Source organism: Elaeis guineensis, chromosome 9 (genome assembly GCF_000442705.2).
Source record: "Elaeis guineensis isolate ETL-2024a chromosome 9, EG11, whole genome shotgun sequence".
Taxonomy (NCBI): Eukaryota; Viridiplantae; Streptophyta; class Magnoliopsida; order Arecales; family Arecaceae; genus Elaeis; species Elaeis guineensis.
In genome coordinates, this window is record NC_026001.2 from 37,903,011 (window position 1) to 37,975,099 (window position 72,089).

Consider the following 72,089-nt stretch of genomic DNA (forward strand, 5'->3'; position numbering starts at 1 on the left):
TCCAAAATTTAAATCTTTATAAAATTACTTGTACTTTATATTATATAATAAAATTATTTAATATATTACTTCTATTTACCTTATTTTCTAATCAAAATAAATACTAGTGTTCAAAAATAATATATTATAAGTACAAATAAAAAATTAAATATATAATAATAATTAATATATCTTATAGGATTAGTAATTTATAGAACTAATAAATTTATTTTTATGAAATGTATTAATAATTTATATGTTAATAAATATATTATATCTTATTATAATATATTTTATATGATTGATAAATATATCTTATGGATTATATAAAGAATAGTTTTGGTATTATTTAGTCAATGATCTCGAATTCCCATGAAATATGAAATAAGTTATTCTTGAATATTTGAAAATTTTTAATCAGTAGAATATAGCATACCAAACATGGTGATGATTACTTGAGGATCAGGATCATCCATAATCTAAGATCATTTTGATGATCCCTTTTGGTTATCAAATACCACCTTAGTACAGATCAAACCTATCTTTTTTTTGTACATCTAGCAAGCTAGAAGAGGATGTGTCCCCCCCTTTGGTAAAGAGGAAAGAGGCTCCCCTGCTAGCCAGCGGAGAGTGTATGCGACCTTTGGTGAAGGGCAAAGTGGCTCTTCGTGATGCATTGGAGACAACAGTGACGCGTATTCTCGTTGGATATTACCAAGGTATCCAAGCCTATCCGAAAAAATTAGCTACAGAGAGTACAAGGTCATGAAGACAAAGCCCCATGCCGGCATAATCTTCGTTCATGTCAAAGGAAGTTTCACTCTCCCTTAAAAACGGTACCAAACAAAAGGAGCTTTTTCCATGCTAAATATCTAACCTCAGTATCTCCGCCACACCAACGCGCTATAACAAGTGCCCGACCGCAAGCCTCCTTCCCCTCCTTTCCTCCATTCCCATCTCTTCTTCTTTGCTGGGTTCCTTAGTCTGAACCATGTCAAATTCAAGCGAAGAAGGTGTGTTAAAATTAGTCCACCCCGGCGGTTTCGCGGAGATCCACCATAGACCCGTGGCTGCGTCCCAAGTGATGGCCAAGAATCCCAGGCACTGCGTGGCACGTCCAGATGTGTTCAAGTTCCCGTGGATTGTCGTCAGTCCCAAGTCCGTGCTGAAGCCCGGCAGCGTCTTCTTCATCGTCCCCTACCACACCCTCTACCGCCTGCTGCGCTCCTCCATTACACCTCGAAGAGCTCTCGCACCGCTGCCAGCCCATGATCCATGCCACTACGATGATTCCGTGATATATTCAAACGTTGAGAAGTTTGTTCGGAGAAAGTCAGCGGAGATCGAGCGAGTCGGCCAAGCAAACAAAGGAAACCTGAAGTCATGTTTGAAGAAGGAAGGCTCCGAGAGATCGCAAGGCCGGCGGGTGGCGTTCAACCTGCCTGAAGACCGACACGACGACGGAAGACAGGGACGGTTGATGGTGGGCAGTTGTGGCTTGTATTGCCGTGCCTTCCACAAACTCTTTGATTCTTACAGTACCTGTGCATGAAGTCCCAGGGGAGGCTAGCTTCCCCCTATTTCACAGCGACCAAGAGCCAAATCGTTCTGTTGATGTGTACTTTCCCGACGACATGCGTTCTGTTGGAGTCTGGCTGTGCATTAGTGCGCACGCACACGCGCATATATATATATATATATATTAGGTGTGCAAGCTACACTAGTTGCTTGATTGTCTCAGTCAAGCCTTTAGAGCCTTTAGAGCTGATGTGTGCTTGTTGCAAATAAACCATGTTTTCCAGGAGGTGGTCGTATTTGTTACACGGAATTCACAAAAAGTATTTCAAATAATGGTAATACGAGCTAGTTTGGTTAAACGTCTCCATGGTCTCCCTGTGCTGCACATGATGCCCCTGAGACGGAAAACATGTACCTTGTGGTTGTGCTCCTTCCTTTGCCTTGTAATCCCATGCATTCTAAACCGTGATTTGCAGTAGATGCTTTATTGGATGAGGAAGGTTCAAAAGTTTCTTGGTCCACCGTACGCGCATGCGACATCAAGAGCAAGTTATTAGGGTTATATCAAAATCACAGCTATGCTGGATTTTAGAGGCGCCAAGGCAGAATGATACACTACGATTGGAGGAGCAGCCTTCACAGAAGTGCTAACAAAATTTTTGAATTGAATCAGTACCAGTCCTGTTCTTGATCCCAGGATTCGCTTGGACCGGAGAACAATCACAGGAATGGAAAGTTCTCTCGAATCATATGTATTTTTGTAGAGCAATGTAGAACTCTTCTTAGGTTTTTTTGTTCTCCGATCACTTTCCTTCACTCTCTTCAAAAAAACAAGGAAGAGTTTTACACGATTTACCCAACTTTCCAAAACCGTTTCCTCCTTTAAAATTAAATGAGTTGGATCAGATGTCCAACCATAACCCAATTCCAACGTCAATCACTAAGAAAGTTTCGGAGATATCAATGTGAAAGAGAGCTTGTTCAACATCCCCTCAGTGGAGGTCCGATTTGCCGTCAGTTTTAGCCTTCAATAACCCTTCCTCTGATTCATCATGATAGATTTGTCCTTGCATCATTTCATCTGTTTATAATTGAAAATATTAAACAGCAGAATCTTCAAGACCTTTAAAGTCATGCATCGTACTTGAACTGCAAATAATCCTCTAATTAATTGAGGCAAAATAATATATATCACCTCGTCAACTAATGAGATATTTGATATTTGATGCCCTTTGTTTGAGGAGAGAGATGATCCTGGCATGCCATGCACTCGGGTGCTGCCAGCTTGAGACTTTACGTGTCCTTTCAAGAGCAACATATTCACAAGTATGGTGGCTACTGTTGCGCGGAAATCTTAAAAAGGTACAGGGAAAGAACCACATATCTATTGTTGCTCGAATCCATCTCACTGGAACCACGTGTGAGGCATTAATTAATTTGGATTGAACTAAATCTAATTTAATTTAATATATATATATATATATATATATATATATATATATTAAAATAGAGATTTTTATATTGATAAAATCTCTATTTGACACATTAAATTTAAAAAAAAAAATAAGAGAATCATGTGGATGACTTTTTATATGCCATATGTTCGAAAAAAAAAAAAGATGGTGTTAAGGGCGATCAAGCAGCAACTGATATGGAGGTGAAAAAATTTTTTACGATCTTCTATTGGATGCATGATGTCTCGCGGTGCTTGACTGTCGACAATGATGGTAGTAAGGCCAGCCAGTCTAGAGAGATAGTAGATGCATGTGAGTCGCTGTGTGATGGAGCCTGATTTTTGTGCGGAAGAACTTTGTAAAGCCCGACGCCGGCAACTATGATGGTGGGAAGAGTCCCTTAGAGGTGGAGGAGGAGACTGGCGGTGGAGGGGATGACGTAGAAGGTGACCCTGTGGTGCCTCGATCTCAATGCAGAGCTAGAGCCGGAAGGTCATGTGGTCTCGAGCCCACGCGGTGAGTCTATCGCCTCACGATGCGCCTGTACGCCCGCCTACTGATTCGGCAGCTCCGGAACCCATATTCTAAGCGGAGTTGTTTTCTTCCATGCCATCTATTTATTTGTTGCAAAAAAAATAGCAGGAGATCAAATGACATGAAAGCAAAAAATGTCAGGATGTGTGTGTGTGAATCGGTGTTAAGCCATACACCAGTAAAACAAATCAATCTGATGATGTGATCGGAAAGTTCATATGATATGGTTTCCAAATATGTTTTGGTAATGTAACTGATGAAGCTGTGCCGAATTGTCTCATGCATTCTTGCATATTACTCGATTGTCGAATCCCATTGCAAGTACTATTCTCCTACATGATTTCCGTGCTTACATAGTTAGTCAAAAGATTCAGATTAATATTTAAAGAAGTGTGAGGTGCCATTGAGACTATAATTGAGAAGACCACTATTTGCAGCAGAGTAAGACATCAACTAGATGGTCCTCTTACATCAAGAAATATGATGTTATGGGCATCTTTGGGAGACAACATTACATCATAATCCATACCATACACAAAATATATTTTTTTTATTATTATAATTATTTTTGAGATGTATATAGAAAAAATCAACCAAAGTAGAGGAAAGATGGAAAATAATTAAGGGTAAGACCTTTTCCCAGATAGATGATCATTTTTTTCCACTTCTTTTTTTTTATTTCATTATCTTTTTCAGAGATATGTGGGAAAGGAGAACACTTGAGAGAGATTAGAGGCGTCTATAATTCGTATCTCATGCATTGCATGGGATTATAAGCTTGTTAGTTATAAAAATAGGATCATGATATCTGTGCATAAGATGAAGTCATGAAGAATATTATATAAAATAACATCATATCTCATTTTTATTGAGTGAGAAATAAAACTCTAGTCATATGTATTGGTAACAATTTTCAAATTTCTGTGGAGACTTGTTACCTACTAATTAACGAATAATGGAAAACTTTCCAATACAAATCAATTTTTTTCCATCCCTATTTAGGGACAATCCAGATGAGGTCAATATTTATACTTGGAGATTTACGCTAAATGAAATATGACAAATAGATAAAGTCACCATCTAGGGTGGTTGACAATGAAATTTTAGATAAATCAAAACTAAGATGCCATTTGATATCATTTTCATTTTTTCTATTTTCAAGAGAATTATGTTTCTATTTTTTCTAAATTTTAAAAATATAAATATTTAGTACGGTTAATTATTTTTTTTAAAAATAAATATGTGGCCATGATGGAGGTGGTGATAGTATCAGTAGAAATAGTAAAGATGATAGTTTAGTAGAGATAACGATGATACTGGTGGTGGTGGCTAATGTGATGGTGGAGGTGATGGTGATAAAAGCAACGATAATGGCAGTACATCAATGATGTGGCAAAGGCAATGATGATTATATAGTGATATGATGGAGGGAACGATAATAGTGATAATGGCAGAGATAGTGATGGTTGTTAAAAAAAAAATTTTGACTTTAAAAATCTCTTAATTTAGTAGTGCTATTTAGCTTTGATTATTTAATAAATTACTTTCTAAAAAATAAAAAAATAAATATTGTTATAGATGCTTCCATATTTGAGGCATGCTAGTTCTCTTTAGAGTAAAATAAATATTATTTTGTGGTCCAGGTTTAAATAGTTGATGGTAATGCATTTCTAAAATACAACAATTGCTTCAATTCTCCTTGAAATATACTGTACTAAAGGAGAATCATAGTTGAACTCAAACAGGTCAAATCCAGATATTGGTGCAAAAATCCGCTTGCGCTGGAGAAGCTGAAGTCGCGGTCGCCGCCAGGACCTGCAAAAGAAGTCTAAACCGGAGGTGGGGTTGCTCCGACAAGACCCTCCGACGCTCAAGTCAGTTCTCTGCTTCAACAAGAATGGAGTACTCGAACAAAAATTTTAGCAGAGTTTCTAGGTAAAAATGAGAGCTTAGAGAATAACATATCTGGGGTCCCCCTTTTATAGGCAGAGGGGGCAACAAACTGATGGTGATGTCTGTAACTGTCTAGCAGTAGACCGCCCAGAGTCAGGAGGAGTTTGTTGTGGAGAGTAGTGGAGTGGACCCGTGGCTATCACCGGGGCGAGCCACGTGGAATCTGCCACGGAGAGCGGAGCGGCGTCCATTGTCGCGACTTACCAGAGAATGAGAGAATCGCGCGGTATCCGTCGCAGGAAGTGGAGCAGGATCGTGGCCATTATTAGGGCCTGCCAGGGAGTGATGGAGTCGCGTGGAATCCGTCGTAGGAGGTGGAACAGGATCGTGACCGTTGCTGCGGCCTGCCAGGGGGTCCAGGTCCATCGGTCGGAGTTCGGCTGGGGTGTCTGGCGGAGAGAGGCGGCTAGCTACCCGTCTGAGAGGAGCTTGGAGTCCGGCTCTCGCAGGAGCCCGGACGGAGTCTTCTTTCAGTTGAAGTCCGGGACGAAGTCCGGCTCCCACAGGAGCTCGGATGGAGTTTTCTCACAGCGGGGGCTGGAGACGAGCAAAGTCTGGCTCCTACAGGAGTTCGGACGAAGTCTACCTGCAATTGGAGTTGGGGGCGAAGTCCGGCTCCCGTAGGAGTCCAGACGAAGTTTACCTGCAGCTGGAGTCGTGGGCGGTGTCCGGCTCCCGTAAGAGCCCGGACGGAGCCTGCAGATGAAGTCGTGGGCAAGGTCCGGCTCCCGTAGGAGTCCAGACGAAGTTTACCTGCAATTAGAGTCAGGGATGAAGTCCGGCTCCCGTAAGAGTCCGGTCGAAGTTTACCTACAACTGAAGCCGTGGACGAGGTCCGGCTCCCGTAGGAGTCCGATCGGAGTTTACCTGCAGCTGAAGCCATGGACGAGGTCCGGCTCCCATAGGAGTCCGGATGGAGTCTGCAGGTGAAGTCGTGGACGAGGTCCGGCCCCCGTAGGAGTCCGGACAGAGTCTGCAGGTGAAGTCGTGGGCGAGGTCTGGCTCCCGTAGGAGTTCGGACGAAGTCTGCAGGTGAAGTCGTGGATGAGGTCCGGCTCCCGTAGGAGTCCGGACGGAGTTTACCTACAGCTGAAGCCGTGGATGAGGTCTGGCTCCCGTAGGAGTCCGGACGGAGTCTGCAGGTGAAGTCGTGGGCGAGGTCCGGCTCCCGTAGGAGTCCGGTCGGAGTTTACCTGCAGCTGAAGCCGTGGATGAGGTCTGGCTCCCGTAGGAGTCCGGACAGAGTCTGCAGGTGAAGTCGTGGGCGAGGTCCGGCTCCCGTAGGAGTCCGGACGGAGTCTGCAGGTGAAGTCGTGGGCGAGGTCCGGCTCCCGTAGGAGTCCGGACGAAGTCTGCAGGTGAAGTCGTGGGCGAGGTCCGGCTCCCGTAGGAATCCGGACGTCGCGAAGAATCCGGTCGATGCTGGCGGGGTTCTGCCTGTCGGCAAAACTTGGGAGTGTGGCGGAGGCTCGACCACCCGGGAGGTTTGAAGAGATGTTGCCAGAGGTCGAAAGTCAGTTGGATCCCCGGAGGGTCACTCCCATCACAAACTTCGGCTAGGGGGTATTTTATACCCAACACCAGTCTTCCAACTTTCGAGTTCGAATTTTGAATGAAGGAAGTACAGAGAAATTTTCGCAGCCAAAGTTCTCCCCTTGAATCCTGTGCACGATGGCCCCCAGATATTTTGTCATTAAATGCGTGCGTGCTGGAGTCTTTTCGAATCGAGGCGATTCGAAGGGACCTTTCGAAATTTTTGCTGGTACGCTGGCCCAGGTACGGCACAGTAATGGCTCCGTCAGCTGTCAGCCACTTTTAGCCGCCCGTCATGGCGAGTGGGACACGTGTCGAGCGCGGGTCGGCCTGGGGGATTCACGATCATTATGGCATCGGATCCCAGAGTCTATTTAAACCCGCCTTTCCGCCTGAAAGTTCTATCGGCATCCGCCTTTTCTCCGAGAGTCCTGACCCTCCTTGGCGTCTTCTTTGGCCCTAGGCGTCTTTCGAGTCATCCCTGTCCTCGCCCCTCTGCATCCTTCAGAGTGGTCTAGGTTAGTCCCAGAACCTTCGTTTTTCTTCTTGCCATTTAGGGGTCTTTTCTCCTCTATTTTCTTCTGTTGCATTCCTCTAATTTGGTCTCCCGCGACCTCTCATCCTTTGTCCCACCTGATTTCTCCGGGATCTTTAGGGTCTTCGTTTGAAGTCATTCGAAATATCTTCCGACACCTCCGCCTCTAGCGGTTCCGGAAGTTCTTCCGCCTCAGCCCCCCAGGAGCCCCATCCTGTAGACGAACCCACTCCTGGGATCGGGCTTCACCCAGTTTTTGCGCCGGGTGCCATTCCTTGTTTCCTGACTCCGGATGAACTCCTACTGATAAGGGTTCAGTATGGAGTTCCTCCAAAGTACGACCTGGAGCTTTCTGGCCCCTCCGACCGGGCTAGCACTCCCCCACTCGATCGTTTTTGCCTATATCAGGAGGCATTCCGTGCCAGACTCCGACTTCCGCTTCCGTCCTTTGTTGTCGCCCTCTTCCGCTTCTTAGATATCTCTTTGGCTTCAGTTGCTCCGAATTCATTTAGGTTTCTAATAGGGTTTCTTTCCCTTTGCCATGTAGTCGAGGTCCAACCGTCCCTCTCTCTGTTTAGGCATTTCTATACCTTCAAGCATCACCCTTCGGCGAAGGACTGGTGGTATTTCTCTCCTCAGTTTGGCAAGAAGGGGTTGCTGAAAGGTGCCCCCTCTTCAATCAACAACTGGAAGGAGAAATACCTCTTCATCCACTGCCCGACCTTGAGGCTGGGCCTGCCCCCTTGGGGCTCTCTGAGGGACTCTGTCTGCCGGGCTCCCAGCCTGGGGGAGGACAACCTCCAGGCCGTCCGGAAGCTTCTTGACTATTCCGCTCCTTCCCTTCCCAACCTTCTGAGAGAGCAATTTTTGTTCAACATCGGCTTGAGCCCCCAGGATCCTGCGAGTACTCCATCTTTTCTTTTCTCTTCTTTTCTTCCGTCCTTCTTTTTTTTCTTTCTTTCTCTTCTCTCTTCTTTTCTTCTCTTTTTTTTTTTTTTTGCGTGTCACTTCTTCCTTTTTCACCCCATTACTGATTTCCAATTTTTTTTTTTTAGGAATGGACGCCGAAGCAGCACGGATGCTTGTCAGGGGCCTCAAGGCCCACAAAAGAAAAGGTGTCGCGGCCTCCGGATCAGCAAAGAAGGTCAGGGTGGAGGAGACGAGCTCGACCGTACCTGTCCAGACGGCTCTCACGATCGACGTTCCTTCGGACACCGAACCAACGGCCCCCCGGGCCTCTTCAAGGAGTCCACCGACTGGGCCTCCCGTTTCGGGGGTCCGTTCCACGGAGGTGCCCCGGAGTCGAGAGGGGGATGAGGAGGAAGTCGGTGGCCCACAGGGGGAGTAGCCGCCGAGCCACCGTTGAAGAGTCCCTTGGTTCCGAAGAAGAGCCAGAGAATCCCTTTAATGACAGGGACTTGATCAAGCGACTGATCGACGGCTGCATTCTGCCCGAAGTCGTCGAGAGGATCGACCGCACCGATCCTGAGCAGCGGGTTTGGGACTCCCTGAGGTCCTTTCTCGAGGTAAGCAAATCTTCATTTAATTGGCTTTTCGACCCTTGTTCTGACCCCCTAGCCGCCCTTGTAGATTGGGCACCAGCTCCTTGCCAACATCGAGGCGACGAACCGGGCGAGGAGGGATGTCATCCAAGCAGAGGAGCGTCGTTGGGCCGAAGTTGCTCGTCTCAAAGAAAAGGCCGCCGAAGTAGTTACCCTCCAAGAGGCCCTGGAGAAAGAAAAGCAGGCCCAAGAGGAAAAGAAGCAGACCTCAGAGGAGGTGGTGAGAAAGGTGGAGGCCAAGGTCATCAATTTGGCGGAGCAGATTCCAGTCCTGGTCTCGGAGGCCAGGGTTCTTGCGGTAGAGGAGTTCAAGGCCTCCGCGGAGATGAGAGACCTGAACGTCCGATTCAGTCAGGAAGCATTCATCAAGGGTTTCGAGCTCTGCCAGGAGAAGGTGGCCAAAAAATTTCTCGAGCTCGACCTCAGCTTCTTGGACGAGGAGTCTGAAGATGAGGCCGGTCCCTCTCCTACCGCTACTGCTGCCGCAGCCCCCCTTCCAGGGACACCGAGCTCCCCAACTCCTACCGCAGAGGTCTGAGACCTCCGACCTTGTATATTTTTTTTTTTACTGTAATTTTTTTTTTTCATTTTGTCTTTAAGAAACATTCACTCAATAAAACCGAATTTCTCATCGTGGATGGCTTCTCCTTTCTTCCTTCCCCTTTTTGTTTTTCTTTCTGCAATGAGACGCGCCTTGATGCTTTTATTTCTCGATGGCAGTGTCCTGCCGTAGCACTTCTCCTGCCCCAGGGGATTCCGCTGAAGTCCACGATCCAGCGGCTGAAGAAGGAAGTTCTTCATTTGATAAAAGGGTCAAAGAAGATGGAAGGCGAGCTTCGCAGGTTAAGGGAGGGTTACTCTGAAGCCACCTCAGAGGCCACCCACTTTCGAAATCTCCACGTGAAGGGGACCATGGAGTACAGCCGGAGGAAGGCGAAATTCGCGAAGGAGCTTGAGGAACATAAAAAGAGCGCCAGCGATCGAATTTGGGCTCAAGCTGTCAAGATCAGTTCTCTCAGGGTGAAACTGTCAGCTGCGCAAGAGAGGATCGGCCAACTGGAGGGAAGTTCGTTTCGGCTCTTGGCTCGGGCCGACGGCGATCGGGAGTGGTCGAAGAAGGTCTCCGACCTTCAGCAGCAGCTTCAAGATGCCGAGGTGAGCTATGACATGCATCAGGCTGGCTGGCGCAAGCAGGTGGATGAATATAAAGGGAGACTCAGGGTGGCGATCGATGAAGTCGCCCGTCTTCAAGGGCAGCTGGCTGACAGGGCTCAGCTCGCTTCTTCTCAGGATTCCAATGAACTCCAGTCCCTAAAAAGAACTGCCGAAGAGCTTTTTGTCGCCCTTGGGGAGAGGATGGCTGAGCTGCAACAATTGAAGATCTAGCTGGCATGCGAGCAGCAGGCCGTCAAGGATGCGGAGGTAGAATCCGAGGTCCTGAGAAAGAGGCATCGATAGGCGGAGAACGAAAGCCAGCGACTCCGTCGGGCACTCCAGGACGCGCTGCTGAAAAAGAGAGAGCTAGAAGAAGAAGTTGAAAATCTGAGGCAGTCCTAGATAAGGGGTGAAGCAGATAATTCGAGGTCGGAAGGAGCAGAGCTTCCCTAGGGCTCTTTTTGGCCTTCTGTCTTTCCATGTATACATTTTCTCTTTTGTTGTTTTGTCTTGCTTTTGTCGTTTTGCTTTTCTTCCTTTGGCCTTCTGGGCTTCGTGGTGTATATTTCGCAAATGGAATGAAAAGAGGATTTTGTGTTACCTCATCCACGTATTGTATTAAATTATCGTCCGTCGAACCTCTTTTGTCTTTTGACTTGTCTGACGTTGACGTCGTTTGGAGGTGCCCAGTCGTCGCCACGCTGATTTGCTTTTCTCGTCGTCCATGGCCGTAGGCTCGAGCTTGGTGGCCCGAACTCCGCATTACCTCGAAGGTGTCGCTGTTTTCTTGACCTGTGTCGAGAGCCTTCTTAGAGGTCGGGGATGTTTGGTAGGAACTTTTCGTCTTTGTTGAGACGAGGTTCCTTAGGTCTTTGGTGTGGTTTGTTTTTTGTCTGTTGTCGGCGTAATTCGTTGCTTTCCTTTTTAATTTTCCTCCTCTTTTTGAGTGAGGGTCCCCCTTGCTTTTTGAGAGGTCGCACAGAAGTGTAGAGGTGCCATTGAGGGGACTTTTTTCTTTATCCAATTTGGTTGGGCGGTCGAGTTTTTATCATCATCGGGATGAGGTTCTCCTTCTGTTCTTGACATAGTCGATCTCAGCTCAAGTCAGGATGAGGTTCCCATCCTGTTCCCAACGGGGCTATGGGGGCACATAAGGGTCATCGTGAGGGCCTCTCCCCCATCCGATCTAAAAGAATCGGGCCTTCGACTTTGCTCATGTTAGGGCAAGGTTCTCCTCCTGTCCCTAACAAGGCTGTGGGGGCACATGTGGGTGCTGTTTGGCCTCTCCCCCCATCCGATCTAAGAGGAACCGAGCCTTTGACTTTGCTCACGTTAGGGCGAGGTCCTCCTCCTGTCCCTGACGTGGCCATGGGGGCACATAAGGGCGTTGTAGGGCCTCTCCCCCCATCCGGTCTAAAAGAACCGAGCCTTTGACTTTGCTCATGTTAGGGCGAGGTTCTCCTCCTGTCCCTAACATGGCTGTGGGGGCACGTAAGGGCGTTGAAAGACCTCTTCCCCCATCCGGTCTAAGAGAACCGGACCTTTGACTTTGCTCATGTTAGGACAAGGTTCTCCTCCTGTCCCTAACATGACTGTGGGGGTACTCAAGGGCCGTTATATGGGCCTCTCCCCCGGTCCGACCTTAAAATAATCAGACTTTCATTTTGCTCATGTTAGGACGAGGTTCTCCTCCTGTTCCTAACATGACCTTGTTTTAATTGTTTGAAGGGGTCGCCCCCAATCGTAACAAGTCCATGCCGAAAGGGAAAGACATGGCGAGGTTCTCCTCCTGTCCCTAACATGGCTGTGGGGGTACTTAAGGGCTGTTATATGGGCCTCTCCCTCGGTCCGACCTTAAAATAATCAGACTTTCATTTTGCTCATGTTAGGATGAGGTTCTCCTCCTATTCCTAACATGATCTTATTTTAATTGTTTGAAGGGGTCGCCCCCAATCGTAACAAGTCCATGCCGAAAGGGAAAGACATGCAAAGTCGAAAGGAATTTTGATTCGAAGCAAAGTCGTGAGTAGTACATTTACAGGTTTCCCGAGTTCCATGGTCGTGGAAGGTCTGCTCCTTCTTGAGGCCCTCCGGTGATGGAGTCGATGGTCCCGATTGGAGGCCGATCTCCGGGCTGCTCCTCCCTCCTTGGCTGTTCAGGTTGCGGCAGGGCCCTTGGTCGATCTTCTCTACCCTCAGGCCGGCATCGAATGAATCTGTCGAGTCGACCTCGCCGGATGAGCTCCTCGATCTCGTCTCGGAGCTGGATGCATTCCTCCGTGTCGTGGTCGTGGTCGCGGTGGTAGAGACAGAACTTGTTGGGGTTGCGCTTCCCGGGGTGGTGCGCATCCTCTCTAGCCTAGGGAGCTGCTCCCTGACCTCCATCAGTACCTGGGTCTTCGAGGCATTGAGGGAGACGTAGTTGCGGAATCTTTCCGGTGGAGAACCCTACCGAACCCCGCGATCCAGACTTCTCTGCCTACATACCCGGAGAGGAGTGTGGACACACCTGTGCCCAAGAGGGGATCGAGAATGCGGTCGAGCTTCTCTCGACCTTTTTTCGACTGCGGGCTTACTCGAGTCTCCCGCCTGTCGCTCTCTCGCAGTCTCCTCATCCTTCATTTTGAAGGCTTCCTCTGCTCGGACGTACCCTTCAGCCCGAGCCAATAAATCGACAAAATTTCTGGGGTACTTCTTCTCCAGGGAGAACAAAAGGTCGTTCTTCTGGAGGCCGCCCTTCAGAGCGGCCATTGCTACCGATTGGTCCAAATTCTGGACCTCCAACGCTGCGACATTGAAACAGTTGATGTAGGTCCGAATGGACTCCCCCTCCCTCTGCTTGATATTAATGAGGGACTCCGAACCCTTCCGGGGGTGCCGGCTGCTGACAAAATGGGCCACAAATTGGTGACTCATCTGATCGAAGAAAAAGATGGTACCTGACTTCAGTGTCGAGTACCAGTTTCTCGTCGCTCCCTTCAAGGTGGATGGGAAGGCTCGGCATAGAATGGCGTCGGGTGCACCATGAAGCAGCATCATCGTCCGGAAGGCCTCCAGATGATCAACCGGGTCCGAAGTCCCATCGTAGCTTTCAAACTGGGGGAGTTTGAAGTTTGGCGGGATCGGTTCCTGCATGATCATTTGAGAAAAGGGAGGGTCAGTGCAAATATCCTCACCATAAGCGGGGGGAGCGTGGCGGAGTTCTTCGATCCATCGGTTCATCTCCTGGAGTCTCCGGTCTAGAAAATCCTCTCGACTTCGGGTCTCGAGGGTCCTCTAGTAGAATGGAGGTAGGGATCTTCCAGAGGTGGAGTCGTGATCCGATTGAGGGCTCTCCACCCTCGGGTTCATCTTCCCAGGAAAAATGGGGCGGCTAGCCCAAGTGGCCCGCCCCACCGTCGGATTCTGATGTTCCGGTGACACTCTTTCCAGGCGCACTGATGCCTGCGGCTGCTGCTGCTGTTGTATGGCCTGCACAGCTTCGGTGAGGCCTCTGACCTACTGTGCCAGCAGATCAAATTGCTCCGCACCGACCATCGTTGTCGGAGGAGGAGGAGGCTGGAAAACTGGAGGTGAGGTCGGAGCCTGAGATCTGGCCGCGGAGGTCGTGGATCGCCATGTGGATGCCTTACGGGGAGGCATCAGGCAAAGACCAAGTGGAGGAAGGAGGGGAGGGCGCCGGAAAAGATGCCCGGGGGCAATCCCGTTGAGTGCTCCTTTAAGAATAAGGGTACTGCGAAGGTTCACCCCTTCCTCTAGCGCCAATCCTATTGGTGCAAAAATCCGCTTGCGCCGGAGAAGCTGGAATCGCGGTCGCCGCCGGGACCTGCAAAAAAAGTCTAAACCAGAGGTGGGGTTGCTTCGGCAAGACCCTCCGACGCTCAAGTCAGTTCTCTGCTTCAACAAGAATGGAGTGCTCGAACGAAAATTTTAGCAGAGTTTCTAGGTAAAAATGAGAGCTTAGAGAATAACGTATCTGGGATCCCCCTTTTATAGGCGGAGGGGGCAACAAACTGATGACGATGTCTGTAACCGTCTGGCAGTGGGCCGCCCAGAGTCAGGAGGAGTTTGTTACGGAGAGTAGTGGACTGGACCCGTGGCTATCACCGGGGCGAGCCACGTGGAGTCTGCCACGGGGAGCGGAGCGGCGTCCGTTGTTGCGACTTGCCAGAGAATGGAAGAATCGCGCGGTATCCATCGTAGGAAGTGGAGCAGGATCGTGGCCATTATTAGGGCCTGCCAGGGAGTGATGGAGCCGCGTGGAATCCATCGCAGGAGGTGGAACAGGATTGTGGCCATTGCTGCGGCCTGCCAGGGGGTCCAGGTCCATCGGCCGGAGTTCGGCTGGGGTGTCTGGCGGAGAGAGGCGGCTAGCTACCCGTCTGAGAGGAGCTTGGAGTCTGGCTCTCGCAGGAGCCCGGATGGAGTCTTCTTTCAGTTGAAGTCGGGGATGAAGTCTGGCTCCCACAGGAGCTCGGATGGAGTTTTCCCGCAGCGAGGGCTGGAGACGAGCGAAGTCTGGCTCCCACAGGAGTTCGAGCGAAGTCTACCTGCAATTGGAGTTGGGGGCGAAGTCTGGCTCCCGTAGGAGTTCGGATGAAGTTTACCTGCAGCTGGAGTCGTGGGCAGAGTCCGGATCCCGTAGGAGCCCGGGCGGAGCCTGCAGATGAAGTCGTGGGCGAGGTCCGGCTCCCGTAGGAGTCCGAATGAAGTTTACCTGCAATTAGAGTCAGGGACGAAGTCCGGCTCCCGTAGGAGTCCGGTCAGAGTTTACCTGCAGCTGAAGCCGTGGACGAGGTCCGGCTCCCGTAGGAGTCCGGTCGGAGTTTACCTACAGCTGAAGCCGTGGACGAGGTCCGGCTCCCGTAGGAGTCCGGACGGAGTCTACAGGTGAAGTTGTGGGCGAGGTCCGGCTCCCGTAGAAGTCCGGATGAAGTTTACCTGCAATTAGAGTCAGGGACGAAGTCCGGCTCCCGTAGGAGTCCGATCGGAGTTTACCTGCAGCTAAAGCCGTGGACGAGGTCCGGCTCCCGTAGGAGTCTGGTCGGAGTTTACCTACAGCTGAAGCCATGGACGAGGTCCGGCTCCCGTAGGAGTCCGAACGGAGTCTGCAAGTGAAGTCGTGGGCGAGGTCCGGCTCCCGTAGGAGTCCGGACGAAGTCTGCAGGTGAAGTCATGGACGAGGTCCAGCTTCCGTAGGAGTCCAGACAGAATTTACCTGCAGCTGAAGCCGTGGACGAGGTCCGGCTCCCGTAGGAGTCCGGACGGAGTCTGCAGGTGAAGTTGTGGGCGAGGTCCGGCTCCCGTAGGAGTCCGGATGAAGTTTACCTGCAATTAGAGTCAGGGACGAAGTCCGGCTCCCGTAGGAGTCCGGTCGGAGTTTACCTGCAGCTGAAGCCGTAGACGAGGTCTGGCTCCCGTAGGAGTCCGGTCGGAGTTTACCTGCAGCTGAAGCCGTGGACGAGGTCCGACTCCCGTAGGAGTCTGGACGGAGTCTGCAGGTGAAGTCGTGGGCGAGGTCCAGCTCCCGTAGAAGTCCGGACGAAGTCTGCAGGTGAAGTCGTGGGCGAGGTCCGGCTTCCGTAGGAGTCCGAACGTAGCGAAGAATCTGGTCGACGCTGGCGGGGTCCTGCCCATCGGCAAAACTTGGGAGTGTGGCGGAGGCTCGGCCGCCCAGGAGGTTTGAAGAGATGTTGCCGGAGGTCGAAAGTCAGTTGGATCCCCGGAGGGTCACTCCCATCACGAACTTCGGCTGGGGGATATTTTATACCCAACACCAGATATATTAAAAATTAATAAAATAGATTGAAAAAATCTCTCACAGTCCTCTTTTATATGGACAGAATTTTCTTTTCTCAAATGCTCAAAGGGCGCAATGGAGCTCATTTAGTGTTCAATTTACTTCCTTTTCCCTAACTCACTTAACTATCTTCTCTAACTCACCTGAGTGATGTTTTTTAGATCGATGGGAATGATGGTTCTCTTCTCAATTTATAGATGTGAAAGGGCACTCGGGTATCATTCATTGCCTCATATGATCCATCTATTGCCTCTTCATGCTTCTCTTTAAATTACACATTTCACTTTAAGATACCATGTGAGAAATAGTTAATTTTAAGAGAGGAGATATCATATGAGAAATAATTAATTTAACACTTCAATCATACACTACCCTTTATCCTAGCCCTTGACTTAGGCCGCATCATCAATCTTTCCTACAACCCTAGAGCCAATGGATGTTAGCAATCTATCCACTCACCTCAACTTTAGTTTTTAGACTACCCTCTCTCAATCAATCATAGGCATTAAGCCTCCCATCCTCCTCTATAAAGGTCCCTCTTCTCTCCCAAAAAATAATTAGAAATCCTTGGTTGAAAATTGGGTAGAAATAGCTAAACTATGGGAATCTTTTCTACTTTGATTCCACCAAAACCTATCCTAAGCCTAAATTATTCTCTAATATCTCTCCTCCCTCGAAATCCTAACACTATAAACCTTGCAATCAAAGAAGAAAGAAGAAGGCCTTTCAAGGAGCTTTGGGTGCCAAACTTCTCTGCTCTCTCCCTCTTACTCTCTTTAATTCTTATAACCTAATCTCCCTCTAGAACCTCCTTTGAGGAGTAGACGCGGTATACCTTTGGGTCCTTCCTCATTATTAATATAAAATCAATTCAAGCAAGGTTCAGGGCACTGGTATGTACCATCCTATATTAGAAGGATTATACCATACCATTACTAAATTGATATTTGGTCACGGGGCATACTGAATGGCAAAATGCCAAATTGATCTCATATCAGGCATATATCAATATTGTACTAACATAATACCAGAATGGGGTCCAATACAGTGATTGTGAACCTTGAACTTAAGCCTTGTCCAAATAGATTTCTAGCTATCTTAGCTAGGTTGCAACTCTAATCCATAACCCAAGGGGAAAGGCAGCACTGAATCCTCATGGAGTTTGAAGCATGATATCTTCTCTTGTATAAGAACTTCATCATAGTATGTATGAGAACATGTGCTGTAATAACAACTATATGCATAGTAGTGGATGGATGGTTTCCTGCTTTAACACTATATATGCTTTATAGCTCATTTATATAAACATCTTATGCCTTTTGTGACCTGAAATTATGCTCTGATGTCTAAGTCTGATTCTGTTTCTCTAGCATCATGCACCTCAATCATGATTAAATTAGCTCTTATAGAGCATATTTGGGAAAGCAATGAGACTAAAATGAGTTGATATGAGAGTTTTGAGGAGACTGCAAAATTGTATGCAGTAATTGATGCTTGTTGCTGGCAATAAATAGTGATTTTCTTGACCTTAACATACTAATGTGCATCCAACATATATAATATAGTATGTGGGTTATTTTGTTTTCTGATCCTAAGTACGGTAGTGTGGTGGGTTGCACATGGTTTTGATGAGAGCTCATGAGAGATTAGAGATTAGAAATGTTCGACCCGAGGTGGCCAAATTTGTTGGACCATAGAAGAGATATTGGGAATTGATGCACCATGTTAGTTAGAAACTTGGTACCATTCTCTTACATTATTGTTATCCCATCGCTTGGCTGCTTCCTCTATGAAAGAGAGGCAACAGTTGTGACTTGGAGATGGTAATACTAATGGTGATTGCATGACGTATCTTGGTGGGAGATGCTAGACTTTGGGTTAGCATTAGAATCAACACAAGTAGTTTCGCATTTACAGAGCTCTCAAATTATGTAGAATAGTGAGAAGACTTTGGCTGTGTTTTGAGTTCTACATTGGATAAGATTCCACCCTCTTAAGTTGATACTCTAGGAGCAACCCAATACCTATAGTGAATCACCAAAAGCTCATCGTCCCCTCTTCTATCCCTGGTTTCCTTTGTTCTCTCTTGCAACTCCAGGATTTTGAGCAGTGGAGACCAAGAAATGTTTTGTTGTTCCTCCAATAACAATGATCTGCTCTATTGATTCGTGGTAAGCTTCTGTTCACTATGAGTGTTAATAAGCAACCATGCATGTGCTATAAAGCACTTGAACTAATTCAAAATTGCACGTTATATCAGAAAAATATTAATAAGAAGAAGAATATCTTATATATGGTCCCCAATAACTGAAAGACAAAAATATTAATGATATTTTTACAATGATATTTACAGCGTAATACTGACAGTTCTCACAATCAGTATGTAAAAAAAAACTTGATTGTCAAATCATATAGCATATATATGCTGATGTGTCCAACTGGGCTTCCTATTTTGATCATAAAAATCCGAGGGTCATGCCAGTGCCAAATGGACAAAATTCTTGTTTATTCCAAAATTCAAAAGCTCCATGACATGAACTGACTTATATTCTTCCAGTGACTTTAGAATCTGTCACCATAGAATGCTTGGATGGTGAACTTGAACCCCTGAAAGGACTGTGGCTAATGAACAATTTTCCAAACTTCTTCATAGAATTCATCAATTTCTTAGAACTGGACTTCTCCAAGTCTTGCTTCATGCATGCATGTCCTTTCTCAAGATCATTGATCCGTACCCGCATCCGAGCCAGCTCAAGTTTCAGCTCACGGTTCTCTCTCCTTAGTGATGCATAGTTATCTCGAGGAGACATTGCTGCACTGAGTGCTCCATTGCTGATCCGCCGTGATTGGTATGCTGTTTTCTGGTTGTCTTCTGAAAAAGAGCAGCATAGAGCATTTCGGAGTCTTAACTGTTCGATATAGAGAACCTGAACAATTGCCTGAAGCGGAAGTCGTTCATTTTGTGCAGCATGAGCACTAGCTTCCTCTGAGAGCTTTTGAAAATCAATGAGTTTGCAGAGCCTCTTCCTTTCTAAATCTGACAGTCCCTGATGAGCCTGAAAAATAAAATGGGATAGGTGAGTCTAAATCCACCATAAGAATCAATTATCAGTGTAGATTTAAATTTAATTAACAACATCTAGCACTAGCATAATCAAGTTTAATCAGTGAAAAATGGGTGATTCCTAGTAGCCTGAAGGCCCACAAGGGTAGAATCGGTTGATGTTCAAATCACTTTATAAATTAAACATAAGATAGCTGTTTCATTAACCACCTTTCTAGTTGAATTAAATATACACAAGCAACCAATCTATGTTGCTTATATATTAGGGGAAGATGTGAAATCTCATTACTAGGATCAGTGCTCCAAGTAGCCTCCCAATGGTCTTTCTTCTTAAACATAGATACCTCGATGAACTAGTGGGGCTTTGCACTTATTTTCCTTCATGGTATAAATAAGAGAAATTATGGACAAAGATAACAAGCTCTTTTTGAGATGTAGTATTGCAAGAAAATATATGGGGCTTTGCACTTATTTTCCTTCACGGTATAAATAAGAGAAATTATGGACAAAGATAACAAGCTCTTTTCGAGATGTAGTATTGCAAGAAAATATATAGTATGTATGTATGTATATATGTATATATGTATATCTATATATGTATATATATATATGTGTGTGTGTGTGTGTGTGTGTGTGTGTGTGTGTGTACACTATGATTTTTAAGTTGTGGAATTATATAAAAGATCTTACCTTGAGGTAAATATCAACAGCACGATACAATCCATCATCTGTTGTGCGTGCATATCCTGGTAAGGTATCTGCAATGACAACGAATTTGGCAAGCTTAAGATTTGCATCTGGAGCAATTTCAGCTAGGTAATTGTCCACTAATTTTGCAACTTTGACTAATGCTGTCTGAGAGGGAGGATTAGGACCATCAGAATCATAACCCGAACCTCCATCCTCACTCTCATCCTGCTGAGAGAAGATTACGAGAATCCTGTGAATTGTGTCAACATCAAATAATGTGTCCCCGGCATGCTGAAAAGATGGTATTAAAAGATCATCAAGAGTTGCCATTTCGAGTTGTGACCCAATTCTCCTCTCAAGATTTAACCTGCAGGACATTGTGCAATCAAGCATCACTGCTGACCGCAGGAGCCCAAACAGAAAACTCATTGGCACAGCAACTTTTTCTGCAGGCAGAAGACTAGCGATAGTCTCAACCACTGTTTTTTCCTCAAAACCAACGGAACCAGGCATTAGTCCAACTCTGGGACGACTTGTTGCAGTCCATAAGGTAGGTTTCCTCTTGAACAGCTTCTCTGCATAATTCACCAGTGATGCTCCAATGCTCTCAGGATGGACTCCTCGACATTTCATTGCTTCTATGACTCTTTGATACAAGTCAATCCGAAGGACTGAGAGGTCTTCAATCCACCAGTCACCATTACATTTTGCCTGTTTGTTCATATGAAGCCTTCCAGAACTGCTGTATTCTAAACGTGAGAAGCTTGAGGCTATCTGCTCTGCACAAGCCTTTGAAGCTATTGCATCTGTACACCTTCCAACTATGTTAAGTTCATCTGCAAGTGGAAAAAGGCCTTCACATTGTTGCAAGACTTCAACAGACATTTCAAGGCTTTTACAGACAACACCATCAAGGTAAGCTTCTGAACGGGAGGCAAGGTTTTCATTTGCATATTCTTCTGTCATCTCTAGGTAATCTGACACACAACATAGTTGAGCAACATTTGCAGTCGTGATCTCAAAGTTTACACCGTAGCAAAATTTGGCAGCCAGCTCAAAGGAGTCAGCACCACCAGGTAAGGTAAGCAACTCTATCCTTGCAATATCGGCATCTCTGTGTTCTGCTATCAACTTCCGAATTCGACCACTTCGGGAGATGAGTGGAAACTGCATTTCTTCAGATTGGAACAGTTAAAATATTTTGAAATGTCTGATAGAACAAAAGATGGGCACTTAGTAATAAAGTATTTGGTAGCATCTATCAAGTTTTCAGACGCATACAGGTAGGTGAGCTGGCCAGTGTACAGGTGGCTCTGCTGTGAGTGATGAAAACTAGAAGACATCAATGTTGGTCCATTGAAGGATACAGAAGAATATTGTACCAGGAAAAAGGAAGGATAGCGAGTTACAACTTCTGCTGTGAGTGATGAAAACTAGAAGACATCAATGTTGGTCCATTGAAGGATACGGAAGAATATTGTACCAGGAAAAAGGAAGGATAGCGAGTTACAACTTCAATATGGGCATACAGAAGCATGGTATTCATAATAAGAGAGGAAAGGATTCAGAAATCATAAATAGTTGCTTACTTTTTACATTCAGTGTTTGTGTCGATCCTTTATATTTAGATAAGGAAAACAAGAAGCAATTACAAACTTGCAAACACCTCATTCTGCCAACATCTTTTCAATCCTCCACTTTTTCTTGGTAAGGACTTTTCTTTTTAGTTTAGTATTTTAAGAAGATCCTTAAGATATGTACTATGTCATAGTATCACAAGGTTACATTCAGAAACACTGACATAATACAACTTGGTTTACAAAAATATCACATCAACCTAAATAGTGGTTCCACTGGTTCTCTCTGCATTTAGCGTATAAAAAAGCACTCCAATATTGTCTTATAATTCCCAAATTTTGAAAAGTGGGAACTAGACCACCGAATCTGTCCCAATAAAATCCTAATAAAAAATAAAAGAATAAAATAACAATTCATAATATATTATTATGGAATATTAAGAGTTCATAATATGATAAATGAAAAATAAAATAATGTAAATCATTGGATGAGGATATATGAACAAAATCAAATTCCAGACTCCACAAGATGGGTAAAGGCTAAAGCCAACCAAAATAGAAGCTTAAGCAATTTTTTAGTCTTTCTTCATGTGTAGTGAACTTAGTTATAGTACCTTTCTAAATTCCATTTCACAATCCAATTACTTAAAAGGGGTCTTCAGAAAGCCAAACAAGTTATGCTCAGGATAAGTCCCATATTAGACTTTCATATGAAGAGATGATTTAGCGGAGACGAAGAGACATTGAGATTGGAAATGCTCCTGCAGGCATAATCCCAAACATATCAGCATCCCTGGTCCTATGTGTAAAGTGAGTTATCTTGACCTCCCACTTTGAGAATTCTATGACCTTAAAACTTCTCTAATCAGAAAAGTTTCTTTCTAACCAAGTAACATCTTCCAAGCACCAGCTATATAAGGAATATCCATCATATAACTTGTGCAGTCATCGAAGGAGGCTCTAAGCTAATTATGAAATAAGCAGGAATTTGAATAATTTCTTGCTGCATGTATACATTTCTCCCTTGAAAAGCACTTTTGCCTTTTCTCGTGCCTCTCGCATTCAACAAACACATATTCTATTCAACCAGATTTAACACTTCTAAAAAGAGACAATACTGCACAAATTAGCTCCTCCGCAATCCTTGAATGCAAGGTTTGTTGCATCGGTACTGTGGCGGATGAAATTCGTCCCGAGCCGGAGGTGTTGGAACATGACGGAACCCGGCGAGTCGACGGCCGCTCGACCTGCAAGAAAAAAGTCCCCGCCAGAGGTGGCTCCGGCGGAGACCGTCCGACATTCAAGTCAGATTTCTCGCAACAGAAAGGAAAGTGCGAGTCTTTTTTAGAAAGAGAGGTGTACCTTTTGGAATCTCCTATTTATCTTTTTATATATGAGATCGGAGCCTTAAGAAGAGGATAGGATTTCAGAGATCTTTTGCCCCTCATTGAGTGTCCTCGAGAGTCGCACTTGATAAGGTCATTTCATGGCACATGGAGGTCATGCTAATTAATGACGTGGGCTAACCAGCGACGGCTATAGAACGTAGGGGCTGCTATACTCATGATTATCCCCATTTATTAATGGGATGATGTGATGGGTCACAAAAAGATCTCATGGAGGATAATGACTGAATCTAGTAACGGAAGCCGATGTCAGGATTGGTGGTCGAGGACTGGCAGCTGAGTAGGTCGACAGCAAATGCAAGGGCCGAGGCCGTCACGGGGCTCGCAGGCCGAAGCGGGGATCGATCGAGCACAGGAAGCATGGGCACCCGTGTGCAAAAGCCGAATACGCAGGCACATTTTCTCTGCCTTTCTTCTCCACCACCTTTTCTCTCTCCTATTTTTATCTTATTATAATGCCCATGGGAGAATGGCATGAGAAGAGAGGCAGTTAATGCTTCTATTAAATTCACATGACCTCCTCTCCTTTTGTCTTGTTGTGTGCTTTTGGAGGGATGAGACAAGAGGCAGGGAGGCAAATAAAGCCTTTATCATACTCGATTCAGAAGTCTTCCCCATGTCTTTGGTTAGTACCAAAATACCCCCAACACTAGCCCCCCCCACTCCCGAGTCCGAGTCATGACTGGATCAGGGGAAGGGAGTGCCATAAATTTGCCAAAGACGTGCATAGGGGTTTTCCTTCCTGCTTGTTGCTTTTGTTGTGGCTTGATTTCTGTAATTAAGCAATTAATAAAATATTTTGGATGGAAATTCCTTACTTTGTTTGCTTCCTCCTCACTGAGTGAGGTCTTTTGGTCCCCCACTGATGAAAGGGTCGGCAACAGCACAGGGGCCAAAGCCGCTATGGGGCCCATAGGCCAAGGCGGGGATCGAATGAGTGTAGGGCGCATGAACACTTGCGGACGGAAACTAGGTACACGGGTTCAGCCTCTCCTTGCTCTTCTTCCCCCGCCACCTTTTCTCTATCCGCCTCTCCTTTTTCTTTGTCTTATGTGACTTGTGGAGAAATGGGACAAGTGGGAGGAGGTATCAATGCCCGTGTCAGGCTCACATGATCCAGGGCAATTTTTGAAGCCAATGGGGCTGCATTTATTAATTGTATGAGTTGACTTGAGAGAATTTGAGAATGGTATGGCCTCACCTCCCTCTTGACCACCCACATCCTTTAGCACATGGACATGATCGAATCGTGGAAGAATGCCTCAGAGTCATCGTAATAAGCGATCAACTTTAACGAGCTAACCTGGGAACTTCGGATGAATGTCGTTGGATATGGGGGCCGAACTAAGGATTGGGGAGAGTATACCTCGGGGCCGACCATGCATCGCCAGATGGCTTGATTTGATATGAATCGAGCTGATCACCTGTAGGCAATTGTTTGTAAAGATGGCTCATTGAAGAGCATCATGATTCAGGAGGGTTAACTTTTCCTAGAATATTTTAATATAGTCATTCGTATGACTTATGATTAGGAGTAAGGATCGGTCCAAGATCCTTGGAGAAGAAGCTTGAGTCGTGGTATTCCCTGAATCAGTATCTGATGTCTGGGTGTTGTATTTGGGCCAGTGGCTAGGGGCACGACTGAGGTAAGGATCAACCGTCGGAACCAAGATAGTTGGCCGAAGTTAAGATCGGCCCCACAAGTCGCAAGGATGTTCAATAGATAAGGATCGGTAAGATCCGATGTTAAGCCTTCAATTAGGCTATATTAGATGACTTCCTAAATAAATATCCCACTGTTCTGAGGTGGTTTATCTTCCATCAGGATTGTGCTCATTATTCTTCCTCTGATACTAATAATATTTTTGTACGCCATCTATCATGAATCCCTTCTGTTTCATATCTTCAGTATAATTGAGGTATCATCCTCCAACATATGCCCCCCTACTCCTTGGTCTGAGTCGAGATCAGGCCCAGGAAGTACGAACCAACATTTTACTTCTGGAGATACGAATCAGATCCTAATTTTTTTGATCGACATGACATTGCAGTCGTATGGCTAGTTGCTCTGCATTAATGGCTTGATTTGACTGATGTGCGGATGCCTTGAATCACGTCTATGGCGAACGGCATCTCTAGTTGTGGTCAGTGAATTGTAGGCCCAAACGACGTGGGTCCCCCTTCAAGAAGCATTGTCTGCTTTAGCATTTATTGATAGCATATCTACGGGTTGCTTAAATTCCGATGTTGTCATAGTGGGTTCCCACCCGTTCACTTGAGATGATAGATCCTGTATGTGACGAATTCGTCCCAATTTTAGATGCTTAAAGCTGGATACAGGGGCCAGAGAGCGGCGATGTCCCAATTGCGGCCCAGATGACTTCGGTGTCATCTGAGTTCGGGCATGCGAGATAGTTCGGTGCCTAGGAGGGTGCGCATGCAGGAGGGATTGAGGCCGCTCGTGGGGGGAGCTCGGAGGTTTGGGCTCGGAAGGGATCGACGCTGTCAGATGAGGGTACGTACCAGAAATTTTGACTCCAACGAGTCTGATCTTTAGGCCGCTGAAGTCAGCATGGTGTGCATCGAAAATTTCGACTCCGAGTCCGATCTTCAGGCGGCTGAAGTCAGCCTGCGAAGAATCCTTTATTCGCACCCGAAGGAGATCTGCTCTACAGGGAGAGTCATGGCGATGGATGATTTCTCCCGTAGATCTAGCAAAGGAGAGGGAGAAACACCGAGCAGCACCGTCAGAACTCAGGTAGCTCAGAGCTGGAGAAGACTTCAGCCTCCCTACAGTTGGCCTCGAGACTACCCCCATTTTGGTGATGATGGCACCCAACGATCTTTCACCCGCAAGAAAGTCCAGCTTGCCTCAATCGGCCCCTGCTTCAGGGTCGTCGCAAATGATCTTGGCGTTTGCCAAGGCAGCATGCCAAAGGGTGGTTTCAGGAGCCTGAATTTGGAAAGGACAGTTTGCCATGATGGTTCGGTGCGGCTCGCCTATTGGTGGCTCTGGTGCAGCTGGGACGCATGCGTGGGGACACCGACAACCCAAGAGCGCGCGGTCTTGGCACCGCCTGTGATGGGATCCATTGGCGGGTGTCAATATTGTCAGATAGGGTCACCAGATCAGCCATTAAGATCCTAGGATCAGCTTTTTCAGTGAGGTGCAATTGCTGCTGAGGGTAGGATCGATCGATGGGGCCCCAAGTTTTGGCGTTGACTAGGACGTGCAGGGAGGAGCTCTATTATGAGACAAACGAAAAGAGTGACAATGGTGACCATTAGCTCTCTCTTCTCCTTGCAAGCAATTTCGGCATTGGCCATAGGCGTGCTTGGGCTTCGTGCATGGTGGGATGGCCCCTTGACTATGAAGAGCTCAGCAATGGTGCAACTTCGATCCCTCTATTCTTCGGCTGATGGCTCTACATGGCCTCATGTGTAAATCTCTGACAACGACATTATGAGAGGAGATATGTGGATGACATCGCCACGACATATAATTTATTAGTTTTTGTCCATAGTCTTCTCGTCAACCGAGCACCTCCCATTTTTCCTTCTTCCTCTTCGGGTTACGTCACTTGTAAAGGGAGATGGGATGAGAGAAATTAATTGCATGCCCAAGGAAATCTCGGAGCATGTGCAGGATAAGTTCTGAAAGGTTATTTGAGGTCGAAGTCCGATCCTCAAAAGACTGCCTCTCGTGGCTTCAGGGATCTCAAGGGCCCGTGCGGGTACCACAAGGGTTCGGAGGTCCTCCCCGTGTTGTCCTGTTACTTCTAGGGTCATTCGTGCATGTGAGAGGAATTGCGGCATATGCGACCTCGTTGTGGTCTAACATTGGGCACTGGGCACGTAGGGCCGCTGCTTTTATAATCAAGCTATTATCAATCAACATATTTTGAATTGGAACTTTTCACCTTTGTCCGCATTTATTGCTTCGGTCTCCTAGCATTGTTGCGTTGCAAACTTAAATATGTTTAAATTTTAGGATTGGGGGGTCTTCTACCTCCCACAAGGGTGGAGTCTTCGGCTTCCTTATTAAAAAGTAGGATCTTCAACCAGTGGGTTTTGGCTTCCACCTCTATGGGCGTACTTCAGCCTACTCCAATCCGATCTCTCCTACTAAAGAGTGGGGTTTTTGACTGTGCTTCTACTGAAAAATGGGGACTTCGATTGCACTCCCACAGGGGAGCAGGGATTTCACTGGCTCTTCCACTGAAGAGTGAGGCTTGGGATGCTCTTCCACTGAAGAGTGAGGCTTTAGCTGCACTCCGATGGAGTGGAGGCTTGGGATGCTTTTCCACCATCGTGGGGGATTCATCTGCACTCCCACCGTCGTGGAGGCTTCGGATACTCTTCCACCGTCGTGGGGGTTTCAACTGCGCTTCCACCATCATGGAGGCTTCGGATACTCTCCCATCCTCATGGAATTTTCATCTGCACTCCCACCATCATGGGGGCTTCGGATGCTCTCCCACCGTCATGGGGACTTCAACTGTGCTCCTACCGTCGTGAGGGTTTCGGATGCTCTCCTACCCTCGTGAGGGCTTCATTTGTACTCCCACCATCGTGGAGGCTTCGGATGCTCTCTCACCATCATGAGGGCTTCATCTGCACTCCCACCATCGTGGGAGCTTCATCTGCACTCCCACCATCGTGGAGGCTTCGGATGCACTCCCACCATCGTGGAGGCTTCATCTGCACTCCCACTATCATTGGGGCATTGGATGCTCTCCCACTGTGGTGGAGGCTTCCTCTGCGCTCCGACCATCGTGGGAGCTTCAAATTCTCTCCCACCATCGTGGGGACTTCATCTGCGCTCCGACCATCGTGGGAGCTTCAGATTCTCTCCCACCATCGTGGGGGCTTCAGATGCTCTCCCACCATCGTGGAGGTTTCATCTGTACTTCCATCATCATGAAAGTGGCACTCCCACCATCGTGGAGGCTTCAGATGCTCTCCCACCATCGTGGAGGCTTCATCTGTACTTCCATCATCATGGAAGTCGCACTCCCACCATCGTGGGGACTTCGAATGCTCTTCCACCGTCATGGGGGCTCCATCTACACTCCCACCGTCGTGAGGGCTTCAACTGCCTCCCACCATCGTGGGGCTTTGAATGCTCTTCCACCCTCGTGGGGGCTTCATCTACACTCACCATTGTGGAGGCTTCGGATGCTCTCCCATCATCGTAGGGGCTTCAACTATGCTCCCACCGAGTGGGGGCTTCAACTGCACTCCCACTGAAGAGTGACACAAGTGGCCGTTCATGTCCATCCGATTTGGGTTTGAGCTTTTGCTAAGTGCTCAAGGACCTATTGCCCTGTAAGAAAAAAATAGAATAATGGAAGGGGCTTAGATGCCTATTAATATAAAAGTTATGAGTTCTGTTAGAGTTCTTTGATCCTGTTTGACTCCTCATCAATTGCATTGACTTGCACTTGAGTTTTTTCTCAGTTTGGACTTATTTTTTCTTTAGATTGACCTGATTCTAGACTTCGGATCAGTCTGGATCTGACTTCGGATTGATCAAATCTAACTTCGAATTGACCTGTTTCTGGGCTTTGGATCAGCCTTAATCTCTACTTCGGCTTCGGCCTTGATTTTGACTTCAACTTCGGCCTTGATTTTGACTTCAACCTCAGCCTTGATCTTGACTTCGGCCTCAACCTTGATCTTGACTTCAGCTTCGGCGTGGATTCTGATTTCGGCCTCAGCCTCGATTCTGACTTCGACTTCGATCTTGGTTCTGACTTCGGCCTCAGTCTCAATTCTGACTTCAACTTCGGCTTTGATCTTGACTTCGGCTTCGGCCTTGATCTTGATTTCGACTTCGATCTTGGATTTTGACTTCAGGCTTCGGCCTTGATCTTGACTTCAGGCTTCGGCCTTGATTCTAGCTTCGACCTCGATCTTGAATTCGGCTTTGGCCTCAATTCTGACTTCGGCATCAATTCTGACTTCGGCTTTAGCCTTGATCTTAATACTCACAGGCCTGTAATTTTTTCAGAAGAAAAGAAAATGAAGTAAAAGGTGAGGGCTTAAGAACCTCTTACCAAGAAAATTTTGCGCAAGTCTTTTGAAGCTTGTTTCCTCTTCTGACCGGAATCGCATGCCCCTCGTTCTTAAGCTTTGCTTCTTCCAGAAGCCAGCAGAGGGGGTTTGCGAGACCGCTTCTGGTGACTAATATAAGGCATGATTTTTGATCAAAACTTGTGCCAGCGGGTGTCTCGACATTACGACACCTCAAGGATGCTCTCCTCGAGCATCCTTGTGCACTCTTCCCTAAAAGTGGGCACGGTCTTTCCTCTAGCGTCAATCTGTTGCGGATGAAATTCGACTAAGGTGCTGGAACATGACGAAGCCCAACGAATCGACGATGGCCGGACCTGCAAGAAAAAAAATCTCCATTGAAGGTGGCTCCGGCGGGGACCCTTCGATGCTTAAGTCAGATTTCTCGCAACAGAAGGGGAAGAGTGAGTCTTTTTGAGAGGGAGAGGCACACCCTTTAGGATCCCCTATTTACCTTTTTATATGTGAGACCGAAGCCTTGAGGAGAAGAGAGGATTTCAGAGATCTTTTGTCCCTCATTGAGCGTCTTTGAGAATCGCACCTGACAAGATCATTTCATGGCACATGGAGGTCATGCTCATTAATGGCGTGGGCTAACAAGCGACAGCTATAGAATGTAGGGGCTGCTATACTCATGATTACCCCCATTTATTAATGGGATGATGTGACGGGCTACAAAAGGATCTCATAGAGGATAATGGCTGAATCTAGTAGCGAAAGCCGATGTCGGGATCGGTGGTCAACGACTGGTCAGCTGAGTAGGTCGATGGCAGATGTAACGGTCGAGGCCGCCACGGGGCTCGCAGGCCGAAGTGGGGATCGGTCGAGCACAGGAAGCATGGGCACCCATGGGCAATAGCCGGATACGTGGGTGCATTTTTTTTCTCTACCTTTCTTCTCCCACCACCTTTTTTCTCTCCTATTTTTACCTTATTATAACGCCCACAAGAGAATGGCACGAGAAGAGGAGAGGCAGTTAATGCTTCTATTAAATTCACATAACCTCCTCTCCTTCCTTTTGTCTTGTGTGCTTTTTGGGGGATGGGACAAGAAGCTGGGAGGCAAATAAAGCCTCTGTCATACCCGATTCAGAAGTCTTCCCCATGTCTTCGGCTAGTACCAAAATACCCCCAACAGATATCTAAGGCTAGAGCAATTGCCCAATGACATAGTTCGATACACCCCCATGCCGTTCCGCATCATACACACACGGTATAGAGGGTGGGGGAGAGTGAGAGCACAAAAGACGAAGATAGAGAGACCGGGAGGGAGGGAGAAGGAGGGGGAGAGAGGACAAAGCCAGTAGACAGCGGCCTTACACGATAGAGAGGATAGAAGAGAGGAAAAGAGAGAGAGACAGAGGGAGAGGGAAGAAAAAAAAGGGAGGGTGGTGGATGCTTGGTGGAGACCGGTGAAGGGCTATGGATGGCCAAGGAGCGGAGGGGTGGAAGGGGTCCACCTTCGATTCCCCTATTTCATTTTCAATAAGGGTCGTGAAGGGGGGCCTTTTTAATTTGGAAAATATTAAGTGAAATTGGCAAACACCATGCCGAATTCACTTATAATTTTATAAATTAAAAAGGGGGCCTCCCTTTGAGACCCCTATTTTAAACAAAACTAGGAGAATTGTAGGTGGACCCCCTCCACCCTTCTACGTGGCTCCCCAGCCATCCACGGCCCTCCAATGGATGTCCACTACCCTCCCTCTCTCTTCCTCCCTCTCCCTCTCCCTCCCCCTCCCCCTCCCTCCCCATCTCTCTTTTCCACTCTTTCCTTGTCCATCTCCCCCTCTCTCATCAGTTTCTCAATTTCATTATCGAAACCATTCTGGTCCACCATCAATATGGCTCGGTACGCCTGCGAACGGAGAGGTTTGGATCCTTCAGGACAGTTCCACCTTCTTTGCTTGAATGTATATCCGTGTATCATGCATTGGATATCAATCACCTTCTACACTTCTGCATTCAGTTAAATGTCTTTATTTTGGCGAAATAATAATACTCAAGTATTTGCTTTTTCTAAAAACTAGAGTTGAAGGCATAAAGAAGTAGGATAGAAAATCTATTGGCTCCAAGCCTCTTTGGCTCACAAACACAGGTGCAGAATCTTCACTGCTCCAACTCATGTTAATAACTAAAAAAGATTTTCACAAATTTCGTAGTATCCTCCGATGCCAAAAAGAAACTCAAGGTTGTCAAGTTCTTTGAACATGATATTCATACAATAATCTGATGGTCAGTTCCAAAAATACTTGGGTTCTTTACGGTTATCATGTTTCATATAGCAACATAGTTCTATATACTGTTCATGACTATAGAATAAAATATAATAGTCTTCATCAATTATTGATGATATGCTCTCAAAGATAGATTGTTCATCTTTCTAATGCCAACAATATGTAAAGACTTCAAAAACATACTGAAACTTGGGATAAATTTGCTTGAAAATTCAAAGAGGCTGATTCCTTCAAATTGTCCACGAAATTCAGCCGACAACAGAAGTTAATTACCTTATGATTGTTTGAATCATGGTTTGCTGAACCATCCTGAACCGAGTGGTTCAGGGGATTCTGAGTCGTACCGGCCACAAATCGAGATGATTTGGCCTTTCGAATCAGAACACCAGACAAGAGAGAAGGAAAGAGAGGAAAAGAAAGAAAGAGAGAGAGGGAGGGAAAGAGGTGATGACGCCGTTGGAGGGCCTGCAGTGGTCCGCCGACGTTACCAGAGGGCCGTGGAAGCCTCCACAGCTTCGTGACATCTGATAAGGCGTTTAATCGAGAAAGAGAGAGAGAGAAGGAGAGAGAAGGAGAGCGAGGGTACCAAAAGAAGACGCAGCCGATAGAGAGCGTCGGGCGGCCGCCGTGGCCACCAGACAGTGCAAAAGTCGCGAGCAGAGCCGTGGCCACGGAACAAGGGCAACCATCTCTGCTCATCATATTTTTTCAAAAATGATGATGAATAGTAAAGCTGGCAATGAATTTGCTCGGTAAATCCATTGTCGACTTCACTATGATCGAAATTTTTAAAAATAATCTCATGAAACAGGGATGATCATCTTTGTTTCATGCCCGCGGAGCCATGGGCCATGATTTCACCATCCGACGGGTACGGTGGCCAGCCGAAGGCCCTTCGACGACCTCTCCGCTGACTTTCGCTCCCTCCTTTTCTTTCCTTCCCTCCTCTTTGTCTATCTATCTATCTCAGTCGTGCTTTGGTGGAGGAAGCAAAGGCCTTAGCGGCCCTCCAAGCGCACTTGTGGCCCGCCTATGGCCACTGGCGGCATCTCCTCAGTCCACCCTCTCCCTCCCTCCCCTTCTCGCTCCCCCTCCCCTCCCTTCTTTCTCTTTTCCTCCTCTCCAGTTCCTTTCTTCGCTTCTATGTCGATTCACACCAGTCTGGTCCGGTAACAATCCGTATCGACTCGCACTACTGGCCAGCCAGCATGGGTGTCGGTACCAGTTCCACAGACCTTGGTGTGAATGATTGGACATAATTACCCTTCATGGTTTGACTTTTGCTAATAATTAATCCTTTCTAATTTACTAGGTGGAGGCACATGTCCCAGTTCAGTTTCTGCAATTGCAGTAAAAGCTGAACAAATGCATGAAGATCTCAATATGACAAATGACAAGTTATCATTAGTTACGAGTTCAATTATCACCTTGTTGCCCTCTCTTTTGTGTCCTCTAAACCTTAAAAGAACTGGTATCTATATTATATTTGACCAAATTGGAAGTTTCTAGTTGTGTAATGAACATTGAATAATTCCCATTTGGCTTTCAGAAATCTGAAACTTTTAGTCACTTACATTTTTCCCTCCAAAACTACTATATTATTTAACAAGATCATATAGTGCATCCAGGATTTCTAGCTAAAGCTGAACATTTTTGGATGTTATGTTAATAAAATGATGTGGCATTCTGGTCGCTTCAAAATGATGACTTTGAAGGCTGTCTTAACAAAACAATACCTCATTCTGGTCACTTCAGAATGGTTTTTTTGGAAGTTATTTTATACCAGATTCTAGTCCCACTAAATTGATATTTTTGGGTCATATCTTTACAAATTATACCTTGCTCCGGTCAGGTAAGCCCAGTCAACCTTGGAGTGGACTTAAAAAAATAAAACCACATTTTGGTCATGTTGCCAACAAAAATTCCAATATATAATTTCCATCTAACCTTCGTACCTTTCTTCTTAATAATATGTTAACACGATTCTTTTTTTTTTTCTTTTTTGGAAATTCTTTTACACAAGGATCAAAAAAATAATAATATTAGTAAACAAAATAGAACATCAACAGTAAAGAATAACATGCGGAGCTTGTTTGAATAACAACATCAACAATAAAATTTTGGATTTACCCACAATGAAACTTCAGCCAGTGGAAAGAAAACAAGAATTATTGAATGTCTGTGCGAGAAACATATCAAACAGAGAAATTCAAGTTACTCCTTACACGTGATATAAAGTATTGCACTGACTATGTTTGACATGCTGAGATTTCTGCAGAGTGACCCGTGTGTTACACATCTAAACCATACACTGCAAATCAAGCATCAAACTTGAGAAACAATTGGGGAACATAGCATGTTAATTTCAAATCCGATATGGGTTTTGTCACCCAACAACATCCCAATTGAAATTTGGAAAACCATGAGAATACTTGGTTAACTTGCTGACATATTTAGTTAGATTTTCGGAAATCCAAAAGATTGGAAAAGTAAAGTGGTGCTGTCAATAAGGATCAAATGAATGTACAAAACTGTCCTAATTATTATGGAATTGAGTTCATAAACAATGCTATGAAGTTAACGGAAAGGATGATAGAGCAAAAACTAAGAAAAAATGATGAAAATTTTAGAGAACCAATTGGCTTTGTGCCGATGGACAACAATGGAGGTACTTTCTTAGGCAGTTAGTAGAAAAACCTAAAGAAAAGAGATTATCTACACATGGTCCTAATCAATTTGGATAAATCTTATGATCAGTAGCAAGAGAGATAACATGGTGGACTTTAAGAAGGAAAGATGTGAATGATCCATTGAAATTATAAAGAACAGATACATTGCAGCAGCAAAAAGTTTCTTATGGCATGATAAACGTGACTTCAGCAACCATAGGACCGATATCTTTATATGCTAATCATAAATGAGCTTAACAAAAAAATTTAGAAAGATAAACCAAAATGCATGTTACTTTCTTGTGATATAATCCATTGATGAGAACAGGAGAAGACTTAATTAGGCTCGTGGAGGAAAGATCTAGAAGATGAGGGCTTAAAAGTCAGTATTAAAGAATGCAATTTTAGTGAACATAGTAGCAAAGATGAGTCCTCAGTCAAGATTAAGAGAGAAGAAACCATAAATTGATTTTTTTTTATTATTTACGATTTACTATACAAAAATGGAGATATAGATGAGGACACATGTAATAGAATTAAAGCTGATTAAATGGGTAGAGAAGTGCCTAGGGATCATTATATGATTGTCACATGCCTTGGAAACTTTACGCTAATAATAAACCTATGGCTGCACACATGATTCAGAATTCAGGTTGCTTTGGGCCAAAGGCCAAGAGATACCTGAACCAAACCCAATTGCTCATTAAACTTTTGAACTGGAAGCAATCAAAATTGGAACCAAAACAGACCAAACAAAGATCACATTGATTCTTAAGCAACAAGATATTAGAAAAGAAAATTCACATTTCACCAAGATCAAATATTTATTATATTATAAAAAAACCAGTAAGAACAACAGGAAAAATAATGTAAACTAACAGGTAATCTATTTAAAACTGTCATACAATAAGCAAACAAAAAAAAATAAACTATAAATCTTGGGTAAAACATATTATAACAACAACAAAACCCAATCTTCTATTGACCAAGCAAAAACAAACATAAACCATAAGTTATGATAAAATAAACTTTGACATAACATTATACACTTCCTTTAAATATATAATATTATGTCATATGTGTATATAAATGTTTGATAAGGTTAAGCACAGGTTATATTATCCAACCCCTTGATCATAACTGGACCAATGCATTTAAAATGAGAATCACAACCAAGTCTATCTATGGTTAAACCTGAATGAGACCAACTTATTTAAAACAGTTCATTTTGGAGTTTAGTTGACCAAAAACCATGTGTACTCTCGGTCCAATGAAACAAGTTGAATGTAGCTGAAATTGGAATGTTAAGATTGATATTTGGTAGAACAAAAGGGGACAAAATGAGAAAAATGTAAGTTACAATGCCGTAAAAGTTGCACCAATCAGGGATAAAGTGACAGGACTGATTAAGAAGGTATTGGCATATACCACATATACATGAAAGGGCTTCAGTCAGAACAAATTTGATTTAGCTGAAGGAAAAACAAAAAGACCTAAAGTAATATGAATGGCAGTTGTGAAAATGGATACAGAAAAGCCTAAAAGGCTGAACTAAATAGGAATACTTGGCTCACAAATACTCCTAAGGATAATCAAGATCGGTGGGTGGAGCAACTCTAAATTGGTGTTACACCCCATACCATACCATACCAGCACACAATTAGAATGGTTCGGCTTTCGAAATGGTGGAAAAATGGGGAAAAAATCAGGCCAAACCAGGACAAACAAACCAATTTTGCGCAGTTTCTAGTAGTATTGACCTGATGCATGCTAATTCCTAGGAGCTGAATTGACCCCCTTATAAAAACCCTCAATCTCATCGCCTATCACAACCCTCCATCAGATACCTCCTCTCTCTCTCTCTCTCTCTCTCTCTCTCTCTAGCTGAATTCAAAGGCAAGTGGGATGCCACCATCGATCACCTTTGATTTCCTCTACCTTGGCATCAACCTCCCCAAGCTTGACTCCATTGTTGCTATCTACATTTGCTCTTTCATTGTTGTTAGGTTTGGTTTTGGAGGTCTCAATGAGGATCTTAACAACCTCAATCTCCATCAGGTCCACCATGCCAAAACCCTCGTGCATACCTCACTCCCTCCCTTTGTGTCTCTCTCCCTCTCTCTCTCTTCTAATACTAGTATCGAACTAGTACGATCCGGTGTCCATGTATTGATAGGACTCAATACCTGCCAGCATAGGGTCCCGGCACCAAGATTTGCCATCTTAGTACCAGATCTCTTATCAGTGCCCTACTGGTATAGTATCAATATGCACCATAAAAGGTTAGTTCAGCATACCGACATGGTGAACCTTGCCTAACACCAGTCCTTCCAATTGTTAAGCTAACACCAAATGGTTAGGACCAAGGATTCAGGTCCCAATAGGGTATCCTACGGACATTGGAATGAGATACCATCCCATGTGTTGGGATAGAATCGTCCTACTAACGTCCCAGCATCCCGATCGGAACATCCCCTGCCCCAAGTGTTGGGATGAGGCGAGATGGCGATGCATCCCATTCCATTGAAAAATCGAGACATCCCCATCCCATGGGATTTAAAACCTTGATTAGAACGAGGCCTCATGTTCATGGTACCATATGGTGCAACAGAAACATACACATCCACTATTAATCCAATATCTAGCTCTTAGATAGAAACTATGATAAGAGCTTATGGTTTTAAAGTTCAAAAGTGAGAAGGGCTATTGAAGGGGGGAAAGGGCAATGGATCATCTGCTACCTAATAGAAATTTCTACAACTTGGGTAGTTGATAGATTTTGATAGGCCTGAAGGAAAATCTAGCTCCCTTTCCACTCAAAACAAACTTTAATGTCCAATAGAAATACCATGATGTGGGAATATCCAACAAATAGAGTAGGGGGGGGATGTGCACTCATGTGTAAGGTGAATGGCATTTGAGCGAGATGAAGTTGGTGATATCTACAATCAGGAAGAGGGTAAATTGGCTATGGTTAATGATTGAATGCATAAAAGCTGTCCCATTGCTCGGACACATGATACATATGTCAAGTCTCCTAGTGTCTACAAGAGCCCAACATGGGAATCTTCAAAAAAATCAGATACAAAGAACTTTTGCATGTCCGTGTACAAGTATTTACGTATGCATGCAATGAATAGTGAGCTAAACCTCTGATTCTAGGATCACAAAATTTGATAAAAGGGTTTCTAATTGTTTTGCTATACTTGATAACTTTCATGCAGAAGTGCCAAAATTAGACATGTATGTTATGAAGTGCCAAACATTATCATAAACATTCCAAGCATCCAAGTATTTGACATGTCAAGAAAACTAAGTTGCAACAATAAGTTTGACTCACATATTCTATTGCCTTCTTCATTTCCAACATCTCATAGTACATAAGAATCCCATGGAAGAGTTTTCTTTCTCATAGTTAAAATCACCCATTCATCTAGCTTCTTTCATGTTAGGGAATAACTCAAAACAACCCTTAATTATTTTATGAGAGGGATTACCATTTCTAAACTTAAGCCACTAGTAAACCAACATATGTACTTTTCAAACACCCACGATTGAACATATATGCATACCAGCAATTACTATCTTAAGTATGGTATGCCATACCACCCTATACCGTATTGGTACCATGTCTTGCACCATACGACACTTCGTATCCTATCTCATACCACACCGGATCATATACCAATACTATAATAGGATGATACCAATATGGGATCCTGTATCGAGATCGTGAACCTTGATCTCAAGTACTATTGTTGAACTATTTAAATTCCCTAGTTAACATAGCAATTATTGTTCCATCGTTTCCTAGATTAAATATCATACATCTTTCCAGACCATAGTTTCTACCATCTTCATTATATGCTCTGTTTTCTGCAACCATCTCCCCCATTTATCAGATTTTTTTTATTTTCTCCACATGTATATATAATTTTTTAAATTCCAAATTGTTTCAGATTTTTCACATTCTTTGCTTCTTATCACTCAAAAATCAATTTTATAAACTTATTTCTCTCTTCATTTTCTAAATTGTTCAAATCAACAATTATATCTCCATTGTGATCTGGATGTCATGGGTTTAAAATATTGAAACAGCCCAAGATATGCCGTATCGATACCAGGCTCCGTACCAATGCTATTCTATTATAGTGTTAGTATGTGGCCAGTTTGATGCACCAAGTATCAGTAGGCTCTCGAAACCATATACCGATACCGAACTGGTGCAGGTACGATATGCCCCGTACTGCCCTATTTGGCGTGGCATGACATATCTTGAAATAGCCTCTTTGCATGTAGGGATAAGGTTGCGTACATCTAACCCTCCCTAGACCCCATAGTATCAAGAGCCTTATGCACTAGTATGCCCTTTTTTTTCAAATCATGTTTTATTTCTTTCCCCCTAAATCCACCTATTGCCTTCTTATCTCCATTATTCAAAATTCAAAAACTCTTTCTAATCAAAGTTGAATTATCCAGTTTTCTCACATCAATGTTGCAAAGTGCTTTCAAAATCTCCTTTGATGAAGGGGAGGTAGGGATGGAGGCAAGGGAGTGGGGCGGAGAGATTTCATTTCCATGTCCATGTAAACTTTTAAATTTCTTCCACAAATTGCCTCTATGGATGTCACCTAAGACAATGATAAAATGAATTATATCTAGAGGATATTCAAAAAATCTTACAATTCCTATTCATGGTTTGCTAGCTCTATAATGATATCTTAATAAGTTTATTAAAGAAGATAGTCAATAGACAAAGATATTAAAAGTGATTGCATGGATTTATCCTATCATTCTTGTATAACCTTTCACTTAGATAATGTTGTTAAAACCGACCACCTAGGCATTTAATTGGGTCAGGCTACCTATGTGAAGACCACTTGAATCCAACTTCTTTTAAGAGCTTATTTTTCCACTTTCTCTTCCTATTTAAGCCACATATGGGACACCTGAGAGGGCACCGAAGGCTATCACAAACATGTTACCTAATAGCAACTAAATAGATGGTCATGTAGCTACAGGTCATGTAGCAGCTACAAGTGGCAGCTATAGCTGCAGTAATACCAGGTTTATGTTTCTTTTCCTTTCTTTCTTTCTTCTTCTTCTTCTTCTTCTTTTTCAAAACAATTGCATCTTCTTCTCCTTCCTTGGATTTTTATTCCGCTTTCTCTTCTACTCCTACCTATTCTTCATCTAGTCATTCTTCAACTTTTCTTTTTAAATTTTTCCTTCTTATTTTGCTCATCTCCTCCTCCTTGGTGGTTAGTTGATAATTGTGATGCTGCAACCTGTTGGATACTGCTTCTTGCCCTCCTTCTCCTGCTTCTTGCTAGTTGATGATTGTCTGGCTGTGTTTCACAGCTGCAGGCTGCTGCAGTGGTGGCAATAATGTTTGTTCATTTCCTTCTGATGGATTTTGGTCTTTGTTTTACCAAAAAGGAAATGAAATTTGATCTTTGGACTGTTAAGTGTGAAAATTAGGTTTACCATGTCTGGTGAAAGAAATGTATATAATATGTGCAAATATATATTTATGCATATGATCAAAGGTATGCATATTAGATGCTCAGAGGGCTTTCATCCCACCTAAGCACCTAGGTACCTGCCTATACTACATATGGAGTTCACCACATAGCCTTGCCAAGGCAGTTTGACAACCTTGCACCCAAAACTAACAGCTCTTTTGCTCTAAACCTTGAGACTTCACTTTCACGATTTTAAAGTGGCATGACCAACTACAACAAAGTGACACCTCTTCCACAAAATATTGTTGTTTTTCTTCTAATTCTAGAATACTATGTTTTGCCATTATTTATTAATAAATCGACACAAATTAGATTCAAAATACACACATGGCAGAAGCACGATAAAATCATCTCCCGGAAAAGAAATTTCAGGAAACATGAAATCTAGTTTTCCTTTTTCTTGTTTTGGAAAATCAATTTTGAGCTTTTCACCCTTTTATCAAGTAAAACTAAGGTGGTTAAATAAGCTCTGATGAAGTTGTATACATTTCCTTTTAAAGCATTGCTTTCACTAACAGATGTTTTTCTTATATGCGATAGTTATGGAGGTGTACAATCTGATGAGTATGAGCTATATGGTGAAAAGTTGTATAAATGGTAGACATATATTGAGAGGAAGCAGGGTGTATTATTTTCCAAATGATGCTATGAAATGATGAGAAAAAGCAGTTTGCCCAAAGAGGTGGTGACAAAAAGCAATTCATATTCATATAAGTTGCTAGACATGATAATTGTTCTAGAATTACTACTTTATCAACTATTATAACACAAAACTACATGCTTTTTAAAAATATACATTATTCTTCATTATCACTAGACGTAACCAAGGAAAAAAAAGCTCATGTACAAAATTACCTTATGTAATTTGAAGCTCACACCATTCACATCAATAGTAATATCACTAGGAACATCGAAAAATATCCTACAAGAAAATTTTAGCAAATTAGTGATGCAAAAGAAAATAGTAAAGAATAATAAATTAACAACCTAAGAGAAAGATTTAGTTTTCTCTTAACTAAGCATCCACCAAAAGAGAAGGATTACAATACAACAAGGAGCAACAGACCAGCACTTTACTATGTAAATTTAAATCTTAAATAAATTTCAAAACATTTTATGCCTTCAATAATATTAGTCTTGAAAAATGAAGTGGTATTTTGCAGTAAGGCAGTAGCACCATCTAACCATTATAGATACTACAACATATTAAACAAATAGAGATAACTTCCAAGAGTAAAAAAAAAAGAGATAAATATGAGCCCAATCAGATTCTAGACTTCAGCTTTGTTGGGCATAATTTCTTATGGAGAAAAATCCTCCAACTTTATCATAACCTAATATGAAAACAACATTCTAGTTATCTAAGTTTGCTTTGTTAAGGGCAATTAAGTATATGCATCAAGGGCATTTACAACATTGTATTATATTGCCATTTATATAAATACAACAGAGGGTCAATCCTAGGGTAACCGACCCATGCATTTTCCCATTCTCAACATGGTACCAGCGCACCATACATCATCTTCTAGAGAATCCCGCATGGCCACCTTTCTTTCCTTTTCCATGCATGCCCTCCTATAGCACCGCATATCCTTTCCTTCTCCATGCATGCCCTCCTAAAGCACCATACATCCTTCCTCTCTTCTCCATGCACATGCATGCCATCTCTTCTCCACCACTTCTTTCCTCTGCCCCTCCTTGAGAATCCCTTCTCCACGCATGTCCTCCATCTCTTATCCACCACTTCTTCGCTCCATCTCTTCTTGAGAATCCCTTCTCCACCACTTCTTTTGTCTCTTCTTGAGAATCTTGCAACCTCTCCAAGCCTTTGATGCCTCTTCTAGAGACCCGTGATGGGGAAGGACCACGATTTTTCAAATCCAGCAACATCCCAAGTCTTCAATCACTAGAAACATTCTCATTCCCACATGAGGGAAAACCGATAGCAGCCACAGCCACAGGATCTGTTGATCTATGGAAAAGCCCTAAGAGAAATAGTCAATGCAAATCACCAGATCCAGACACAAGTGTTAGCGATAAATCTTGTCAAGAAAGTTTAGTCAAGCACACAAAATTTGAATTACAAATTTTGATAATCTTCGGATTTATTTAAACAATACTATAAAGGATAAGATAAATAAATTGACTTACCTGGGGCTTGGTTGGATTGGCCTATTGATTGAAAAAACAATGGAAGAAAACATCCGAAAGAGCACTAGGCACTGCCCTAAGGCAAATTCCGAACCTCATGCTGGTATCACCAAGAATTCTACCCCAAGATATGACCGAGATGCCCTCTCTTGTTAACACAATCATGGAGCGAGTTGACAAACGTTCTTTGACACTCAGCAAGAAAGAAAAAATAGAAGGAGAAAGAACAAGCGATGAAATACTCAAGAAAAGAGAAAGAGAGATTGTTGTTTTTTTCCCAATGCCCCAAGAAAATAGAACTTATAGCCTTGTATAGACCATGAGTAGACACGTCTAAATGGACATTTGACGATTGACCAAGAAGACAAGTGACCGGTCAAATAAGTTATGAGCATCCAGAAAAGGGCATTATAAAAAGAAAAGTAAAAATAAAATAAAATAAAATATCACTGCACATGCCACATCATATCTGTGGTTGCATGCTTACGAGCCGAGCTGGGCAAGGCAGGCATACACGTGTGTGCCGTAAAACCTACTTCCCTCCAAGGCCCAACCAAAGGTGGGCATGGAAAGAAGGCATATCAACACAATGATGCAAGTGTCATTTTCCAATGTGGGACAAATAATGACAAAAACATTAGGAGACTTTTAAAGGAAAAGAAATTTTGAGTTTTCCCTCCAAAACTCTAACAATCCCCCTCAAAACTCAATTTTCTAAAAAATAAATAATAATGACTATTTTAAAATTCAAAATAATTGAAACTTTATTACTAAGTATTTATACTATGCAATGGATGAAGTGTCTTAACCTCACTTACTGTAGATGGATTCCATTTGAAAGAATCGGAGTGAACTAGATCTTGAACTACATTCTTTTGACCTAGACTTCAACTACCACATGCATCATGTAGATAGATTTGTCACAGGGTGGTGCATTATTGGCTATGTGCAATTATCATGTTGTTTGTAAGAGCACCTAGGAGTTGCCCATATCCTCCAATCGTGGCTGCATGTGGAAGTTCTCATATAGGTGAGAAAAACAACTCTTCGGGTCTTATTCAGAGCTATGCTCTTCCTTAACCTCTACATAGGAGCAATAATCACCATAAGGATGGGTGAAGTGTAGACCCCTATAGACATATAATCATATGTGCTCCCCGGCCAACAAGTAGCTTGTTATTATCACATTAAACCTCCTTCAATGGATCTTTTATCAGAGATTGGGTTTCCACGGTTGGAAGGCCCATTATAGGTTAGGTCCCATCCCCCTAAATGACTCTAGGACCTTAGTCCTATTTAAGCATCTATTAGCAAGATATTATCAATTTTTACATGAGATAATGAAATAATGCCATGGGTTTCTTATTTTGTTAGAGACTTCTATCTCACTTTTATATTTCTACTTATTTTTGACTTTACAAATTTCTTTTTTGCAAAAATCGATTGCAGCTTTAGAATCACAATGAATCGAAATAAGAAGAATAGGAGACAAAATCAAAGGAATTTCTAATAAAATATCTTTAAGCCATTCAACTTCAGAACAGGTAGAATCAAGTGCAACAAATTTGGCTTCCATTATACTTCTAGCTAGTATAGTTTGTTTGGCTAATTTCCAAGAAACAACACTGCCAACAAGAAAGAATATATAGCCAAAAGTGGATTTAACATCAGATAAATTAGAAATCCAACTAATATCACTGTACCCTCTAATATAGTTGGAAAGCCAACAAATCTAAGACAATATGATATAATAGATACCTAAAGACTCCTTTTAGAGCAATTCAATGAATCCTAGGAGGATTACTAGCGGAGTGGCTAAGTCTAGAAACAATATAAGCAATGTCAGGTCTAGTACGAATGGAGAGATACATAAGAGATCTAATAATTTGACATATCTTTCTTGATTCACTAATTTATCAGAGTTCTTTAAGAGTTGGATAGAATGATCAAAAGGGGTAGAAATAGAAGAAAAGTCAAAATAACCAAATTCATCTATCAACAATTGGGTATAATGAGATTAAGATAAAGAGATAGAATCAGGGGACCAAATGATCTTCATGCCAAGGATTAAATCAGCTTCACCTAAATCCTTCATGTTAAAATGATGAGAAAAAAATTTCTTGACGTCATTAATTAGATCAAGATCAATAGATAGAATCAAGATATCATCAACATAAAGCCAAAGAAGAACGTATCCATTATCAAATCTTTTAAGATAGACACAATTATCTAATCCATTGATTTGGAAACCATATGTAGGATAGCACTATCGAATTTCTCGTGCTAGTGTTTAGATGCTTGCTTTAAACCATACAAGGACCTAATAAACTTGCACACATTATGCTCTTGACCTGGCACTATGAAATCCTTAGATTGAGTCATATAAATTTGCTCATCAAGATCAACAAGAAGAAAAACTATGTTCACATCAATTTGATGCACAAGGAGTTTATGAACGAAAGTAAGAGCAAAGTGGACATAGATAGTAGTAATGCTGGCAATAGATGCATAAATATTAAAGAAATTAATTTCAAGTTTTTGCCCAAGACCTTGGACTACAAGTCAAGTCTTATACTTTTCCACTAATCCATCAAAACTCAATTTCTTTCTAAAGATCCTTTTATGACCTAAAGATTTGTTTTCGAGAGTTAAATTAATAAGAAAATTCAAGTATTGTTTCTAATAATGGATTCAATCTCACTATTAATTGCCTTCTTCTAAAAAGGAGCATCAGTAGATCTCACAGCTTCCCGATAGAAGGTAGAGATATTCTCAACTAAGAAGGTAAAAGAATCTTTATCCAGGTTCTCTTCAATCTTGACCCTTTTAGTCCTTTTAGACTCAGAAGGAAGATTAGGCAGCTTTGATGCAGGCTCATTAAAGATTAGAGGACTAGAGATCATAGTTGAACTAAGCAAGGAATAAGAGTCATAATTAGATGTTGATTTAGGGATTTGAGTCTTGAAAGGGAATATATTTTCAAAGAAGGTTGCATCACTAGATTCAATTATGGAATTAGCAGATATATCACTAAATTCTGAATGAATGACAAACAAATGATAGGTATTATTATCAAGGGAATAACCAATAAAGACTGAATCAACAGTTTTAAAACTTATTTTATTTCTCTTAGACTCAAGAACAACAACCTTAACAAGCACCCCCAGACTCGAAGTAACTGAGTTTTGGTATATGTCCATTCTAATACTCATGGGACTTGTTTGGTTCACGAGAAGTGGAGGGGGAAAGTGGTAGTTTCGGAGAAGTGGAGAAGAGTCCTCTTGTTTGGTTGGAGTTTTAAGAGAAGAGAATGAAAAAAGCTCTTCCCATAGGAAGACACTTCCCACATTTCATGAAAAGTGAAAATCCATGAGGAAGATGGGTTTTAGAACTTCTCATGGGATGAAAATTAGGGATCTTTTTTCTTTCTAAAAATATCCTTTTAAGATTGTAAATCAAAAATAATAATTCTGATAATTTTGTAAATATATGATTATGGAGCATATAAATTCTTGAAAATATCATTTAAATATTATCCTTATAAATATTAATATAATATTATATTAATATTATCCTAATATTTATATTAATATAACATAATATGTATATATATTAATATAAATATTATAATACTTATAATATATTAATATTATTTTAATATTTATACTAATATAATATTTTTATTAATTAATATAATATTTATATTAATATATTAATATTTATATTAATAAATTAATATTTATATTAATATAATATTATATGTAATATTATATTTATATCTTTACCAATAAATTTATTTTATTAAAATATTAATATTATATTAGTATTATATTGATATAATAAATTACTATTAATATAGTATTTATATGGATATATTAATATTTATATTAATATTATATTATATTTATATCTTTACTAGTACATTTATTATAGTAAAATATTAATATTGTATTAATATAATATTGATACATATACATTATATTATATTAATATAATAAATTATTATGATCTAATGTTATATTATAATATATTTATATTATATTTATACTTATATAAATATAATATTATTATTTATATAAAGTTTGGATGCAAAAAGTTTTGGTCTTATATCTATTAAGAGTATAATAGGTATTTTCATAATTTTTTCAAAAAAATTGATGATGCTCAATCAAACATAAGCCACTCTGTAATAAGCCGCTTCCTATGGTCAATCAAACATACCAAAATCATATTTCTAAGAAGTAACTTATCAAGAAGTTACTTTCTAAAAAGTTACTTCCTAGGAAGAAAAGTTCTTCCCGTAAACCAAACGTAACTTTCTGATAAATTATTTTCTAGGAAGAAAAGTTCTTTTCATGAACCAAACGAGTCCATAGAGAGTCTTCTCTTTATCCTTTGAAGAAATCCTATTAAGAGTAAAAATAGAAGCTAATAGACCGTCTCTCCATAAGTTTCTGGAACACCAAAACTTATGATCACGGTATTAATTATATCCAATAGAGTTTTGTTCTTTTGTTCAACAACACCATGGGATTAAGGAGAGTAAGGAGCAATAACTTCATAAATTATATCATGTTCTTCATAGAACATAGCTAATTCATTTGATGTATATTCACTTCCTCTATCAAATCTTATGATTTTAATCTTCTTTTCAGCTTGGTTTTCAGCCTCGACTTTGAAAACTTTAAACTCAATAAAGACTTCATCCTTAGTCTTCAAGAGATAGAAATAGCAATACTTGGAGAAGTCATTAATAAAGATCGCAAAATAAGGACTACCTCCATGGGTTGGATGTTTACAAAAATCACATACATCATTATAAATTAATTGAGGAGTTGAGTATCTCTTCGAAAGATAGATTTGAAGCATGAACTTGTTACTCTGATACCTTGGAGCATAAACTCGTTACTCTCGTACCTATAGATCTAAAGCATCATTGAATTGCAAAATGTTTGCTTCAATTAAGACTTCAGTTAGAAAGAAATTTCACTATGCATACTTTGTATTCAAATTGAATCACTTGTAAGATAAAATGAAAATTGCCTTGATACATGTACATTAGTTGGATTATTTGCTTGTACTCAAAGTTTTGTCATCATCAAAAAGAAAGAGATTTTTGATCCAAAAATTAATTTTGATAAATATAAAATATTTTATTTATTTTGATACTAATGAGTTGTTGAAGTTCATGTTGAGAATTTTTCAGGAAGCTAAATCACTCTTAGGAAGCAATTCTTGAATGCCAAGTTATGAAGCCAAAGAAATCTGATTCAGGAGCATAAATTTTAATTTTCGTATTTTATTTGGAGTTAGTTGATTTTGTTTTATTTTGTTTTAAGGGTCGTTTGCTGTGTTTTCTTTTAATTTTTTAGTCAGTCATTTAAGTTAGGGTATTTTGGTCCTTGTAAGATATTAGGGCATCGCAATAGGGTTTTATCCTTTAAATATTGCTGCAATTAGGATTTCTGGCCGTCATTGTTATTATTATTCATTTTTTTTCAATACAGAGAAACTCTTGGGAGTCTAAACCCTAGAATTCTGCTATTTCTTCATCAATCAATGTATTTTCTCTTCTACTGCATGTTATTGTTGTTAAATTCTATTTCTTTTCTTTCCCCTACGAGTTTCCTGCATCAAAAGCAGAATGGAAGAAGTCATATTGTGAAAAAAAAGCCAACTCCAAGTTTCAAAGAGTCGACTCGGGCACGCAAACATGAAGTGGCACGGACTAGGAGTTGACTCCTACTTTTGTTGAGTTGACTCCCTCAAATAGACAGAGAATGAAATTTTTCAGTACTGACCTCGGGTCGACTCCTACTAAGTCTCGAGTCGACTCTCTCAAAAAAGATAAAAAACAATATTCTGCTGATCAGACTTCGAGTCGATCCCTATTTCTACCGAGCCAACTCATAATTATCTCAAGTCAACCCTTAGTGTCAAATCGACTCGACTGTGGCTAACAGCTCTAATAGCTAGTTTTGCAAAAATTTCAGAAGTAAACAGAATTGCTCCAACGACTAGTTTTTGGTCCTCAACAGCTAAAAATATTATTTGGACATTTTAAGAGGTTTTAAACAAAGAGAAGAGCCAAGGAAAAAAGGAAAATAAAGAAATAACTTAAGAGCATTAAGTAATCATTTAAGAGAGAGTTTAAAGCATCCAACCATCAATTTCTTAAGGCATTCAAGTGGTTTTCAAGTACATTGATTGTCAAGCTTCCTCAATACGATCTTCAAGAACTTCATCGTCTTCTATATTTGCTCTTTTAGGAGCTTTTGTTGTGTTATTCATTGTACTCAATTTTCTTTGTATGAACAAGTTTCAATTAGGATTGAAACTTGGAAAAAAACCTATCCAAGCCCTGAATTGGAATTAAATTGTTGTGTGAGCCTAGGATTGGCTTGAGGGTATGGTTTTGGTTAATTTCCACTAAAAAAATCAACTGAATTTTAATTATGAGCCCAGAAAAAAAAATCAAGCTATAATCTAAGGAGATATTATAGCGGAATTCTCAAGGATGGCTTGGGGAGTGAAAGTTGGTACTGATTTTAGCGCCGACCTACTATAAAATCTTGATATTTGATTGTACCTTATTGTTTTTCATTCATTGCTCATTGCTTGCACATTTATATTATTGCCTATTACTCATCTCTCACTCACATCCTCTCATATAGTTTAATTATTGTGCACAGCAAGTTTTAAAATTTTGGAAAACCCAATTTATCCCCTCCCTTCTTGGGATGTCTATCTGGGCAATAGTCCGATACAAACTATCTTCACTCCCAAAAGTATTATGAAATAATAAAATGTGTTCTTCAAATAGATTCAGTAGGATGAGTACCAATCAAATCCTTTGCCTATTTTATGATTTCCTTCATTTTATTAAGATCTTGAGTATCAGGCACCAATCAAAAGCTCAAAGAATGGCACCCTTCTTTATGTGATGGAACTATTTTGGAAGATTTCATAATAGCAAATGCAAGTACATATGCTAAGCAAGTAATTAAGAGTAACCATGCTGGCTTGAATCAACAACTACATGCTAAAGTGATGTAAAACCAAAACCAAGCACTCCTTCCCAAGAGAACTGCTCTAGATCACCTTGAATCAGTGGATGAACTAGCACTTGTTAGTATTGCTAAGCTATGATTTCAAGAGATGAATTGGCATAACAAGACAATACGTGTCAATGGGGCACAATATGCCAGCTAGCGACCAGCATGGATACCAACATCAGTTTTCAAATCCTAGGATTCAATAAAAGAGATGAATATTTAGTATTAGTTTAAGTTAGGAATTAAACATATAGTGAATACTTTGAAGAAGAGAGATCAATATGCAAGCATTGTATGATGACGCAAGGAAAAACCATAACTATATAATGGATTGGTAGTCCTAGATGTGCATGCCATGGCCCATCCGAAGCCAACCTTCGCATCGAAGGTCCAACCTATTGTAAGATTTACCCTGAAGTACTTGTAATGTTTTAAGTCATTTAGGATCATAGTTTGTTTAGAAATGCTGATTTCTGGATAGAATTAAACTAATTAGAAGCTTAATGCATTGTAATAAAGTTTTTTTTGACTACTTATGAACATATTTTTTTCCTACACTTTTCCCTAATTGTTGTAATCTGCATTAACTTTTGTCTATTTTTGTAAATTTTCTATATTTTCTATTGTTTTTGTATTATTTTAATTTTTCTCAATAGATATTTCATTCTGTTTCATTTTAAAAACAAGTCTAACCAAGCAAAATCCCATCTAAAAATATTACATTTATTTTCATTTTAATCTCATTTAAGCAAGGAAAAATCCATCTATGCATATTTCATTACTTCATTTGAATAACCTATCAAACCAAGAAAACATCCATCTAAGAATATGCCATTCTATTCCATATCAATGAACCATCTAAGTAGAAAACCAAAAGAAAAGAGAACCATATATGCTTGTTATATGCTTGTTTCATTCTATTTCATTTGAACAAGCCATATACACAAGAGAAAACCTATACAAATAACAACCAATTTATTTCATTATTTTAAGATGCAGTTTACCCATCATAATAACAAAGCTTAAACAAAAATAATATATTTGATAATTAAAGTCTTAGATAAATATGTGATTCATTTGTAATGATCAACTTTAGAAAACATTAACCATTTTACCTTTTCAAACAAACAAATAGCTTTGGTTGTTTTCAGCAGAAACTACCAAACCTGAACCAAGATTGAATGAAAACGGATGAAAACTTGACCGAACCCAAAAATTTTGATCAATTTGGTTCGGTTTCAGCCAAAGCTTAAAACCTTATTATATCCTTTATTAATAACCCTTCTTGCAAGTTGCTCCTTCCAACAGAGATCTATCCTTGTGTACTCTATTCGTTTTGCAGTCATATAGAACATAAAAAATACCAAAATTATTGTCTTCTCATCTTGTGGACACACTTGCCATTTTATCAAGAACCATCTCATTTTCACTAAAAATTATGGAGTTGTCTTTGCTGAGGTAATAGAACCTGCACCACCTTGTCCTTCAATATTGGTCAATGACCACTGCCACTTGGTCAAAGAAGAAAATCAACTTGGCATGCGACAGACCTGATTACATCCCATGTGCGAGTATGAGATGTCCTTTAGGGAGAAAAATATGCCACCATGAGCTAGACTATGTCAGAGCAGTTTTATTTTTGTCATGTCCCGATATTTGAACTTGTGAATGCCATGATGTGAGCATCAAAATCGGTCTACATGTCATGGAAATTTTTAACATCCTCGAAATAAAACAATATGATGGAATAATGTGAACCAATGTATTATAAACCATAATGTTTAAATAAAAATCTGCTCGCAAATTTAAACATATCTAACCATACATAATACTATTCCTCCAATAATATAAACAATCCAAAACCAATTACAAAATTATTCAGTTTCTTTCTTTGAAATGGGTCCATTATATATCTCACCACTAACTCCAAAAAGACTGTAAAATAAGTGCAATGAGCTTTATAGCTCCACATGTAAATCTCTACCATGATCAAGAATTTAGGTTTTGATTGAAAAAACCCATGACTCCTAAATATAACACATAATTCAATGTATAATTAAAAATCCAAGCATGGTTAATTGAAACAACATCAAAAGCTTCAATAAGAGAACTATTGTAAAATGAAAGGATCAAAATACATGATTTTTCAAGAATCTACAAAAGGAGTTAGGTGCATGGTAAAATCTTATAAATTAAGATTTTGGAAATCTAAAAGAACCGATTCAAGTTCTGCCTTCTTCCTCTTCCTCCCCTTTAACAAGCTAGGTTTGCTAAGACATGGGGCTTAGTAGGTGACTCACATACTTAGGTCAAGCAGGAGATGTAGTTGTGTTATGGTGGTCAAGCAAGTGATCATTCGAAAAGTCAAATACCAATAGCATCCTTAAGAATAGCATTTCTTTAAATTTACTTAAAACATTGCATGTAAATAACAAAAGCTCCACATTTAACACCCCCCCCCCAAAAAAAAAAAAAAAATTGCTTGGAAAAACAACTTCCTTAAGGATTATAAGTTGCTTTCTTAGTTTTTAGTTCCAACTTTTGATTTTCAACTTCATGTCAAAATTTCAACTTTAAAATGCTAAGCTATTTCTTGAATCTTAAGAACTCATAAACTCAATTATACTAGGACATCACTAAAATCCATAGTTTGATAGAAAAAATCTTTTTAGATTAGTCTTTAAGGTGTATCACCTATTTTAGCACTATTCAACACTTAGTGCATTGACAGAAAGTACACATTTCAAACTTACACCCCCGCCCCCACCCCCCCACACAAACACACAATATATGTCTAAGTACAAAAGGCCACTATGTATTTATTTACATATCATTTTGTACATACTGATTTAATGCTTGATAAATCCAACACAACTTCTACAACACATTATTTTCAACACTCTGAAAATTTTATAATAAACAAAGCATGTTAACCAAATAGAATGTTATGAGAGCAACAAAATTGAGATAAAATTGATTTTTCAAATCCTGAGCATAGGCTTTCTTCAAGTCCACCAACAAAATTCCCATATGATTTATAGAGATAAAAAATTACCTATCCACATCATTCTGACCAAATAGGATATTACGAAACCTTGATTATTATTTAAATTGGTCTCTAACAGCCACTACTATGTCAGGATTGTCCTTTAGCTTGACTAGTATATAGCAATGGAATACCTTCCTTTTTAATAATCACGAGACATCCTCTCTAAATTTAGATAAATTTACTCTCTTGCAACAGTTTTCTACAACACTGAAACAATTTATTTCATGATAAACATTGTAATGATCTAAAATCTTAAGTTTTGCATAGGATGGAGCGAGGCCTATAGTGAAAGAGGGGGTGGAAAAACATGGACTTGGTTTGTTTCACTTACAGTATCAAAGACTTGAAATTATATGTTTATAGATTTAATTTCATAATACAAGTTTAAAATAATATAATTAAAAAACTATAAAATTGATTCTTTCAAACCTTAATCATAGGTTTTCATCAAGTCCACCAACAAAATTCCCATATAATTTATGGAGGTAAAATGTATATCTATCCACTTGGTTCATGTTGTTTTGGAAAATGATGTAACACATTTTATTGTGAAGTGACACATGAATCAGTTCCAACAAATAAAAACAAATTCACAATTGTTCAGTAAAGGTGATTGCATCTAGCCACCAGGATTGGCTTCATGAATACTGTTGATAAGAATAGAGGGTGAGCCTTGGTGCACCGGTAAGGTTGCTCCATGTTAACTTGACCAGTTTGAAACATGGAGAAAGGCAAAAAGCCTATGCGCACGCAAGAGTACAGCCGTGTAGGGATTGAACCCTCTCCAGAACCTACACTGGCAGTAGCACTGGGCCACCCTTTTTATAAGAGCACATCCCCAACTAACAACTCCCATCACAATAATAAATAAATTGACAAGCAAGAACATTCTAATTCTCCCAGAATTTAACGGATTAATGAAAGAAAACTGATAACCAAATTAAAAAGAAAGTAACACCAGAAAAATGGCATTCTCAACCACTATAACATACGCAAAAATGAAAACCCTACCACCACCACACTAATTCTTACAAGCTTTCCACCGTGAATATGTTGTTGACTGTGACAGGCACAAACTTCTCACGTACACACCAAAAAAAAAAAAACATTTTACCGTAGCTTGCACCGTTACTAGAAACCAAATTTGCAGAAGCACCAAATACTTTTCTTTCTTTTTTAGAGCAAAATGGTGGCAAGCCACTTCCATGTCATTGATAAAGAAGAACCACATGATGAAACATATGAAACGGAAGATAGAAGCTAATTAGCAATAGCATAGCAAACACAGCGGATGATAGAAATAGCAGAACTCAGGGCAGGGGTAGAGGTAACCAGTCATCGCATCGCTCCTGCTGCTGCTGCTGCTGCTGAGATGACCCAATTGGGAGGGGCAGATGCTGTTGCTGGACCCTCTCCATTGAGGTAGCGCGGGGGGGAGCAGACATGAGGAGATGCGTAGTAAGGATATAAGGGGGCAGAGAAGTCGCTGCTGGTGCTGGCCCATTTTCATCAAGCAGCTGACGTGCACTGGATTGCAACGGACCGAAGCCGGGGCACGGCCGTCGTTATGGTGGGTCATGCAATGCATTGCGCTATAAATCTTGTCTCCTTTTTGTGTTTCCTCCAGTTCCACGCACTGATCCAGGTTATCGTCAGCGGTTGGGGCGGGTACTGGAAAATATTTGGTGGTGGAACGAGGTTCTTAAAACCGGTAGCCTGGCAAATTCCTCACGTTCTGGGTACGGTGATTGCGATGGCAAAACCAAACGGAAGTGGCGCCCAGTGGAGCAGCATCATGAGCCCACCGCCTGATATGACAGCATTATTAGCAATTAGTAGGTTTTGACATTCCATTGCATACTTTCATCATGGATCTACCACTAGCTCTCCTCTCTAGCCAGGCTTTTAGGTTCACTTTTGTTGTTTTCCCCTTTTCGTGGCATAGTCTTTGCCGAAATATTAGCTCATCGACCTTGTCCATTTGCAAAGAGATGCCGATAACTTTATTTGGTCCCTTCGAAAATTAATTTTAAATTTTTTAATTAAATAAAAAAAATAAATTTTAAACATAAAAATTATAAATTTTTTATATAGTTTAAAATTTTTTTTATCCCATTAATACAGATATGAATTTATTTACATAAATGATGTAAAATATGTAAAATATTATTTGAAATGGTGTTTTATTTGAAATGACATTTTTTCTATCAATCAGTCTTCAATCTGAAAATCTGTCATAAAAAAATAAAAAATATTATTTAAAAAAATAAAAAATACCTTATTGAAGGGGCTTTTTAAAAAATGCCATCTTGAAGGACATTTATCAAAAAATACTATTTTAGATGACGTTTTTTAAAAAACTCATTTATTAAAAAATACATTTTGGATGGTATTTTTCAAAAAATACCATTTTTTGATAAATGCCCTTCAAGATGGCATTTATCAAAAAATGCCATTTTGAATGACATTTTTCTGAAAAACGCTATTCAAAATGATATTTTTCTGATTTATATACCAAAAAAAAAATTACCTGATTCACTTCACCGACGAGCTTCACCGTAGTTCTTCTTCTCCGACGAGCTTCTTCCCCTAGGATCGACCTCTCCGACGAGCTTCACTAGTATCAATGGTATGCCCCTCTTCTCGGTTCCAATTCCCCTCTTCCTCCCCCGGCCACCTTCTCCCCCCATCCGACAGGTCACCGACGCACCTCCCCCCGCCGGCTGCCCCCCGCACCCCCTCTCCCCGACCGGCTGCCCCCTCCTCCCCCCATCTGACACCCCCCCCCACCTCCTGCTGGCAGCTCCCTCCCTCCCCCTGCCGCTGCCCCCTCCTCCTCCCATCTGACACCCCCCCTGACCTCCCGTCGGTGCACCCCCCATCCTGTCAGCTTCTACCACCCCCTCCTTTGGCCCTCTGCCGGCGGCGGCACCCCCCCCCTCGCCCCACCCCTTATGGTGGCTGCCCGCAGCACCCCCCTCTAACAGCAGTGGCTTCCCCCCAACCCCTCTCTAGGGCTATTCATTCGGTTTTAACCAATCCGATCTATCCAAAACGAAAATCAAATAATGAAAAAATAAAAATCGAAAATCGACCCAAAAAAAGAGAGGAACTGAACCGAACCGAAACCGAATCGAGAATTTCGGTCCTGTTAGGTTCAGTTATTCGGTTTACACATTTATATGCATAAATGCTAAGCTAAAAGTAATAGGATGTAAATAAATGAAAATGCTCCTCCAGTATGATGTCCAGTAGTTAATACTATTTGATTCTCTGTCATCAAGCACTTTCCTTTATATGTTCATTTATAGGATATAGCAAGGATTAGAAACAGCATGAAAGATAATTAGCATGAAATATATAAAGCCAAATTCCATATAGGTAAAACAAGACATAAATGGAGTTATCAATTAGCAGAAGCTGATCAAGCCTAACTTTTTCATTTTCATGGCCAGACTTGCCAACAAAAAGCTTTCATTCGGAATCCTTTAAAAAAACTACGCTATGATCAGCATGTTCTCCAACCACTCATTTCTCTAAAGTCTCAAAACCACCCTAGCATCCCTGAATTTTTGATATAACTAAAGGATCTCTAGAGCGAACATCATCAGGGTTAATAGTTGAAACCCATGGTCCTAGACGCTCCTGAAATGTTGGCCCCATATGCTTCTTTAGAAAAGCAAGATTCGAGTTTTCGCCCCATCCAGTATTTGTAAACAAAGGAAAAACATCCCACGGAGCTTGAAAGGTTCCAATCATCCCTGATTACATAAGTTGATACTCCATTCTCTTTCACCGAATATCATTAAAAGTTTTAAAAACTTCTTTGCCAACAAAAATCAAAAGATAATACTTTCTTTGTTATATCTAGATTTCAATTATTTATAGTGTGAACTTACATACTCACACTCAGCTTCTGCCTACCACTCATCAAAATCTAGAGTATGCTCTCGAGATAAAAAGTAGACATCCCAGATAACTTGGAATGAAGTTGCAAATATGTAAAGATCCATACATGTCCAACCATGTCCAACTATGTGCATACTTTATAGATAAAAAATTGACCAAGGTTGACTTTGGTTTTCAGTTCGATTTTTGAATTTTTCAATTTTTAACCGAATCGAATCGAAAATCAAATTTTTGAAAATGAAAATCGAACCAAACTATACTCGATTCGATTTTGGTTTGGTTTTTCGATTCAGTTCGGACTGGTTTTCGATCTGAAACCGAATTATAAACAGCCCTACCCCCTCCCTCCATTGGCCCTCTACCAGCCGGCCACCCATCCGATGCGACCCCCCCATACCCCCCACATGGTGGCTGCCCCCCCCACCTGCCCCCTAGCGGCGGCTACCCCCAACCCCCGTGGTGGCTGCCCGCGGCCACCCCCCCGCTGGCCCTCTGTCGGTCGGCCACCCATCCAATGCGAACCCCCCATTGGCCCTCTTTTCTCTCTTCCTCTGCCCGCCTGACGCCCTCTCCCCCACCCACACCACATCCCCCTTTTGCTAATGTAGTCATTAATTTAAAGTATCTATTAATATATTAATGTTATTTATTATATTATTAAAAATTGATCGAAATCTAATTTTTTTCTAAAATTTAATTAAAAAATTTAAATATATTACATTGCATAGAACTGTAAACCCGTCTTTTGATTAATGTACATATTTTACGACATTCGTATATTTATATATTTTTGTATGGATAGAAGAATTATATATATTAGTCAATTGACTATCCAGTTTGGATAGTTTGAAAATTATAATTAATTCTATAGATAATTACAGTAATCAAACGACATATAGAGGATTCGAAAAAAATTTTGGATAGTATTTTTCTTTAGTTCTTCTCACACATCTCCAATCGTGTGGAGAAAACTAAAGAAAAATATTATCAAAATTTTTCTCGAATCTTATTATGTATTGTTTGATTACTGTAATTATCTATAAAATTAATATAATTTTTAAATAAGATAGGACCTATCTTTATCTATTAGTTGATAATAGGATGTATTTATTATATAAGCTATTTTATTAAAATAATTATTAATATTAAATATTTTGATTTTAATATTGTCAATTTTTTTTGAAAAAATGGCCACTGCTCGGATTCGTCTACTATTATATTATGATGGCATAATAGAGAATGGTGAAGATGGCATGCAATACAGTCAATCTGTAAGTCGGATGGTTAGACTACTTCGTCATTATCACATCAAGAATTATTGGATCATTTATACGGTGGTATTCCTATAGATAGAAAAAAATATGAAATCAAATTAAGATGGAGATCTCCTAATTTATCGAAACAGTTAATACAGAGCAAGTATATCTTAGTTTCAATTGATGATGATGAAGATATCCAAAAAATGCTAATATTTTCTTTGAAATTTTTAGAATATCGATATATTAAATTATATATTAAAAAGAAAGATGTATTCTCTACTGAAAATACTACTCAAATGATGGTACTGAGATTTGAGTACTTTAGTAGGCTTTTAACCCAAGAAGATAATACCCTTGGACCTTCTTCACCTTTTATAAGTTCAATGGTGCGAACCATTAGTGTTGAGGCTATATTTATAGAATAGCATTCTAATACTGTGGGTCCTAGTTGTCCAATTATTCAAAGTCCTATAGTGACTTCTCCTATGGTGATTTCATCTATGGTGACTTCTTCTATACTGGGAGTAGCAGTAAGTGTGGGATACGATACTCAAATGGGGGATGATGATTGGGTCAGCACTGAAATAAATTATGATAACCAAGGTTTTGAATCAGATAAGAATGAGACTGATGAAGAATGACTTGATGAAAACAGTAACAATGATGAAGATGAAGACGGTGATGAAGATAATCAGCCCGATATTGTAGGAGAACTTGAATTTTGTTTGCATGAAGATGATAATGTATGAGAATCTAAACCTCATTTGCATGAACCGTCATAATTTTTTAGCAACTTAAATTTAGATCAAGATGATGCTGTTAGTACTGGTCGAAGATTGAACTCTGACTCTCTCAATTTTGAAACTCCTCGATGATAGAATTTTTTATCAATATAATGTTTCAGAGTAAAGATGAGCTAAAGAGAGCTGTTGATTTTTATCATATTTGAAAGCATCGGACATATAATATAGTCCAGTCACATTCAAAGTTGTGGTCCATATGATGTGCATCATCACATACTAAACAAGAATATAAATGAAGGCTTCGTGCTGTAATTTTGAAGAAGCATGGATATTTTCAGATCACAAAATATGAGGGTTGTCACACTTGTTTGTTTATGAGATTGAGTCGAGACCATAAACATGTCAGTGAAAGAATGATTAGTATACTAATCTGATATTTGGTTAAGAAAGATCCAAGTGTTAAAGTGGAAGCTATTAGATGAGGATAAGTCAAGAAAAATCTGAAGTAAAAAAGAAAAGGATAAGGGAGAGAAAAATAGAAAGAAAGAGAAGGAAAGAAAATGGAAAGTATGAGATGCTTGTCCAAAAATCAGATTGTTCATGTGTTGAACATAAAATCTGATGTGTATGTGGTGAGATCTTTTGAGGAAGGGTTCCTAAAGAGGTCTTAGTGGAGATCTTGAAGGCATACAAGCAGTGGTGCAACCAGTTCTTGCGAAGGATGGACGATAGCAAGCTTGCGAAGAAGGTTACAGCACCATGACGAGTTGGGAAGGACCCTGATTGCTCCCGTGTGGATCACCGTTGGAGAGCTTCTACTTTAGAGTCTCATAGAAATATCAAAGTTACCAGTTTGTGATCTTTGATGGTATATGACTTTTGATCTTCTCCTAATATGTAGATATTTGATTGTCGTCATCAAGGAATTCCTAGGGCTTTTGTGTTCTAGTAGACTAGTTTAAATGTTAAACTTTATTTTCAATTATTGAATGCATGTTAAAATTTTTAAAATTTATATTTCACTACGTCATCAAAATCCAACAGTGGTATCAGAGCCACCCTTGATTGATTCAATCAAATTTCATATTATTTTATGATATGGATTAGATCGAGTTCAAAATACGTCAAAATCAGATTTTTAGATTGATGTTTAATTCATATTCTTAATGTATTTTTGTAAATAATAAATATTATCGATCCATGATCAAATTTTGGATATATAAATTCCATGGGTTTTTGACTTGTAAGACAAGTTTAAGTTAGATCCCATGATCTAATTTTTTGTTGGAATTTAAATCCTGTGCATGTGATGCGCAGTGCCTTGAAATGCTGCATATAGATGTATATTGCCAAGTCTTAGGATTTTTGCATATGATGTATTCATCTAAGATCCAAGAGCTGACCACTTTGTTATCAGGCACTTACTATTGTGGGTCGATCATCTTGATTGTTGCCCAAGGTATGTGTGGGGTAGAAAAATTTTGGTCATGAAAGGATGCATCAGACATTGATTAGGATTTTTGCCGATGGATTGGTTTAACTATAATTCATTATTCTAATATGATTAAAATTAATGATTATAGATAAAATCAAATTCATAGTTTTAATTTGATTAGAATTCATATTTAATTTAGGTTGATCTAATTGTCCTTGACCTAATTTGATTAGGGTTTGGTCATGGTTGATCGAATCTATGCTAACCTAATTGGATTAGGGTTAATTTAAGAATTGATCAACCTAACTCAAATGAATGACAAATGATTGACTTAAAATTAAAATTGGATCAAATGTTGAATCTGAATCGAAAACCCTAGATGTGTCCTATGCCCATAAATTTGAACATCTTTATTGACATGTGTATGAATGATATCGCAATGAAAATGACATGAGTAGTTTGTTATGATGTTTTATAATTGTTATAAAATATTCATTGATTGGTTATGGACTATGGTTCATCTATATAATGGATGTATGTATGAATACTTTTATGCTAGTTGATTATATTAATTCATCTGCAAAAGTTGCAATAGGGGCTAGGTGCCCCTGATGCATTATATTATTAGCTGAACTTTTCCTTTTTATATTTTCAACTGATGATTGTGATTTTTATATATTGATGTAAAATAATAGAAAAAAAATTATTTGTAAACAGATAAAAATTATTTCTTTCTATTTTAAATAAAGATCAAGCATTTATGGTAGACTTCATCATGATGAAGACTAGACTACCAGACTTTTGGAGAGCAAAGGTGCATTAAGATTGACCATGAGATGATTCAATCTGTTGGGTATAAAATACACCCCCAGCCGAAGTTCGTGACAGGAGTGACCCTCCAGGGATTCTACCGACTTCCGACCTTCGGTGACATCTTTTCGAACCTCTCCGACGGCCAGCCTCCACAACATTCCCAAGTTCTGCCGATGGATAAACCCCCATCAGCGTCGATCGGATTCTTTACGACGGACGGACTCCACCCAAGTTTCTACCTGCTAGACTTCATCCGGACTCCTACAGGAGCCGGACTTTGTCCGCGACTCCGACCGGGGTAGACTTCATCCAGACTCCTACGAGAGCCGGACTTCGTCCTCGACTCCGAATGCAGGTAGACTTCATCCAAACTCCTACGAGAGCCGGACTTCGTCCGCGACTCCGACCGCGGGTAGACTTCATCCGAACTCCTACGGGAGCCAGACTTCATCCCCGACTCAATGCAGGTAGACTTCATCCGGACTCCTACGGGAGCCGGACTTCGTCCCCGACTCCAATTGCAGGAAGACTTCATCCGGACTCCTACGGGAGCGGACTTCATCCGGACTCCTACGGGAGCCGGACTTCATTCCCACTCTGGCTGCAGGAAGACTTCATCCGGACTCCTATGGGAGCCGGACTTCATCCCCGACTCCAACTGCAGGAAGACTTCATCCGGACTCCCACGGGAGCCGGACTTCATCCGCGACTCTGACTGCGGGTAGACTTCATCCGGACTCCTACGGGAGCCGGACTTCATCCCCGACTCCAACTGCAGGAAGACTTCATCCGGACTCCTATGGGAGCGGACTTCGTCCGTGACTCCGACTGCGGGTAGACTTCATCCGGACTCCTATGGAGCCGGACTTCGTCCCTGACTTCAACTGCAGGAAGACTTCATCTGGACTCCTACGGGAGCCGGACTTCGTCTGCGACTCCGACTGCGGGTAGACTTCATTCGGACTCCTATGGGAGCCGGACTTCATCCCCGACTCCAGCTGCAGGAAGACTTCATCCGGACTCCTACGGGAGCCGGACTTCGTCTGCGACTCCGATTGTGGGTAGACTTCATCCGGACTCCTACGGGAGCCGGACTTCATCTCCGACTCCGGCTGCAGGAAGACTTCATCCGGACTCCTACGGGAGCCAGACTTCGTCTCCGACTCCGATTGCAGGAAGACTTCATCCGAACTCCTATGGGAGCCGGACTTCATCCCCGACTCCGGATGCAGGAAGACTTCATCTGGACTCCTACGGGAGCCGGACTTCGTCTCCGACTCCGACTGCAGGAAGACTTCATCCGGACTCCTACAGGAGCCAGACTTCCGCGCAGAACTCCTGTTGCAGGTAGACCTCATCCGAACTCCTACAAAGGCCGGACTCCGAACTTCTATCGCAAGCGATCTACCCCGAGCTTCTGCTACAAGCGGTCTACTTCAAATTTCTACTACGAGCGGTCCGCACTGGATTCTCATTATAAGCCTTCACCCGAGCTCCCATTGTGGATGCATTCCTTCCGGATTTCTATCGCGGACAGGCTTCGGCCAAGCCCCTCGACAAATGATCCCCATCCGGGCTTCTACAGAGATCGGACTCCGACCGAACTCCTATAGCGGATAGATCCCGGACAGACTCCTACGACGCACGGGCTCCAGCAGCCGGACCCCTCCAGTGGATGAACCTCTTCAGCACCATCCGACACCCACTGATCGATCGACCCTCTGTCGAATTCTGCGTAAGACCGAGCTTCATCTGCAGAAAGCCCCCCGACCGAGCTCCTACAGCAAATGATCCTCGCCTGTAGTGTTAACGCTCAAGGCACCCAATGGTAGAAGGCTCGCCAGCAACATCTGAGCTCCTCTCAGATGGATAGCTACCTCTCTCCGCCAGGCGCTTCGATCGAGCTTCGGCCGACAGGCCTGGACTCCCTGACAGGCCACAGTAATGGCCATGACTCTGCTTCACCTCCTGCGACGGATTCTGCGCGGCTCCACCACTCCCCGCAACAGGCTCTGTGCGATAGGCCACAGTAATGGCCACGACTCTGCTCCACCTCCTGCGACGAATTTTGCGTGGCTCCACCACTCTCCGCAACCGCTCCACGCGGCAGGCCGTAGTAATAGCCACGATTCTGCTCCACTTTCTGCGACGGATTCTGCGTGGCTCCACCACTCTCTGACAAGTCACGACAACGGATGCCGCTCCACTCTCGCAACAGGCTCCACGTGGCGGGTCACAGTGATAACCACGATCCCATCCATTTACTCTCCATAACAAACTCCTCTTGGCCCCGAGTGGCCCACTACTAGGCAGTTACAAACGTCGCTATCAATCCGTTGCCCCCTCTGCTATAAAAAGGGGGTCCCAGATACGTTATTCTCTAAGCTTTAATTTCTATCTCAAAACTCTGCTAAAATTTTTGTTCGAGCACTCCATTCTTGTTGAGGCAAAGAACTGACTTGAGCATCGGAGGGTCTCGTCGGAGCACCCCCAACTTCGATTTAGACTTGCTTTGCAGGTTCCAATGGTGATCGCGACTCCCTTGACTCCAGCTTCTCCGATGCAGGTGGATTTTTGCACCAACAAGATTGGCGCTAGAGGAAGGGCTGTGTCTTCACAGTATCCTTGTTCTTAAAGGAGCGCTCAATGGACCACCTTCGGTCATCTTCTCCGACATCCTCTTCTCCTTCCTCTGCTAGATCTTCGCCCGATGCCCCCCCGCAAAGCATCCACTCGACGATCCACGACCTCCGCGATCAGATCTCAGGCTCCGACCTCACCTCTAGTTTCCCAAGCTCCTCCTCCTTCGGCAATGACGGTTGGCACGGAGCAATTCGACCTACTGGTTCAGCAGGTCAGAGGCTTCACTGAAGCGGTGCAGGCCATACAGCAGCAGCAGCAGCCGCAGGCATCAATGCGACTGAAGAGAGCATCGCCAGAACTCCAAAATCCGATGGTAGGACGGGCCACTTGGGCCAGTCACCCCATCTTTCCCGGAAAGATGAATCTGAGGGTGGAGAGCCCTCAATCGGATCACGATTCTACTCCTGGAAGATCTCACCTCCATTCTGCCAGAAGACCCTTGAGACCCGCAGTCGAGAGGATTTCCTGGATCAAAGGCTCCGGGAGATGAACCAACGGATCGAGAAACTCCGCCACGCACCCTCCGCTTATGGTGAGGAATTTGTACTGACCCTCCCTTCTCTCAAATGATCATGCAGGAACCGATCCCGCCAAACTTCAAGCTTCCTCAATTTGAAAGCTACGATGGAACTTCGGACCCAGTTGACCACCTGGAGCCTTCCAAACAATGATGCTGCTCCATGGTGCACCTGACGCCATCCTTTGCCGAGCTTTCCATCCACCTTGAAGGGAGTGGTGAGAAACTGGTACTTGACGCTGAAGCTGGGTACCATCTTTTCTTTGATCAGATGAGCCACCAGTTTGCGGCTCATTTTGTTAGCAGCCGGCGTCCCCAGAAGGGTTCGGAGTCCCTCATCAACATCAAGCAAAGGGAGGGGGAGTCCATTCGGGCTTACATCAATCATTTCAATGTCACCACATTGGAAGTCTGAAACTTGGACCAATCGGTCGCGATGGCTGCTCTGAAAGGCGGCCTTCAGAAGAACGACCTTTTATTCTCCCTGGAAAAGAAGTACCCAGGGATTTTGCTGATCTGTTGGCTCGGGCCGAAGGGTACGCCCGAGCAGAAGAAGCTTTCAAAATGAAGGATGAGGAGATCGTGAGAGAGTGGCAGGCGGGAGACTCGAGTAAGCCCACAGTTGAAAAAGGGCCGAGAGAAGCTCGGCTACATTCTCAAACTCCTCCCAGGCACAAGCGTGCCCAGACTCCTCCCTGAGCATGCAGGCAGAGAAGTCCGGAGTGTCGGGTTCGGCGGGGCTCTCCCCCAGGAAGATTCTGCGGCTATGCCCCCCTCAACACATCAAAAATCTAGGTGCTGATGGAAGTCAGAGAGCAGCTCCCAAGACCAGAAAGGATGCACACGCATCTCAGGAAGCGCAATCTTAATAAGTTCTGCCTCTACCATCGTGACCACGACCACGACACGGAGGAATGCATTCAGCTCTGAGACGAGATCGAGGATCTCATCAGACGAGGTCGGCTCGACAGGTTCATTCGACGCCGGCCTAAGGGTAGAGAGGATCGACCAAGGCCCTGCCGCAGCCTGAGCCGTCGAGGAGGGAAGAGCAGCCCGGGGATCGGCCTCCAATTGGGATCATCAACTCCGTCTCTGGAGGACCTTGACAGGAAGCAGACCTTCTACAGCCCTGGGATTTGAAAAACTTGTAAATGTATTACGAACGATCCCGCTTTAAATCAAGATTCCTTTCAGATCTGCATATCTTTCCCTTTTTGGCATGGACTTGTAACGACAGGGGATGACCCCTTCGGACAACGAAAACAAACCCTAATGTGGCTAAGTTGAAGGCCCGATTATTTGTAGACCGGATGGGGGGAGAGGCCATACAGCACCCATATACGCCCCCACAGCCATGTTAGGGATAGGAGGAGAACCTCGCCTAACATGAGCAAGGTCGAAGGTCCGATTATTTGTAGATCAGATGGGGGGAGAGGCCATACAGCGCCCATATGCACCCCCACAGCCATGTTAGGGACAGGAGGAGAACCTCGCCCTAACATGAGCAAGGTCGAAGGCCTGGTTATTTGTAGACCGGATGGGAGGAGAGGCCATACAGCGCCCATATGCGCCCCCACAGCCATGTTAGGGACAGGAGAAGAACCTCGCCCTAACATGAGCAAGGTTGAAGGCCCGGTTAGATCGGATGGGGGGAGAGGCCATGCAGCACCCATATACGCCCCCACAGCCATGTTAGGGGTAGAGGAGAACCTCACCCTAACATGAGCAAGGTCGAAGGCCCGATTATTTGTAGATCGGATAGGGGGAGAGGCCATACAGTGCCCATATGTGCCCCCGCAGCTCTGTTAGGAACAGAAAGAGAACCTCATCCTAATCTGAGCTGAAACTGATTACATCAGAAATGGGGAAAGAACCTCGTTCTGACACCAATTAAGGTCCCGCCATTCGAGACCTGACAAGAAAGAAGAAAACCTTCTCGGTGGCCCTCCTGCGCTACCGCGACTCCATAAAAAGCTAGAGAGAACCCTTGCTTAAAAGGAGGAGGGAGATGTGAAGGAACAGCGGCGAGCTACCCCAGTGAAAAATGGAGGCTGAACTACACCAAAGACACAAAAGACCTCATCTCCGTGAAGGAGGAAGAGAAAGAGAGATCTATGTGTTGCCCAGCTATGCAACCCAAGAGGGGGGGTGAATTGGGTTTCTAAAAATTTTAAGCCCAACAGATAACTTATGAAGAACAAAACAATGGCTTTAAATCAATATTAATTACCTAAAGTAGTATTGCAAGGATATAATAAAGAAATAAGATAAAGCGATAAAGCACACCACAAACACAAGGATTTATAGTGGTTCGGTGCTAACCTTGCACCTACATCCACTCCCCAAGATCCCACTTGGGAATTTCAATCCACTATCCTTTGTATTCAACCCGAATACAAAACGTCGGAAACTCCGACACTAGCTATCCCAAGCTAGAATACAAGACGTCGGAAACTCCGACCCTAGCTATCCCAAGCTAGAACACTTATTTCCCGGGTACAAGCAAACCCAAAACACTCCGATTTCAGGTTCGGATCAACCTTTCCTTGTTTTGGAAATCCTCCAAAAACAAGAGCAAAAACTCACAAAGAGTAAGAATATTTAGAGCACAGATTAATACAATAACAGCTCCTTAAATGAGCAAATATAACAATAAAAGCTTTACTCAAATGAAGAACCCCTTTTTCAGATTTTCTCAAGATGAATGAACGGTTGAACGCTTGAGAAGAGGTTGATTGTTGATTGAAGATCTCTTGAAAGCTTTGAACGATCTCTAGATCAAGGTTGAAACGATAGGCGTGAAGAATTCTCTCCTTGAAAGATCTTCCTTTTCTCTTTCACAATCTCTCTGGTATATTGTGGATCCTCTCTCTTTTTCTCTATGGATATTTCGTTGATCTCAGGCTTTTTCTTGCAAATTTGGATCCTCTCTTCTGTTCTTCTCTTTTTCTTCTTTTTCTCTTCACATTTGATTTCACGTTTGATCCGCTATTTAATCTGCAATTTCTTTCATCAAATTAAGCATTTTGTAGCATTAGAAGCAAGAGAAAACAATTTAGGCAGATAAAGAGCCGTTAGAGGATTTTTAGGAAGCATAAATGGCAATTAAAACGGGCAAAAAAATAGCCGTTGCTGACATTTCCCGTCGCAGGGGTCGACTCATGAGTCGACTCATGCTTCAGGGGTCGACTCATGAGTCGACCTCTGTTGCAAAAACCAGAGAATGCTTTTCTGGAATTTCTTGGCTCAAATTAGCAGGGGTCGACTCATGAGTCGACTCATGCCTTGTGGGTCGACTCATGAGTCGACTCACAGGTCGTGCCAAGCCAGAAAACTAGCGTGCCAAGGAGAATTTTTGCGTGCCAATCAGCTCACAGTGCCATGAGTTGACTCATGAGTCGACTCATGCACTTCAAACCTTCATAACTTCAAAAATATAAGTCCAAACACAATGAAATTTTCACCAATAGATTTCAAATCATTTGTTCTACCAAATGGTACTATCAAATCAGGATTTCAGTGAAATTATGATTTTGCCCTTGAAGAGCATAAGGACTTTTTCATTTTAAAATATTGTATCCCTTCAATCTGCTTTGTAATCATCAAAATCAATCTAGGAGCAACAATCTCCCCCTTTTTGATGATGACAAAACATATGAACAAAAATATTTATGTTAATGCATTAATTTCAAAAGAATCCATTATAGGTGTATATGCTTGAAAAGAGTATGATTCTTTTGGCATGTAATATAAATGCAAAAATAGTTTGTCCATTTTCTTAAAGATTTGAAAAGGGTATTAGATCATTTTGAGTTCAAGATATATCAGAGCAAGAGAAGATAAATAACTTTTTCTATGTATCAGAGCAAAAATAATTTTTACAATGATATCAGAAAAGATTTTATAATGTATCAGAGCAAGAAAATTTTTAATGTATCAGAGAAAATTTCATACAGTATCAGAGCAAATGTTATAATATATTAGAGAAACCTTCACACTGTATCGGATCAAATGTTATCATGTATCAGATCAAGTTGAAAGAAATTGTAGGATGTATCAGAGTAAAACAAATTTCTTATTGATGTATCAAGGTGAGTAAAATTTCAAAAGCAAGTTTGAATATCAGAGCTTATATATAAAAAAATACTTATTTGCATTGTACTCATGATTTTGCTTTTGATGGATAACTTTTTGTTAAAGTTCTGTCTGATACCAAATTTTGATACCAAAATTTCTCAAAGTTTTGTTTAATCTTTCAATCCTTGTTTTTGTCTAATTTCTCCAATATTTGTTTAATTTCTTCAATATTTGTTTTAATTTAATTTCTCCCCTTTTTCTCATAATTTAGGGTTTTGCTTTTTGTCTAATTTCAATTTTTGTTTAATTTTAATTTCTCCCCCTTTTTGACATCATCAACCATAGTTAACTCTTTCTTTTCCTTTTCTGAAAATATTCTTTAATTTCTTCCTCTTTAGAGTTTTTCACAGATGTTTGCTCCCCCTTAATATAGCAATTATCAATAGCAAACAACAACAAGGAGAAGATAATATTTCAATTGATGTATCAGAGATTGAAATATAACCAAAATATAATCATTACAAAGATATAGGTAAAAGATGATTTCATTAATATCATAATTGTTTCAATACATAAAATTCAACCAGCTAAATGTCAATACATGGCCCCAAGGTATAGATCCTAGAACAAGACACTAACACCTAGGATCTAGTAAAGATCAAGATAAGTCAATGATCGGAGTCATCAGATATAGAGTGAGGAGATGATGGATCAGAAGTGCGTCCTCTACCCCGTCTGCCTCTGCCACGAGTGGAGGTGCTGGCACGAGCAGGAGAACGAGATGAACTGGGTGGCTGAGAACGCTGAGATGCTAGGGCTGATACCATGAGTCTGATAGAATCAAGTACGTTCAGTGCTCTGGAAACAGATTGAAGTAGAGCAGTGAACTGGGTGGTAGCATGCTCACTCGATCCTCTGATCTCTTTCCTCAGTAGCTCATATCCACCTTCTAATGCTCCTCTGAGCCTTCCAGCCTCTGCAGTGAGGTCTGTGACCTCAATAGTAGACTCCTGTGGCTGGGGATGGGCCAATGCAAGAACTTGCCCCTGTAAGTCAAGAACTCTGCCAGTAAGTCTCCAGACTGTATCCTCAAGCTGCTGTATCCTGACGGACTGATCTGAAATCATCTGAAATACAGTGGAGATGTGGGGAGTAATGGTCTGATCAGAAGAAGTAGCTCCAGGTGCAAAAGAAGTACTACTCCACTGGCTAGACAACAAAGAAGCCACACGCTGAGATATATGCTCGATCTGATCATCAGCCAGTCTGAACTCTGATGGAGGTGCTCTGCTCTCTGGCTGATACACTGGTGTGGGCATCCTAGTAAACTCAGAAGGGCCAGCCTCAGTATCAGGAATGAACTGGGTATCTGGTGAAGCTGCCCTGAAGTCATGTACAGGAGAAGATGGACCTTCTTCTTCTACTCTGCCTTCAGTTCTGTCTTCAGCTCTTTCCTCAGCTCTCTCCTCAGCTCTTTCTTCAGAGCCCTTGATCCAACCACCAACAGTCTTTGTAATTCCCATTCGGTGCAGGCTGTGTTGGTTGAAAGTGTCCACATGTGAGAGCTTGGTAGGTGTCTCCCCCTCACAGCTAACTCCAAACCTCCTAAATACTCTAGTAAGGGCCATACCATAAGGCAAGTGTGCCTTGGATCTGTTCAAAGTTTCTCTCATGGCCTCTATCATAAGTGCAGGGAGGTTTAGGGGGGTCTGAGTGATGATATGAAACATGACACATACATCTCTGCCAGATAGTAAGTCATGTCTACCACTCCTAGGAAAGAATAGTTTTGTCACAATCTGATGCAGGACCCTCATCTCAATGGACAGTAGCTTTGCTTCCAATCTGTTTAAACTTCCTGAAAAATCTTCTCCTAAGATAATTCTGATCCCTTCTTCTTTAATTGGGAGTTCCATATATGAGTATCCTTCACTAGGCAACTGAAGTATCTCTCCCAATATCCTAGAATCCAAACAGATGTCAATCCCCTTTACAGTTGAAGTCACAGACCCGTTTCCATAATTTAGGTTCTGGTAGAACTTTCTGACTAGATCAACATAGGTGACTTCCTTAAGAGAGCAATAAAGTTTCCATCCTTGATTTTTGATCTTGGTAGCAAAAGTAAAGCCTTCTTTCTCAAAGAACCGAAAATCTATATTTTTCCCGGTTTCTACTTTTCTATCAGAAAGAAGATTTACACTGGGGCTTATGGAGGATTGAGAGGGACCTTGAGCAGGTACTGAAACTGGATCGGGAACACTGAAAGACTGAGCATGCCTTTTCTTTCGGACAATTTCCTCAGGCTCTCGGATTGATTTCCTTCTTTGGGGAAGTTTCATCTTTGGAGCCATATCCAAAAAGTAGCAGACAAGAAGACTTGAATTCAGTGGAGGAGGGATCACAAAAGAGTAAAGAAGAATTTTGGTGGAGAAAAGAAGTGAATTTTGAATGAACGGTGAAGTTCTAGGGGCATGTTCCACCCGCGCCAATCACTGCGAGAAAGCATAGAAAAATCCTTTTCAAGGAGGCGATTTTTGGTGGAGAGTAGGAGGGAGAATTGTCTCGAGATAAATCCTTGGATTTGGAGCAAAAAAGAGTTGGAAAGAACGGCTTTCGGAAGGAAGACGACGAGAAATGAGTCGTCTCATAAACAGGGTTTCCCGTTTTAAAAACAATGAACCCGATGGAAGTTGGTGGGATTTACAAGTTTGCCATTGAGTCGAGTCATGGGGGTCGACTCATGAAGTTCAGAAATTCAGGAAAAATGCAAATAAATTCAGAAAAATTCAAAATTTTGGGAGAAGGAATTTTGCTCAAAGATAAGTTTTTAGAGTGATAAATCTGAGCTTTTGGGACCAGGATAGATGTTGAAAATTGAGCTCTAAGAGTTTTTGACATCTATTCTTTGGAAATTGAGAAATTTCAGACAAATGGATCTAGAACTCCTAGATTTCTCCTAATTTCACAGAATCTATCCTCACTAAGGGCCTTTGTAAAGATATCAGCTAATTGATTTTCAGTGCTAACATATTCAAGAATTATATTTTTGTTTTGAACATGTTCTCTTATGAAATGATGTCTTATTTCAATATGTTTGGATCTTGAGTGTTGTATTGGATTTTTAGATAGATTTATGGCACTTGTATTATCACATTTTATTGGTGTTTCATTAAGTTTGATTCCAAAATCTTCGAGTTGTTGCTTAATCCACAAGATTTGAGCACAACAACTTCCGGCTGCAATGTATTCGGCCTCAGCCGTAGACAGTGCCACCGAATTTTGTTTCTTGCTAAACCATGAGATTAGGTTAACTCCAAGAAATTGGCAAGTTCCACTTGTGCTTTTTCTATCTAATTTACATCCAGCAAAATCAGCATCAGAATATCCTAACAAATTAATTTGTGAGTCTTAGAGTACCATAACCTATAGTTTGTGTACCATTTAAGTATCTAAGGATTCTTTTAACAGCATTCAAATGAGATTCCTTAGGATTAGATTGATATCTTGCACATAAGCAAACACTAAACATGATATCAGGCCTACTTGCAGTTAGATATAATAATGAGCCAATCATACCTCTGTAGTATTTTAAGTCTACGCTTTTACCTTCATCATCCTTGTCAAGCTTACATGAGGGACTCATTGGTGTGCCAATTGGTTTGCAGTTCTCCATTCCAAATCTTTTGAGTAGTTCCTTGGTGTACTTGCTTTGGGTGATGGAGATTCCCTCTTTTGATTGTTTGATTTGGAGTCCGAGAAAGAAAGTGAGTTCTCCCATCATGCTCATCTCGAACTCTCCCTGCATAAGCTTAGCAAAGTCTTGACAAAGGGATTCATTAGTAGACCCAAAAATTATGTTATCAACATAAATTTGTATAATTAGCATATCATTTTGGTTTCTTCTAATAAATAGGGTTGTGTCTACATTGCCTCTTGAGAAACCATTATTTAGTAGAAATTTGCTTAGCCTTTCATACCATGCTCTAGGTGCTTGTTTTAGACCATATAAAGCTTTATTTAATCTAAAGACATGATTGGGAAAAGCATGATTTTCAAATCCAGGGGTTGTTCTACATATACTTCTTCAGAAATATATCCATTTAAAAATGCACTTTTAACATCCATTTGAAATAGTTTGAATTTCATAAAGCAAGCATAAGCAAGTAGAAGTCTAATGGCTTCTAATCTAGCAACAGGTGCAAAGGTTTCATCAAAATCAATTCCTTCTTCTTGATTATATCCCTTAGCAACCAGTCTTGCTTTATTTCTAATTACATTTCCATGCTCATCTAACTTGTTTCTAAAGACCCATTTTGTGCCAATTATTGAATAATCTTTAGGTCTTTTCACTAAGGTCCAAACATTATTTCTTTCAAATTGACTGAGTTCTTCCATTTATGATCATTTTCAGCTTCTTCAAAAGTTTTAGGTTCAAGTTGAGATACAAAAGCACAATGATTAAGTACATCTCTAAGTGAAGAGCGTGTTTTTACCCCATGCATAGGATCACCGATAATTAATTCCTTAGGGTGGTTGTGAACATACCTCCATTCCTTGGGTAAGTCATTTGTACCTTGAGGTTGTTCTTGAATTTCTTCACCTTTCTCATTTTGTTCATCTTCTTGATCCTTGTCTTCTGGAGTTGCTGAATCTTTCAGAGTGATCTCCTTCATACCTTCTATTAGTGGATCTGCATCATCAACACCCTCATTCTTCCTTGAAGGAAGATCGTTAGATTCATCAAAGACAACATGTATGGACTCCTCAACTACTAAGGTTCTTTTGTTGAACACTCTAAATGCTTTACTAGTGGAGGAGTAACCTAGAAGGATTGCTTCATCTGATTTTGCATCAAATTTACCAAGTTTTTCTTTGCCATTATTTAATACAAAACATCGGCAACCAAAAACATGAAAATAGGCAATATTTGGTTTTCTTCCTTTCCAAAGTTCATAGGGGGTTTTCTTTAAAAATTGTCTTATTAAAGCACGATTTAAAATGTAACATGCTGTGTTAATAGCTTCCGCCCAAAAATATTTTGGAAGGTTGCTTTCACAGAGCATGGTACGGGCCATTTCTTCTAAGGTTCTGTTTTTTCTTTCAACTACCCCATTTTGTTGGGGTGTCCTAGGAGCAGAGAAGTTATGGCCAATTCCATTTTCATCACAAAAAT

General features: G+C 41.7%; 1 protein-coding gene and 1 pseudogene across 3 annotated transcripts; both read right to left on the minus strand.

The window, feature by feature from the left end:
- Positions 1-18,291: 18,291 nt before the first annotated feature.
- On the minus strand, positions 18,292-53,450 carry LOC105035263 (BTB/POZ domain-containing protein At5g48800). 3 transcript variants are annotated; one of them, XM_019847276.3, is made up of 4 exons: positions 52,853-53,450; positions 40,121-40,187; positions 19,778-20,944; positions 18,292-19,079 (listed from the first exon to the last, which is right to left on the minus strand). In XM_019847276.3, exons 1-4 carry the CDS (start codon positions 52,963-52,965, stop codon positions 18,567-18,569), a joined length of 1,860 nt encoding a protein of 619 aa, XP_019702835.1. In that variant the 5' UTR covers positions 52,966-53,450; the 3' UTR covers positions 18,292-18,566. The 3 variants fall into 3 exon arrangements, with proteins under 3 accessions (XP_019702835.1, XP_073099943.1, XP_073099944.1); XM_073243842.1 differs by lacking the exon at positions 52,853-53,450 and adding an exon at positions 40,740-44,822; XM_073243843.1 differs by lacking the exon at positions 52,853-53,450 and having other exon boundaries at positions 19,778-20,952; positions 40,121-44,820.
- Positions 53,223-55,563, minus strand: LOC140851489 (uncharacterized; annotated as a pseudogene).
- Between the last annotated feature and the right edge of the window lie 16,526 nt (positions 55,564-72,089).

Bases quoted from the DNA above. Each gene is read 5' to 3' on its own strand.
- LOC105035263 (XM_019847276.3), bottom strand. From the start codon at position 52,965: ATGTCTGCTCCCCCCCGCGCTACCTCAATGGAGAGGGTCCAGCAACAG. The intron at 40,188-52,852 runs GTTACCTCTACC...ATTTTCTTGTAG, and splicing joins CAGGAGCGATGCGATGACTG to GATATTTTTCGATGTTCCTA. The intron at 20,945-40,120 runs GTAATTTTGTAC...GAAGAAATGCAG, and splicing joins TGAGCTTCAAATTACATAAG to TTTCCACTCATCTCCCGAAG.